This window comes from Plecotus auritus (assembly GCF_963455305.1).
Source record: "Plecotus auritus genome assembly, chromosome: 6".
NCBI lineage: Eukaryota > Metazoa > Chordata > Mammalia > Chiroptera > Vespertilionidae > Plecotus > Plecotus auritus.
The window spans coordinates 95,396,336-95,448,580 of NC_137773.1; the positions used below are offsets into that span (position 1 = coordinate 95,396,336).

Sequence of the window (52,245 nt, forward strand, 5' to 3'; positions counted from 1 at the left end):
AGGGCATGTATGGGAGTGGGGTGGGGGGGCAATGGTAAGATATGTACACATATAATACCTTAATAAAAAAAATAGAAAACAAAAACAAAAATAAATAAATAAATAAATAAATAAATAAATAAACCTATGATTTGTATAATATGTTTTTTAAAAAGGAGGGTGGAGGGCCTGGATGGTATAATGGTTGGTGGTTGTATGCCACTGACAGAGGCATCTGATTGATTTTCTAATTCTAAGTCCATGAGTTCATGGTGATGATCACGGAGGTTTCCAGGAATACAAGCTACATCCGCAGCAACACTTCTTGGCATTTCTAACGCTGCATCAGCTCCTTTCTCCATTGCAGAGGGGAAGCTGAGAGTCCTCTCCACAATCAATGAGTTAGTTGGTCAGCTCTATAGTTTCTCTTTAAAGAAAAAAAAGAAAGAAAAGAAAACCATGCTCAGCATCATTAGTAAAATACAAATCAAAATCACAATGAGATACCCATTCACACCCATTAACATGACAATAATTTTTAAAAAATCAAGCAAAAAAACCAGTAAGTGTTGGCAGGTGTGTGCAGAAATTGGAACCATCATCCACTGTGGAGAGCTCAGTGGAATGCTGGTAAGAATGTGAAGTGGTGCAGCCACTATGAAAAACAGTTTGGCAGTTTCTCAAACGTAAAATATAGGATTGCTATATGACCCAGAAATTCTACTCCTGGATATATACCCAAAAGAATTGAAATTAGGTCCTCAAACAAACCTTGTATGCAAATGTTTACTGCAGCACTATTTATAACAGGCAGAAGGTGAAAACAATGCAAATGTCCTTCAACGAAAGACAGGACAAACAAAATGTGGTATTATGTAGTAACGGAATATTTAAAAAAAATATTTTTAATGATTTCAGAGAGGATAGGAGAGGGCAAGAGAGAGAGAAAAATCAATGGTGAGAGAGAATCATTGATTGGCTGCCTCTTGCATACCCCACACTGGGGATCAAGCCTGCAACATGGGTATGTAACCCTGGCTGGGAATCGAACATTGACCTCCTGGTTCACAGGTCAATGCTCAATCACTGAGCCATGCTGGCCAGGCTGGTACTGTAATATTATTCAGGAATTTAAAAATGAATTATTGATACATGCTACAACATGGGTGAATCTGAAAACATTATATTGAGTGAAAGAAACCAGACCCAAAATCTGTGGCCTTTTTATACACCAATAATGAATTCACAGAAAGAGAAATGAAAAAAAAAATCCCATTTCCTATTGCACCAAAAAAATTAAGATACCTAAGAAAGTATATAATCTTTAAATCATATATATATATATATATATATATATATATATATATTATCTTTCCAAGTTATTTCAAGACTTTGAGAATAACTTTCGGACATTTCATGGGCCCTTAAATGTTTTCAAAAGTCTGTTCTCTCTTAAAAGAAATATTTTTTAATTAAACCGATTGATACTTGAAATCGCATGGAAAGCTTTATCAAATAAAAATTAATCAATATATTTTACTTATATACATATATTAAATGTTATGAAGGTTTTGGCATCTTAGGAGGGCAAAATATTTCTTAAAATCCAATAGCAAAATTTTAAGACGGAATTTAAAGTAACAAGAAGCCCATAGCAGCCTGTATTTTAAATAGGTTGGTTATGGGGCAGCGTTTGTGCTTTGTGAATCAGATCTATAAGTTTACTAAATTTGCTTGCTTTGCTTTTTTAGTAAAAATACCTACTTAAATTACTTTATAAATTAGCTTTTTAAAATATAATCAAGGTCTCCTATAAATTAAGTTATATGAAAAGCCAATATTTTTATAAACAATTAAATTCTAATAAAGCCACCATTTTGGACTGCCTGGCTTGGCAGCCGCCATGTTGACCTCATGGCTTGCCACTCCCATGGGGGCTGCCATCTTGAAACAGCAAAGGCCAACCCCCTTCCTTTGAATAAGCCAATGTCTTTGTAAGCAATTTGATTAAGTCTTCTAAGAAAGTTACTGAGACCTCCCATAATCCCTCTGTATATGCAAATAAGCCAAAAGGGATACTCTTAAAAATAAAATTCTAAAAGGAGAAATTTGAAAATTTTGAAATCTCTTCCACTAATATTTACAGTGTAAACTAAGATTGTTGTTAAAGTATTAAATCTGACAGTAAATTAGTAGTCAACTTTAACGTAAAAGTGCTTGTGATATGGCTACTCAGATGTATGACCCAGTACTTATTATTGGTGTAAAAAAAAGCAAAGATTCTTTATTTTATTTTATTTTATTTTATTTTATTTTATTTTATTTTATTTTATTTTAATTTTATTGTTTGAAGTATTACAAATAGTAGTACATATGTCTCCTTTTTTTTCCCCATTGACCTCCCCCCGGCCTCCCCTACCCCCCAGTACATGCCTTTACTGCCCACCCCACCCCCGCCACAGTGTCTTGTATCCATTGGTTATGCTTATATGCATGCGTACAAGTCCTTCAGTTGATCTCTTACAGCCCACCCCGCAACCTCCCCTGCCTTCCCACTATAGTTTGACAGTCTGTTCAATGCTTCTTTGCCTCTGTATCTATTTTTCCCCATTTCTTTCCTTTAAAAAATCTTGCCTCTGCAGACTAGAAATAAACATATAATAACAAAAAATGTTTGAGTCCCAATTTTAATGTCCAACAGTTCTGAGTCCCCGTTTCAATGTCAAACAGTTCCTTATGTGTACATGTCAGCAATGATATCTGGATGGTGGGCACATGGTGGCAATGCAGGTCCGACCCTCTCTGGTTTGGTCCTAGGCAAGCTGCTGCATCGCACAGCTTCTGACTGATAGCGTGGCAAGGCGTCGTCAGCGTCTCCCATCTCTGGACTGTTTCTCCTCTTGTCTTCGTGGTTGGAGCAGACCTATCAATTCCTCTCTGTTGCAGGAATCCACATGGTCTTGGAGTTGTTTTCTGAAAATATACAAACCTATTCTCGACCAAAAGTTAATAAAGGAATCTTTTCTATATAATTGATTTGGGATCCTTTTTATTTTTGCCCACACGATTTTCCTTTGTCTTATTTAGACACCATGTGTGTTTTTCATGGGTGTCTTGAGGCAAAGATTCTTAAGTGAAACTCTCTGTAGCCTGAAAATTATTCTGGAAGGAAATAAAGAGGTTTCCTTCAAATGTCGTAAGGATAGTAATTGAAAGTCAATATATTTGGCCTCATAAACTGAAGTAAATAATTTGTGTTTTTGCCTCCCTGATAAAGTTTATGTTAAAGTTATTTAAAGACTAATTGTAGAAGTTTACAAGTGAAGTTAAAAATAAACCTTATTTCAAATTATTTAAAATTGGCTACTTGAAATAAGTGAATATTCAAGAAAATTTAATTGTACTGGACAAAAAACCTGTTTCTGAAGTACTAACAAAAAATTTTATTGATAGTTCATCTCATAGTAAAATTGCTTAACATGCAATGAATCCAAAGCAGTCATATTTCTGTGCAAAAATTAAAATTACCTCAGGCATTAACCATTTTTACAGATAGATCCAGTTCTGGAAAGGCTGGATCTACTGCATCAGGGGAGCAGAGGTCCTTCAAACCCCTTATATTTCAGTAGAAATACAAGCTCTTATTTATGCCTTAACAGATTTTGCTACGGAGCCCATCAACCTATAGTGACAGTGTTTATGTGGTAAGTATGGCCAAAATTATTGAAACAGCTACTATAGGGCACACTAATTCGGAGGAACTTTTCATTTATTTTTCAGCCTTCAAAATGTTATTTGAGAACGACAATTTCCATGTTTTATTGGAAGCAATGTCCTCAGTGTGTTATCCACTTCCCTGTGCCAACTTTAGGGGTAAATCCCCAAGGACTTAAACCTAATCAAATCTGGCAAAATGGATGTCACTCAATAGTAGAAAGAGCCAATCGTACCCTCAAAATCAATTACTAAAACAAAAAGGGAGAGACGGATGTTATGTGTCACCTCAAAACAAACTCAGTCATGCTCTTTATACTTTAAAATTTTTTGAATTGTGATGCACAGGATCGTACAGCAGCCGAAAGCCATCAGGCCTCCTGTACAATAGCCTCCACCGAGTTAGCTAGGTGGAAGGAAGCACAAACCAGACAAGAGTTTTATCAGATTCAGTAATAATGTGGGGAAGAGTTTGTGTTTTATATCTTTCCAGAAGGAGCAACGCAGCCAATTTGGGTGCCAGAGCGTTATGTGTGTCACCACAATGGACCCAGAGAAGCTTCTTGTCCCTTCACTCAAAAGGACTGAGAGTTGCCCCAATGACAGCAAAGCGGAAGAAGAAGAAAACTGAAGGCTACGCAAGGGACTGAGGTGCCAATATGGGGTCACCTGAAGAAGCTGACCACAGATGCTCAGCAAGTGGTGAAAGAACAGGGGGTTCAGGTAACCCCCTCCAACCTTTTTCTTGCTATGATGGCACTTGTCAGCTGCCAGGTGAGTATGGCTGCAGCAGAAACTTACTGGACTTAAGCTCCAGATCCCCCTATGATCAATCCAGCCACCTGGACTGGAGAATCAGTGCCAGTATTTACTAACAACACTAATATGGTCGGGGGTAGCTCCGACAAGCATATAACTCCTTCTTCCCAAGGTGATTATACTTATAATGGAGCTCCCTATTTGTTTATCAAAAAGGGGGACTTCAGGATGTTTGCAGCTTGGCCAAGAAAATAAGACGTCCTATGGAGGCACAAACATTGCTAACACTGAAGGCCCCTGGGATATGAGAAAATATGTTCAGACAGTTACTAAACTAGGATTTCCTAAGGCCACCCGATGGCTGTCTGATAAGCATCCCCCGCTCCCCTCCTGCCCTAACAGCACCACTACTGAGTTGGGAGCATTTCCTCAATGGCAAGATTGCGCCAGTCCTGTACCAGTGAGACATAATATTTCTGGCTCTGACTTGTATGTATTAGATTGGTCCCACAGGCTTGATGCTAAATATCCCTATCATGAGCCTATGTCACCAGGAGGTTTTGTAGGTAATGCCCTAACCACGAAAACAGGAAATTTACAGAAAGATCTGTGGTGTTTAGCCACTGCTCTTGACTTTCTTAATTTTACTGGCTCTTTCTTAGCTAATACTAAAGGAGCATGCACATCGAGCCCTTGCTATGGCTTATGAGCCTGTGTCCAGCCCCCATATGTATTGGTGACTGGAAATGTAAATATCACCAGATTTGACACCCATTATGCTGTCCAATGCCATTACTGTAACCTTACCAGCTGTGTTTCCAGGTATAACCTGAATGAAGATATATTAATTTTAAAGCAGCCTTCTTTTATTATGCTTCCTACCAACATAACAGGAAAATGGTATCATGATGCGGGCCTCCAGGCATTGCAGGAATTATACAATCAACTGTCCCGGGAAAAGTGTGCTTTGGGACTTATTATTTTTGGTATTGTTACCCTAGTTACTGTTATTGCATCTGCTGTGACTGCTTCTCTTGCTTTGACCCAAAGCATCCAGAATGCAAAGTTTGTCAATGAATTGGCTCAGAACACCTCAACTACATTTCAAGAAGATATAGACAAAAGGCTAGAAACAAAGCAAAACACTTTGGAAGCTGTAGTGATAGGACTAGGTAATCAATTAGAAAGTATCAAGATTAGACAGCAGCTGCAATGCCATGCTGCTTTTACATATATTTGTGTGACTTCAGCCAGCTATAACAGTTCTCTATGGGATTGGAATAAAATCAAGATGCACCTACAGGGAATATGGCATCATAATAATATCAGTATAGACCTAGTGCGGCTACACAAACATGTGCAAGCCATTCAGAATAGTCATGATGAAATTATATCTCCGGCAAAACTGGCAAAAAAAATTGCTGGATGATTTAAAAGAATTTAATCCATGGAATATGTTAAAAAACACCGCCTGGTACCTAATTGGATTCCTTTGTGTACTACTAATCTTATCCTGCTTTTTTTCAGTCATCAGCAAGCTCCTGCGATCTCAAGTCCAAAGGCTCCAACTAGATGTCCACAAGCTACACTTAAAAATGAAAAACGGGGGAGATGTAGAGGGCCCCCTGGGAAGGCACATGGGTATTCTTTAATTATTGTCAGCTGAACCCAGTGGCATCGGCAAAGCCACGCCCTGGGAACACACCTTGCCAAAAGGGCAAGGGTGTTGTCAGCTTGACCTTCATTTCAGCCCATGGTGTGGGGAAGTGCATTTTGATATCTAAATCCAGCCTAGCACCAGGAATGCTCAGGCCTACTCAAGAATGCAAATAATCTCCTTTGTCTTGACCTTTTGGTGAAACTTCCTGGTATTTGGGGGTATAAAATAAACACACTGCATTGGCTCTGGGTCACTGTCTCTCCATCAGAAGAGGGCAGCGGTCCATCCGGCCCCAGCTTTTCTTTCTATCTCTGTGTCTTGTCTCTTTCTTTTATTTCTCAATCCCCAGCCACCTCTACTCAGGAATTGGACCCGCTCTCTAGCCACGCTGGACGCGGAAAAGAGAGAAAATAGTTACAATCTAGAACAAACTCTCCAAAAAATTCATCTGGAATAAAAAAAGACCCCGAATAGCCACAGCAATCCTGAGAAAGAAGAACAAACTGGAGGGATCACAAAACCAGTTATTAAGCTATATTACCAAGCTGCAGTTCTCAAAACTGCCTGGTACTGGCATAAGAACAGACATATAGACCAATGGAACAGAACAGAGAACCCAGAAATCGACTCAAGCCATTATACTCAATTAATATTTGACAAAGGAGGAAAGAGCATACAATGGAGTCAAGACAGTCTCTTCAATAAATAGTGCTGGGAAATTTGGTCAGATACATGCAAAAAAATGAAAGTAGACCACCAACTTACACCATACACAAAAACAAACTCAAAATCGATAAAGGACTTAAATGTAAGATGGGAAACCATAAAAATCCTACAAGATTCCATAGGCAGCAAAATAGCAGACATATGTTGAGCATTATCTTTACAGACACAGCTCCTAGGGCAATGGCGACCAAGGAGAAAATAAACAAATAGGACTACATCAAAATAAAAAGCTTCTGCACAGCAAAAGAAACCATCAACAAAACAACAAGAAAGCCCACTGCATGGGAGAACATTATTTGCCAATGATATTTCAGATAAGGGTTTAATCTCCAAAGTTTACAGAGACTCATAAAACTTAACAAAAGGAAGATAAACAATCCAATAAAAAAATGGGCAAAGGATCTAAATAGATACTTTTCGAAAGAGGACGTACAGAAGGCCGAGAGACATATGAAAACATGTTCAAAGTCACTAATCATCCAAGAGATGCTAATCAAAACGAGATACCATCTCACACCTGTCAGAATGGCTATCATCAACAACTCAACAAATGACAAGTGCTGGCGAGGATGCGGAGAAAAAGGAACCCTCTTGCACTGGTGGTGGGAATGCAGACTGGTGCAGCCACTGTGGAGAACAGTATGGAGTTTCTTCAAAAAACTAAAAATGGAACTCCCATTTGACCCAGTAATCCCACTTCTAGGAATATATCCCAAGAAATCAGAAACACCAATCAGAAAGGATATATGTACCCCTGTATTCATAGCAGCACAATTCACCATAGCTAAGATTTGGAAACAGCCTAAGTGCCCATCAGCAGATGAGTAGATTAAAAAACTGTGGTACATCTACACAATGGAATATACGCAGCTATAAAAAAGATGGCACTTTTACCATTTGCAACAGCATGGATGGAACTGGAGAGCATTATGCTAAGTGAAATAAGCCAGTCAGAGAAAGATAAATATCACATGATCTCACTCATATGTGGGATATAATGATCAACATAATGTGATAAATAAGAATAGATCCAGAGACAAATGGCAGGGGAGGGGCGGGGGTGGTTAGAGAGCAACCAAAGGACTTGTATGCATGCATATTAGCATAACCAATGGACACAGACACTGGGGCGGTGGGGGCTTGCCCGGGGTGGGAATGGCTGGGGGGGGGGGGGGGGGCGCGGTGATGTCAATGGGGAGAAAAAGGAGACATATGTAAAATGTTAGACAATAATAAAAAATAAATAAATAAAAAGAAAGAAACCAGACCTGAAAGTCTGTATAATTCCATCTATATTACATTTGCATAATAGACAAATCTATAGAGATAGAAAGATTAGTGATCACCTGATTCTGGAGGAAGAGTGGAAAAAGGGGAAGGGTAAGGTTGAATGCTAAAATTTACAAGGTTTCTTTTTGCTGAAAATATTCTGAAACTGATTATGGAAGTAGTTGCACAGTTCTGTGTTTGTACTAGAAACCTTTGGATTGTACACACACAATGCGATATTACCCAGTCATATTAAATTAAAAATATTTTACGTGTGTGCTCAGGACCATTTATGTTCACCAGTTTTGCCCTGCAGTCAGACTACCTAAATCGAGCCCTAAATCTGCCACTTCAAGCCGTGTGATGAGGGGCAAGTGAGATTCTCAGTTTCCTTCCTCACTGGGCTTTGGTGAGAGTTATAGGACATTGTTGGAGAGTGGGAATTTTTGAGCACTACTGAGGCCATGGACTATGCCCCAGATAGAGTTGTCAGTGCTGACACCAGGCTAGGCCTTGAGATACGGTCTCACGGCCTCTTCCCAGCACCTAGGCCTTCTTCCATAGAACACTGTCAGCTTTCTGAAGAACAGGATGACCCTATAAATAACACGGTCGTCAATGGCATGATCCTGACGTTGCTTAGGAAAAACTGTTTTGTCTTGGGTTACTTGCTCTGCAAAAACAGGATGTGGTTAATGTGCATAAAAGTGGTCCTGCACAAAGGGTAGGGGCTGCTCTCTGGACTCCCTGCGTGGAGAAAGGTAGAGCAGTCACCGGCCGGCTGGCTGGCCAGCTGGCCGGCTAATAAAGGCTCCCTAAATTTTAATTTGGTCTGGGCTCCAGTGGTCATTCACTCGCGCTCGCTCCACAACAGACATGGCATGCTTATCACAGCTCCAACCACATAACAAATACTAGAACCATTCTTAGCCATAAAGTAGTTTCAAAACTTCTTCATAGGAAACATTGGCTGCATTCTATCCTTTGTCAACCAAGAGGCCCAGGTCTGAGGAAAGACAAAGCCCTTGAGACAAAATTCTCTCCCACAGCAGGGCCTAGGCTCAAAGGCCCCACTAGGGAAGGTGAGTTAACTGCATTCATTCTGACAAGGCTCTCTGAGCATCATGCCCCAGGGGCCAGAGAGTCTGGTATAAACCTGATGGAGAGGTTCTGTGTGCTCCCAGAGAAAGCATCTTCCTCCTCCACAGCCACAGGACAAACGTGAGGCAGCAGCAGTCCCAACCCCCTGGAAACACGACACCTGAGGGCTGAGAAGTCCTGGGATTGATGCAGGTACAGAGGTCATGGGTCAAGTAAGTGTGTCAGGTAGATGAGTTGCAGGGGCGTGGCCTTACTGCCATGGACCTTCCCCTCAGAGGTGGGGGTGCTCTCTGCTCAGTTTCACCCACAAGGACTTAAGATGCTCTGCACAAGCCTCAGGAGTGGGCAGCATGATGGGGAATGGGTGGAGAGGGGACAACAGAACCAGAGCCTGGCTGGATCCCAGTTCCAAGCAGGAGTTACGTTTGGCTGCCTCATGGGGCTGGAGGGCTCAGTGGAACGCAGTGTGTCAGTGGTTAGCTCAAAGGTGGATTGCATCAAATAGATGTAATTGTCCCGTTCAGTTTGTGCGGGTGATGCAGAGGGGAGAGTTCGTAGAGCTTCAGCCTAGAGTGGTCCTCAGGGGGAGAGATTTTGACTTCTCCCCAAGTGGCCTCAAGGTCTTTTTGCAGCCCGAGTGGGAGGGGGCGCTACTGGCATCCAGTGGGTCAAGGCCAGGGGTCAACTTCCTACAATAATACACAGGACAATCCCCTCCACAAAGAAAAGATCCGGCCCCCCATGTCAGTGGTGTCCTGGTTGAGAGCCCCTTGTTCCACTCAGTAGAGGGGGCCTGGAAAGCATTCCTGCAGAAGGGAAGGCAGGTGGGTGAGGGGAAGCAGCAGGTACAAAGGACCTAAGGCAGGAGAGGGGAACTGCAGATGTGGGAGGGAGCGGAGCAGTGGTGAGCCTGGCAGGGTGAGGCTGGGGGAGACCCACCTACCTTTGCAGCCACTTAGGCTGCAGTATGGAAAGCACTGAGGGGGAGACAGTGGCCATGCAGAGACCACTCCATCATGGGTCCTCCAGGTGGGAGATGACAGTGGCTCCCGCTGGGAATAAACTTTCTGCTTCTGTCCAAGAGATGAAGATGATGTTGTACATCTACAAATTAGGCTTCGATGGAATGTGAGAGGTGAGAGAGGAGTTGGGTGAGCTGGCTAGGGTTGTGAGGCTGTGCAACTGTGGAATGGTGCCGTGCAGGACTCCCAGGGCCACCCCCAGCAGCCCTGGTGGGGGCGCCCATATGGACCGGTGAGACTGGAGTGCCTGGGGAAGGAGGTGTCTGGGGGTGATGTCCAGGAAGCAGGATAATCACGTAGCAGTTTGGAGAGACGTGGGTGCTGGAAACAGAAATTCAGTCATTGAATGTAATGTGCAAGGGAGTGTGGAGGATGAGAGAGTCCTCTCATCAAGACACCGGCCACCTGTATCATAACAATTCTCACGCCTCAGAGGGGCCTTGAGCCTAGCGTGGCGGCCAGTGTACAGGTTGCAGGGTGAACAGCCCTCCTGGCTTCTGAGCATAGGACTCCAGAGATACAAAAGCCAGACATTGTCTCACAGAGAAATGCGGGCACTCCCCTCCTCAGCCCTCGGTGGAAGAGGACGGTCATGACAAAGCTTTGGAGAGTCTATTATTTTCACTCATGTTTGTGGCTGCTCCCTGGAGAGATTTCTACCTCTCCACCCCCTGGACGCAAGGCTTGGCCATTGAAATGTGAGTGAAGGTGAGCGGGGGGTGTTCCGGGCAGAAGCTCTTAGGAGCCAGCGTACAATGCACTTTTCCCACTGCTGCAATGACTGGCAGTGTCCCTACAAAGGTCTGTCCACCAGTCTGAGTCCGGGACTGAATTCATCACAGAGCACTACCATAGCTCCCTGCGAGGGACATGGAGCCTGAGTGAGAAATCAGCCTTCGTTGCTGCCAGCCAGTGAGGTCTGGGCCTGTATGCAACTGCAGCATGATTAAATCTAAACTGACTAATTCAGAGCCGACGGGCTGTCCAGTGGAGGCCAGAATAAGGTTCATGCAAGTCTCACCTGGCACATGGGGTCCAAATTTTGGACAAAGATCATCTGTTTCTAAGGTTGATGTTAAAAAAACATAGGATGAGTATAATTAGCTCCCTTTGGAAATAACTTACTCCAAGATATAATGAATCAGTACAAGCTCTCACAGCCAAGGAGGAGAGAGACATCACTGGTGTAAAAGATACACCCTTGTAACATTTAAGATTAGTGCCTTCAATCTGGCCATTGTCTCTCAGTGGTTTCTGACCTATGAATCATGGTTCAATTCCCAGTCAGGGCACATGTCAGGTCGCAGGCTCGGTTCCCAGTGAGGGTTGTGCAGGAGGCAGCCAATCAATAATTCTTTCTCATCATTGATGTTTCTATCTCTCTCTTCGTCTCTGAAGTCAATTAAAAAGTATATTTTTAAAGAGAGTGGTGCCCTTTTTAAAAAAGCATCCTTTTAAAGATCTCCACACTCAGTGTCTCATTTAATTCTCTCAGGAAACTGAGGCTTTGGGCTTGTCTGTCACTGACTCACACAGCTAATGTGTCAGCAATGGCGTTCAAACAGGATGCATCTGGACCCCAGAGACTTTACTCTCAAACACTAAGACTTTTTTAAATTGAGGCATAATTGACACAACATTATGTTAGTTTCAGGTGTGCAACATAATCATTTTATATTTGTGTATACTGAGAAATGATCACCACAACAGGTCTAGTTAACATCCATCAGCACAAAAGTTCTTGTGATGAGAACTTTAACAATCTACTCTCTTCAAAAACTAAAAGCATTTCCCCTGAGAACAGGAACAAGACAGGGATGTCCGCTTTCACCACTCTTATTCAACATAGTACTGGAAGTTCTAGCCACAGCGATCAGACAAGAAGAAGAAATAAAAGGCACCCAAATTGGAAAGGAGGAAGTAAAACTCTCAGTATTGGCAGATGACATGTATTGTATATAGAAAACCTCAAAGACTCCACCAAAAAACTGCGAGATTTAAAAAATGAATTTGGCACGGTATCAGCATACACAAAATCCACTATTTTAGCAACTTTCAAATATACAATCCAGTATTGTTAACTATGGTCACTATGATGCACAATACATCCCCAGGACTTATTTACTTTAAACTGGAAATCTGTACCTTTTAGCTCCCTTCATCCATTTTGCGCCTCCTCCACCCCAGCCCCTGTCACTCACCAGTCTGTTCTAAGAGATCTTAACTCTCAGAAAAATACATAAAGTTCAACATGTTACGTATTAACTCATTACATCTTCACAACAACTCTGTGGGGCAGATATATTACTATCCTAATTTTACAGATGAGAAAACTATGGCACAGAGAGGTTAATTGACTTGCCTAATGTCACACAGCTAGTAAGTGGCTGAGCTGGGATTTAAATCAAGGCTGTCTGATTTTGTCTTTGATACCTTTATCCCTCTAGTGTTCATTTTTATTTTAAAAAAACACACCTCTGGAAATATTTATGCTGTTTATTTTGTTTTTATTTCTTTTCCTCCATCTTTATTGAGTTACATATTGACTGATAAAAATGATACGTGCCTAGGTGCAAACCTTGATTTGTTTTTTTTTTTTTTTTTTTTTTTTTTTTTTTTTTTTTAAATATATTTTATTGATATTTCACAGAGAGGAAGGGAGAGGGATAGAGAGCTAGAAACATCGATGAGAGAGAAACATCGATCAGCTGCCTCCTGCACACCTCCCACTGAGGATGTGCCCGCAACCAAGGTACATGCCCTTGACCGGAATCGAACCCGGGTCCTTTTAGTCCGCAGGCCGACGCTCTATCCACTGAGCCAAACCGGTTTCGGCACCTTGATTTGTTGATACGCTGTAAAATCATTGCCATAGCCAAGTTAATTAACATGTCACTGTTTTGATAGCATCCCTGAGAGTTCGCACTATGAAAAATAATTGTCCATATAATATGTCAGATATGAATGGAAGCCCCTTGGGCTTATTTTTCTTACTAGTATAACAAGCCTAAAAGGTAAGAATGATTAATCCCGCCCTGGCTGGTTTGGCTCAGTGGAAAGAGTGTTGGCCTGTGGACTGAAGGGTCCCGGGTTTGATTCCGGTCAAGGGCACATGCCTGGGTTGCGAGCTTGGTCCCCAGTAGGGGTTGTGCAGGAGACAGCTGATCAATGATTCTCTCTCATCATTGATGTTTCTATCTCTCTCTCCCTTCTCCCTTCCTCTCTCAAATCAATGAAAATATATATAAAAGGGAATTATTAATCCGCTGTAAGAAATGAGGGAACTGAGGCTCAGAGAAGTTGAGATGCACCTGGAAAGATGAGTGGGAAAGGCAGCCATGGGTGACTGGTTTCCTCCCCGGGAGTCTCCCACGCTGATGCCCTTGCTTCTGGTTGTAGGACTGCCTGGACATGGCCAATCAGACCCAGGTCTCTGAATTCATCCTCCTCGGCCTTTCTGAGCAGCCCCAGCAGCAGCAGGTGCTCTTGGGGCTCTCCTGCAGCCTGTATGTGATTGGTTGCCTGGGGAACCTGCTCACCATCCTGGCCATCGTCTCAGACCCTCACCTGCACAGCCCCATGTACTTCTTCCTCAGCAACTTATCTCTACTCGACATCTGCTTCACCTCCACCACCATCCCCAAGATGCTGCTGAACCACCTGTGCGGGCTCACCACCATCTCCTCCTCCGCTTGCCTGGTCCAGATGTATTTCTTCATCACCTTTGGGGCAGCCGACAGCATCCTTCTCTCGGCCATGGCTTATGACCGCTACCTGGCCATCTGCCGCCCGCTGCACTACATGACAATCATGAGCATGCTTCGCTGTGCCTTGCTGGTGGCGGTACCCTGGATCTTGGCCAACATCATCTCCATGGTCCACACTATTCTGATGACCCGATTGTCCTTTTACATCAATAGGATCCCACACTTCTTCTGTGACATCAACGCCTTAATCAAGCTCTCCTGCTCTGACACGCACGTCAACGAGATGCTGATGTTGGTGCTTGGGGGTTTCGGGGTTCTGGTCCCTTTTGTGTGCATCATGGCCTCTTACACGCCCATCGCTGTGGCTGTGTGGAAGGTGCCCTCCGCCCGGGGGAAGTGGAAAGCGTTCTCCACCTGTGGCTCTCACCTTTGTGTCGTCTCTCTCTTCTACGGGACTATCATTGGGGTCTACTTCAACCCTGCATCCACACACACCACCCACAGGGACATGGCAGCCACAGTGATGTACACCATGGTGACCCCCATGCTGAACCCCTTCATCTACAGCCTGCGGAACCGAGATCTGAGGAGCGCCCTCAGGAAACTTCTCAGCCACAACCACTTGGCTAAGCCTCTTTGAACACTCTTCTTATACCTTGCTCTGCAAGTAAACTACTGCTTCCCAATGTTAGAACTCAGGGTGGCATTTCTTTTCCTTTCCTTTCCTTTCCTTTCCTTTCCTTTCCTTTCCTTTCCTTTCCTTTCCTTCCCTTTCCTTTCCTTTCCTTCCCTTTCTTTTCTAAAGGTGGAAACAAAGTGATTATTCATGTAAGTTCTTTATTTTTAATATATTTTGAATATATTTGACATATTACATTGTAAGGTGTACAATGTGTGTTAATTTGAGATATACATTGTAATATGATTGCCATTGTAGCGATACTTAGTACTTGTCACATTACATAATTATCCTCTCTTTTTAGTGGTTGAGATAATTAAGATTTATTCTCTTAGCTAGTTTGAAGATTGTAGTACAATATTGTTGTCTGTATTCATTATACTGTGCATTAGATCCCTATGGCTTATTTACCACTCATTGAAAGTCTGTATCTTTAAACATCAATCTTGTCTTCCCAACCCCCATCTCCTAGTAACCACCATTCTGTTTTTCCACGAGTTTGATTTTTTTAGAGTACACATATAAGTGGTGTCATACACTACTTGTCTTCCTCTGACTTATCTCACTTAGCATAATGTGCTCAAGGTCCATCCAAGTTATTGCAAATGGCAGGATATACTCCTTTTTCATGGCTGAAAAGTATCATATATATATATGTATATATATAAATATATATATACTGTATATATATATATATACATGTATATACATATATATACAGTATATATATCTCCTATATAATAAAAGCCTAATATGCTAAGTGTCCAATCGTTCGTTCAACCAATCAAAGCATAATATGCTAAAGATATGCTAAGGCCACTCAACCGCTTGCTCTAACGTTCACTGACCACCAGGGGGCAGACAGTCGACCGGTTGACCAGTTGTTATGATGTGCACTGACCACCAGGGAGCAGATGCTGTGATCAGTAGATTAGCTTGCTGCTGGGGTCCGGCCAATTGGGACTAAGCGAGACAGGCTGGACACACCCCAGAGGTCTCCTGCCATCCCTTCCCACTGGCCAACCTTCCACATCCCTCTGCGGCCCCGATGGTGCACTGGTAGGGTCCCTCGGCCTGGCCTGCCCCTTCTCGCAATCTGGGACCCCTCAGGGGATGTTGGAGAGCCGTTTCAGCCAATTACCACAGGCCAGGCTGAGGGTCCCCACTGGTGAATGAATTCATGCACCAGGCCTCTATATATATATAACTTCATTTTTTTATCCATTTATTCACTGATGTGCATTTAGGTTGTTTCCATACTTGGCTATTGTGAATAATGCTACAATAAACATAGGAATGCACATATCTTTTCTAAACCCTGTTTTCTTTCTTTTTTTTAAAAAAAAAATTATTTTAAAAAAATATATTTTATTGATTCTTTACGGAGAGGAAGGGAGAGGGATAGAGAGTTAGAAATATCGATGAGAGAGAAACATCGATCAGCTGCCTCCTGCACACTCCCTACTGGGTATGTGCCCACAACCACGGTACATGCCCTTAACCAGAATCGAACCTGGGACCCTTGAGTCCACAGGCTGACGCTCTGTCCACTGAGCCAAACCAGTTAGGGCTCTAAACCCTGTTTTCATTTCCTTTGGGTATATATCCAGAAATGGAATTATTGGATTGTATGGTAGGTCTATTTATCTCAATACCAGATTTCAAGCTGTGTTACAAAGCCACTGTTCTCAAAACAGCCTGGTACTGGCACAAGAACAGACATATAGACCAATGGAATAGAATAGAGAACCCAGATATCAACCCAAACCAATATGCTCAATTAATATTTGACAAAGGAGGCATGAACATACAATGGAGTCAAGACAGTCTCTTCAATAAATGGTGTTGGGAAAATTGGACAGATACATGCAAAAAAATGAAACTAGACCAACTTACACCATACACAAAAATAAACTCAAAATGGATAAAGGACTTAAACATAAGTCGGGAAAACATAACAATACTAGAGGAATCCACAGGCAGAGAAATCTCAGACATATGCCAAAGCAATTTCTTCACTGATACTGCTCCTAGGGCAATGGAAACTAAAGAGAAAATAAACAAATGGGACTACATCAAAATAAAAAGTTTTGCACAGCAAAGGAAACCATCAATAAAACAACAAGAAAGCCCACTGCATGGGAGAACATATTTGCAAATGTTATCACTGATAAAGGTTTAATCTCCAACATTTACAGGGAACTCATACAACTTAATAAAAGGAAGATAAATGATCCAATTAAAAAGTGGGCAACGGACCTAAATAGAATCTTTTCGAAAGAAGACAGAAGGAAGGCCAAGAGACACATGAAAACATGCTGAAAGTCACTAATTATCCAAGAGATGCAAATCAAAACGACAATGCGGTACCATCTCACACCTGTCAGAATGGCAATCATCAACAAATCAACAAACAACAAGTGCTGGCAAGGATGCAGAGAAAAAGGAACCCTTGTACACTGCTGGTGGGAATGCAGACTGGTGCAGCCACTGTGGAGAACAATATGGGGTTTCCTCAAAAAATGAAAAATGGAGCTCCCATTTGACCCAGTAATCCCACTTCTAGGAATATATCCCAAGAAACTAGAAACACCAGTCAGAAAGGATATATGTACCCCTATGTTCATAGCAGCACAATTCACCATAGCTACGATTTGGAAACAGCCTAAATGCCCATCAGCAGATGAGTGGATTAGAAAACTATGGTACATCTATACAATGGAATACTACGCTGCTATAAAAAGAAGGAATTCTTACCATTTGCAGCAGCATGGATGGAACTGGAGAGCATTATGCTAAGTGAAATAAGCCAGGCAATGAAAGAAAAATACCATATGATCTCACTCATTTATGGAAAATAAAGAACATTATAACCTGATGAACAAAAAGATAGATACAGAGGCAGTAAAGCATCGAACAGACTGTCAAATTACAGCGGGAAGGCTGGGGAGTGTTGGGGAGTGGGGGAAGAGATCAACCAAAGACTTGTATGCATGCATATAAGCACACCAATGGACACAAGACACTGGGGGGGGGGGGGTGCGATGAAGACATGCGGCAGGGGGTAGGGGAGGCTGGGGGAAGGTCAATGGGTGAAAAAAAGAAGATATATGTACTACTATGTGTAATACTTGAAACAATAAAATAAAATAAAATAAAGAAGTCTTTAAAAAGTTAAAACTCAACTTGAAATGCCTGCACAATATTTTTTGGTAGGTTAAAGTTTAAGAGCTTGGCAAACTTTTTTTTTTTTTTTTTTTTTTAACAAATGGATAGATGGTAAGTGTTTTTGATGTTGTAGGCCTCATATCTTTGTCACAACTACTCAACTCTGCCACTGTAGCACAAAAACAATTATAATATCAATTAATGGGCATGACTGTGTTCCAATAAAACTTTATAAAAACAACCAGCAGATCCACATGTTGTTTCTATTATATATACTGTATACTAGAGGCCTGGTGCACGAAATTCATGCATGGGAGGGTGTCCCTCAGCATGGCCTGCACCCTCTCTAATCTGGGACCCCTTGGGGGATGTCTGACTGCCTGTTTAGGCCAGATCCAACTGGCAGTCGGACATCCCTCTCACAATCTGGGACTGCTGGCTCCTAACTACTCACCTGCCTGCCTGATTGCCCCTAACCACTTCTGCCTGCCAGCCTGATTGCCCCCTAACTGCACACCTGCCAGCCTGATTGATGCCTAACTGTTCCCCTGCCGGATCAATCGCCCCCAACTGCCCTCCTTTGCCAGCCTGGTTGCCCCTAACTGCCCTCCTCTGCAGGCCTGGTCACCCCCACTGCCCTCCCCTGCTGGCCTGGTCACCCCCAACTGCCCTCCCCTGCCAGCCTTATCGCCCACAACTGCCCTCCCCTGCCAGCCATCTTAAGGCAGCCATCTTGAGGCAGCCATCTTTGTGGCAGCCATCTTGTGGTGGCCATCTTGTGATGACGTGAGGGCATCAGGTGAGGTTGCGAGGACCACCTAGGCTTTTATTAGTATAGATATACTATAGGCCTGGTGCACAACATTCATGCACTGGGGGTGGGGGTCCCTCAGCCAGGCCTGCACCCTCTTGCAGTCTGAGACTCCTCAGTGGACATCCCCTGAGGGGTCCTTAGCGCTGCCAGAGCTGGGAGCTCTGCACTTGCCACTGCCGCTGCACTCACCAGCCATGAGCCCAGCTTCTGGCTGAGTGGCGCTCCCCCTGTGGAAATGCACTGACCACCCGGGGGCAGCTCCTGCATTGGGTGGCTGTCCCCTGGTGGTCAGGGCGTGTCATAGCAACGGGTCGTTCCGCTATTTGGTTGATTTGCATATTAAGATTTTATTATATAGGATATTTCAGAGAGGAAAAAAGAGGGGGAGAGAGGGATAGAAGCATCAATGATGAGAGAGAATCATTGATTGGTTGCTGCTACATGCCCCCACAACACAGGCATGTGCCCTGACTGGAAATCGAATCCTGACCTCCTGGTTCATAGGTCAATGCTCAACCACTGAGCCACATGGGCCAGGCCAAGGAGAATGTTTCTGACAGAAACACTATTAAGGCATAAGAAACAGAAGGCAAAGGAAAAGATTGGTAGACTAAGTTAGTATTTAGGATCTCTTCTAAAATCTTTTTTAAATGCCTGCAAATTAATAAGAACAAAACAATCTAATAGGAAAGTGAGAAAAGGCTTTGAATAGACATATCAAAAAGAGAAAACCCATATGGCTTACACACAACAGAGATGTTCAATCCCACCAGTAATTAGGGAAATGCAATTAACGTGACAAAGGGAGCCCACTTGACAGCCATACTGGCAAAATTAAGTTTCACACCATCAGCGTTAGTGAGGGTGTGGGAAATACATCCTCCGACACACGGCTGCTGGGAGTGTGGCTTAGCATAGCCACTTGAGAGCTTAATTTGGCAATTCTTAAATTTAAGTATCATGTTTCCTGTGACCTGATCATTACATTACTTAACTTTATTTGAATCAGTTAGTGCCTTGTGTAGTAAAAGACGGACAAGGATATGCATTGCATTCCTCCTAATAATGGTGGAAAATTGGAAGCAACCGAGGTGTCTATCAGTTAAGTATGCACTGCATATATTCATAAAATTAAATGTTAAACTAATTTTATAAAAGTAAGGTGGTTCTGTAGCAGTGATTCTCACCTGGGGGTGATTTTTCCTCTGTGGGCACATTTGGCGTTGTCTGGACACATTTTCTTCATGGCTGGGGTGGGGGGTGGGGGGCTACTGCCATCTAGAGAAGCTCAGTTAATTGTACACAGATGCTGTTAAACTTCCTGCAATGTCCCGCCCGGCACCCACACAAAGATGATCCAGCCCCAGGCTGAGAAGTCTACAAACTAACGGAGGGAAAAGCCAAGTTATAAAGAAGTACCTAGAGGACAATCATACCTGTGTTAAAACACACAGTGTGGAAACATAAAATTAAACGTAAAATTACCATATGGCCCAGCAATTCCACTCGAAAGGACTGAAAAGAGCCTGGCCCGTGTGGCTCAGCTGGTTGGTGCATCAACCCGTACACTAAAAGGTTGTGGGTTTGATCCTCAGCTGGGCCATGTACGGGAGGCAACTGCTAAATGTTTCTCTCACATCGATGTTTCTCTCTCTCTCTCTCTCTCTCTCCCTTCCTCTCTTTAAAATCAATTAAAAATAATTGAAAAGAATTCAAACAAATCCTTGTACACAAATATTCACAGCAATACTATTAACAATAACCAAAAGGTGGAAACAACCCATGGTGAGTGGATAAACAAAATGTGGTCCATCTACACAATGGACTATTACTCGGCCATCAAAAGGAATGAAGCACAGACACATGCTACGAGATGGATGAATCTCAAACACATTATGCTGAGTGACAGGAGCCAGACTCCAAAGACCAATATTGTATGATTCTGCTTATGTGAAAAGTTCAGGAGGATCCAAGATGGCGGCGTAGGTAAACACCTAAACTGCTGCCTCGCACAACAATTTCAAAACTACAACTAAAAGACAAAACGTCTATCACCCAGAACCACGGGAAAGCTGGCTGAGTGGAAGTTCTACAACTAGAAGGAAAGAGCAAACAGAATTGAGGGGTGCACAAGCGCGGAAAAGCTGAGGTACGGAGACGCGCGAATCGGGAGCACTGCAGTTTTCAACCCGAAGGGAGACAAGCTCCCGATTACTCCGAACTCCAGTTTCTGGGGAGACGCGGGGGACCCAAACTCCTACGGGGAGAAGCTGGACTGTCTGCCGTGGGGTCGGAAAGTGAGAGTGGCTTGCTTGCAGGGCTGCGTGCAGGAATAATTGTTTACTGTGCTGGGGCACAGGACGCAGGGACGCAGTCGGAGACGCAGAGCAGACTTCTGGCAGCCATGGCTGTTTGCCACGCCCTAGCTTAGTGACGCCCTGAGACCCCGCCCCGCACAACCTAGGAACCCACCCAAGCTCCCAGCAGCGGCTTTAGCATATGAATGGTCTGCCCTATCGCAGCTTAACCTAGCAAACTTGCAGCCCGGGTCAGACAGCTCCAAAAACTCCAAACCCCAAGAAAAGAGGAGAAAACTGTAGTTCTCACTGTAGCACTTGCTGGATGGCCTCAGACAGTAGCTGACCTGCACCCCACTGGAGATCCAGAAGCCAGTGTACCTAGTGGTCAGTGTGAGACACCAGATTTCAACTCCTCACATCCATAAGTGACACATTCAAGAGGCAGACTCAGTGAGCACCAAAGCCCCACTGAAACAAGTCCTGCACCATAAGTGTGTCTCCAGCACAGCAGTTCTTCCATTATAGACACAGCGGGTCCTCACAGCCAATTGGCCTGGAGGTCAATTCCTCCCAGTGTACCAACAGCAATCAAGGCTTAACTACACCAAGACTTTGCACTCAGCCCACAAAGGGGTGTACCAAAGGCGTCCACCTCAAGTGATTGGGGAGGCTGAGCTACTGGCCCCTATAGGTCACCTACCACACAAAACCACTCCATCAACACAAGGAAGCAGCAAAATGTGGAGACAAAGAAACATGTCACGAATGAGAGAAATGGAGGAAAGCAAACTACTGGACGACATAGAGTTCAGAACCACATTTATAAGGTTACTCAAGAATCTTCTAAAAACCGCTGAGGAACTTAGTGAGACCTTGAAGGATCTTAATGAGAATGCCAAAAAAATGGAAAAGGACCAGTCAGAAATTAAGCATACACTGTCTGAAATAAAGAATATACAGAAACTCCACTGTAGATCAACGTACCCCAGGAATCAAACCAAAGATCTGAAACATGAGGAAACAAAAAACACCCAACCAGAAAAACAAAAAGAAAAAAGAATCCAAAAATATGAAGATAGTGTAAGGAGCCTCTGGGACAACTTTAAGCGTACCAACATCCGAATTTTTGGGGTGCCAGAAGAAGAGAGAGAGCAAAATATTGAAAACCTATTAGAAGAAATAATGACAGAAAACTTTCCCTACCTGGTGAAAGAAATAGACTTACAAGTTCAGGAAGCACACAGAACCCCATACAAGACGAATACAAAGGTGACCACACCAAGACACATCATAATTAAAATGCCAAGGGCAAAACACAAAGAGAGAATCTTGAAAGCAGCAAGAGAAAAACGGTTAGTTACCTACAAGGGAGCACCCATACGACTGTCAGCTGATTTCTTGGCAGAAACTATGCAGGCCAGAAGGGAGTGGCAAGAAATATTCAAAGTGATGAACAGCAAGAACCTACAACCAAGACTACTCTACCCAGCAAAGCTATCATTCAGAATTGAAGGTCAGATAAAGAGCTTCACAGACAAGAAAAAGCTAAAGGAGTTCATCACCACCAAACCAGGATTACATGAAATGCTGAAGGGTGTTCTTTAAGAAGAGGAAGAAGAAGAAAAAGGTAAAGATAAAAATTATGAACAACAAAGTGACATCAAATACATACCTACCATCAAGTGAATCTAAAAATCAAGTGAATAAAAAATCTGAAGAACAGAATGGACTGGTGAATATAATAGAATCAGGGACATAGAAAGGGAGTGGACTGACAATTCTCAGGGGGGAGGGGGTGTGAGGGGTGCGGGAAGAGATTGGACAAAAAGCTTACACCTATGGATGAAGACAGTGGCGGGGGATAAGGGCATGGGGTGGGGTGGGGAATCAGGTGGAGGGGAGCTATGGGGGAAAAAAAGAGGAACACCTGTAATAATCTGAATAATAAAGATTTATTAAAAAAAAAAAAAGTTCAGAACAGAACTTGCAAGTCCATTGAGACAAAAGGCAGGACAGTGGTTGCCAGAGACTGTGGGTGGGGGAATGAGGAATGACTGCTCATGGGGACAGGGTCTCCTTTTGGGGTGATGGAAATGTTCTGGAACTAGATAGAGGTGGTGGTTGCACAACACTGTGAATGTTCTAAATGCCACTGAATTGTCCATTTTATGGTACATGAATTTTACCTCAAAACAAAAGTACAACAAAACTCCACATCAGTACTCATTTTATGGGCTTGCGTTTGTTCATATGCCACATACAGACAAGGCTGGAAGGATGCCCATCAAATTTATTAGCAGGATCGCATGGCTGGTCACTGCATAACTTTTAGCCTTACTTGTGGTGTTTCAATTACTTACTTAATAAGAAGAAACAAATATTTGTGTGTTTTTTATTTTTAAAATATTTAAAAAGACATTTAATTGTGCAAATGACCTGGATGTGGACGGATGAGGTAGAGGGCCATGTCAGGCAACCTCCTCAGCCCCCTGGGCCCCAAACCCCAAAATTGCATAGCACTGGGCTCTGCTCAGCCCCTGAGAAGCTCAGTTAATTGACTTGCCCCTAGCAGGCAGGGAGGGAGGGACAGAGAGGACACTGTCCCCTCGAGATTGCCCTCTCCTTTGCAGAATCCCCAGGGCCCCAGCCTCCCTGGCAGCAGAAGCAGAGGCAGTAAGGACCAGAGAGAGAGGAGGCAGAGGGCAGGAGCAGAGGTGACATAGATAATGCAGGTGAGGCTCAGATAAGCCCCTGCCCAGCTCGCATGCTCAGGGCAGCAGGCTCCTCACCTTGCAGCCAGCCTCACCTGTACAGCCCTCATCCGCAGGGCAATGCCACGCTGGGGCCTTCCGCTGGGGTGAGGCAGAAGTAGGTGCAGAGCCTGGAGCCCCAGGTAAGCCACCTTCCTTCCCTTTCACCTGAGCAGGAGACACCTAGGAACCCAGCATCTACCCCGAACTCAGAGAAGCCCCCTGTTTATAAAGCTCCTCGTACAAATTGAGTCTGTGGGGGGCAAGGGAGAGGCAGGCAGCAGGCAGGGCACTACTTCCTAGCTCCAAGGCCATGTGGTGATGATGATCTTAGGTGGAAGGTTCATTGGACAGGTGCGAAAAGTCAAGTGCCGAGAGAAGAGCTGCCACTCCAAGGTACCCAGCACACCTCTCTCCTCTGTGTCCTGGCCAGAAACCAATGGTGAAAGCATTGGGACGGGGAGAAAGAGAGAGGCAAGAGGGTTCAGGATTGAGGGACTCCGGCCACCTCCCAGGGGTGTGAAGTATGGGGGAGGGAGGAATGGGTGGGATCATGGAAAGGAGTTAAGGATGAAAAGAGGGAGAGAACGCAGAGGTGGCTGAAATGGGAAGGAGAACCCAGAGGGAAACGAAACAGCTCATTAAGAAGAGACAGCCAGGCCGGGGCCGACAGGCAAGGCAAGTAGGACCGAGAGACAAGACAGACCTAGCCTGCGGGTCTCAACCAGGGGAAGTTCTGCACCCCCACCCTGCCAGGGGACATTTGGCAATGTGTGAAGATTTTTTTAAAAACCCCTCACTGGAGAATATGTTTCTTTGTTGATTTGAGAGAGAGAAAGGAAGAGAGAGAGAGACAGAGAGAGAGAGAGAGAGTGAAACATCAGTGTGAGAGAAAAACACCGAGCCTCCCATACACGTCCTGACCAAGGATCGAACCGGAAACCTAGGTACGTGCCCTGACCGAAAACCAAGCCTGCAGCCTTTTGGTGTATGGGACGACGCTCCAACGGAGCCACCTGGCCAGGGCTGAATATACTTTTGATGCTCACACTTGAGAGATGCGCCTGGTGCCAGGGATGCTGTGCAACATCCTGCAATGGACGGGATGGCCCCACGGTAAAGAATGATCCAGCCCCAAATATCCCTAACGCGGGAGTCGGGAAACCCTGCTGAGGGGTATGTGTGGGCAGGACTTACCCATGAACGTGTGGCCCCCTGAGTCTGTGGGTGGGGATTGGCCTCACTGCCGGGGGTCCCTCTAAGTTCCAGGCAGCCGGGTCTCCCAGATCGCTCACTCTCTGCTCAGCTTACTTACAGAGGAACCACTAGGTGTTCTCCTGGTGGATCGATGCCAGGGCGTTAACTGCCCTCTCTGATGTCCTGGACACACACCCATCATGGTACTATGGCTTTACATTTTAGAGCAGTTTTAGGTTTACAGAAAATTGAGCAGACAGCACAGAGAATTCCTATAGCCTGCCTTTCTCCCTGCAGAGTTCCCTTCATGAACATCCTGCATTAGTGAGGTACCTGCATTACAGCTGCTGAACCAATATTGACACATGATGTGTGTTTTTTCAAATTTGAAAATGAAATGTATTTTCTTTTCTTTCTTTTGTCTAAAGTTTTACATATGTCTTTTTTTTCCCCAATTGCCGCCCCGCCCCCAGCCATCCCCACCCCGGGTCAGCCCCCACCGCCCCAGTGTCTGTGTCCATTGGTAATATGCATACAAGTCCTTTGGTTGCTCTCTACCCCCCACCCCTGCAACCATTTGTCTCTGGATCTATTCTTGTTCATCAAATTATGTTGATCATTATATCCCACATATGACTGAGATCATGTGATATTTATCTTTCTCCGACTGGCTTATTGACACATGATCATTAACTAACACCGCCAGTTCACCTTCAGGTTCACTCTTGCTGCTGCACATCCTGAGTTCTGACAAACGCACAATGTCATGTGTACCCCAGGACAGTGTCACACAGAACAGTTTCACACCCTAACAAAGGCCTGAGTTCCACTGTCCATCCCCTCCTCTCTCCCCCTGAGCCCTGCAGCCACTGATCTTTTTACTGTCTCCATAGTTTGACCTTTTCCAGAATGAACCAGCAGCTCTCTTAGCTGCATTCTGCATCCCCATCATCTCACCAGGCGGCACATGCAGTCCTGGGCCTCCTCCTGGGGCGTGGCTGGCTCTTGTCTTCTCATCGTTCCCCGCCCTTTCTTTCCTCACGGCGGGGGTTTGGGGGATCTTAATTGAGAAGGGAGTGTGCGCATGGTGAAGCCAACACGTCCCTGGTCCTGGAAGTGGCCGCTGACACAAGCAGCCATCAGTCAGGGTGAGTGTAAAGAGAATTAGGAAAAGATAGGGTCAATCAGATGTAGGTTCAGACCTGGAGCTGTGGTCCCCACGCAAGGGATGTGTCTTCTGTGGGATTCAGCAGCCACAGCTGTAACCAGGGGTAACGGCCCCTGCTCCATCACGTCGCGGTAAACATTTAATAAGAAATGCGTGAGCACAGGCGCCTGGTCCATAGTATTACCGAGCCGAGCGAGGGGTCGCTGCCTGAAGCACATGGAAGCCAATACGATGGCCCTGGCTTTGAGAAAAGAAAGCGCTTTCATTTGTGAGTTCAGCCGGCCAGGGGACAGGAGGCCAGGCTCAAACCTGTCTCCTTGATCCAGCGTGTGGGGCAGGATTCAAGGGGTTTCAGCACCAGATCTTCCTGGACAACGGACCCTTCACCTCTGAAAGGGTTTTGGGGGTCAGGTTCCGGTCACGTCTGGTCGTTTGTTTCTGTGGGGGGAGCAGTTAAGTGTTCACAAGTGTTACTCGTGAGTGGTGTTCACACGTGTTGCTCCCACACTTTGGTTCTGGGTCTTGTTAGAAGCTGGATAGGACAAGTTCGAGCTGGTTCTGCGGTCACAATAGCACACATCAAAATCCAGGGCCAGAGACAGTTGCGTCTCCAACAGGACTCATTATGATGAGGTAGGAGCAAGGATTTTTAAACTCACTCAGTGATTGTTGTTTTGGAAGCACCCAGGAATGAGGAACCAAATCTGCTTTGTGAAGAGCGTATTCAGAGGAGGTGACATTTAAGCTGAATCTTAAAAAATAAACAGGAATTTGCAGGTGGAGAAGGGAAGGAAGAGGCTCTGGGCAGAGGGAGCCTGTCAAAGGATTGCACCTGCTTTCTCTAGATCCTGTCAACTCAGGAGACTTTGCCCCCCACGGGGACATTGGCAATGTCTGGAGACATTTTTGGTTGTCATGACTGAGCAGGGGCTACTGGCTGGTAGAAGCCAGAGATGCTGCTAATCACCTTACAGTGCAAGGGATGTCCCCCCCCTCCCTGTGCCACACACACACACACACACACACACACACACACACACACACACATACACACACTTCATAGCAAAGAATGATATGGCCCCAAGGGCCAAGAGTTCCACAGGTGAGACACCTTGCTCTAGACATTAGAGAACATGGAGGCTTGTGAGCACAGCCCAACGACCCTGGTCTCGCCCATTGGAGACCCTTTTTTCCAAGTCACTGACTTTGACTCATCCCTGTAAGATCTCAGAGTGACAGGACTGAGCAGGTTTGTTAGGACCACCGTTCTGGGGACCTTACAGGCAGGCGCTGACCCAGAAGTAGAGAAAAGATGCAAGTGATTCCAGGAGAGGGAATCCAAGAAATTCTGGAAACCAGTGATGTTTGGGGAATGCAGCCTCCAGCCACCAAAGTGTCTGGTCCCTCCCTCGTGTCTCGGTATCAACCTCTCAGGGCTTGATCAAGGATCTAAGCCCACGTAAAAGGCATTTACTGTTTTCTTTTTCCTATTTTTAAAGTTGTGGTGAAATACACATAAGAGAAAAATTACCATTTCAACCATTTCATAGTACAATTAGAGGCCCGATGCATGAAGATTCGTGTAAGAATGGGCCTTCCTTCCTCTGGCTGCTGGCACCGCCTTTGCTCTGGCCTGGAGCCACCTTTCCACCTTTCCACCTTTCCACCTTTCCATGCTGCCCAGAGGCCCGGAGCAGCTGGGGTGGTGCAGAACGCCTGCGTCGTCGCCATGGCAATGACGCAAGCATCCTGCCCCTGGCAGCTTGGCGCCATCTTTGTTGGGTTAATTTGTATAGTCACTCCTGATTGGCTGGTGGGCGTCACGAAGGTATGGCAAATTAGCATGTTACTATTTTATTAGGTAGATTCGGTGGCAATAAATACATTCATGATGATGTGCAACCACCACCTATGTCTAGTTCCAGAACTTTTTACTACCCCAAAAGGAAGCATCATACCCACTGGCAGTCCCTCCACATTCTCCCATCCCCCTAACCCCTGGCAAACACTAATGTGCTTTAAGCTGCTACATGAATGTTCACAGCAGCACTATTCACAATAGCGAAGGAGTGGAAACAGCCCAGATGTCCATCCACCGGTGAATGGACAAACAAAACGTGGTCCATCCACACGATGAAATATTGTTTGGCCATGGAAAGGAATGAAGCACTGACACAGGCTACAACATGGATGAACCTTAAAAACATGCTGAGTGAGAGAAGCCAGACCCCAAAAGGCCCATATCGTATGATCCCATTTATGTGAAATGGCTAGAACAGGCAAATCCATAGTGGCAGAAAGGAGATGAGTGGTTTATTGCCTTTCAAACTTTACATGGCCTAATAAAATAAGATCATTTAACAATAGGTAAGTTATTCATAAAGAAAGACTGATCTCATTAAATCAATGTTATTTACTCAGCATAGACTAATGTACCTTTGCTCACCTAGTGCACTGTTTTAATTATCATAGGTAGTGCCAACTGTGTGACAAATAACATTCCAAGAATAGCTCATTTACTTCTCACGAAGGCCATTTTAGGTAGATATGGGCAAATGGAGGTACCGAGAGGTGAAGAAACTCTCTCAAGTTTATACAAGAGGCAGAGCAGGGATTCTAACTCATGTTGGCAGACTCCCACGTCCCTTTGTCTGATGGCTGTGTTGCATTGCCTCAGAACGTCCTGACATGGCTCATGGGAGCTGGAGAAAACCAGAACATTATTCCCACACAGTCCCCTGCCTCTGATTTCTGGCATGGATACCTCCAGAGAAAGAATCTGATTGATTCATATTAAGTTGGAGGTGCGCACTGGTCCAAGGAGTTGTCCTTATGGGGTAGGGACGGCTCACGGTATCTGAAGCTGTGAGAAGAACATGATTTATCGGGAGGGGGCAGGAGGGCAGAGCAGAAATGGCTGCTCTGAAGGAACATTTTCATTTTAGGAGAAAACCTAGAGGCATAGTCCTTGGAGACAGGCAGCCATGGGTTCAAGTCTTGTCTCGGCCATTTTAACAGCTTCACCTCAAAAAAATTAGACTCTGCACCCCAAATATTCCCAATGAGTATGCTAGATACTTAAAGTGGTGGTGATAAAGACAGCACCTTCCTCACCAGGATGAGTAGAGGATTGAATCCTAGGCTGCACAGAGTGAGGACCCAATCAATGCCACTGTCATTGATCAGAGCAGCCCCTTGAAGATGATGACCTTTCTCCATCCAGGAGCTGACCTCTCCCTGTCACACCTCCCCCCAGGCACAGCCTCCATGCCCAGAGCCAACCTCTCAGCAGTGTCTGAATTCATCCTCATTGGCTTCTCCACCTTCCCCCACCTTCAGCTGATGTTCTTCCTGCTGTTCCTGCTGATGTACCTGTTCACGCTACTGGGGAACCTGCTCATCATGACCACCATCTGGGGCGAGCGCAGCCTCCACACGCCCATGTACCTCTTCCTGTGCGCCCTCTCCACCTCCGAGATCCTCTACACCTTCGCCATCGTCCCGCGCATGCTGGCCGACCTGCTCTCCACCCACCGCTCCATCGCCTTCGTGGCCTGTGCCAGCCAGATGTTCTTTTCCTTCACGTTTGGCTTCACCCACTCCTTCCTGCTCACGGTCATGGGCTATGACCGCTACGTGGCCATCTGCCACCCCCTGCGCTACAACGTGCTCATGAGTCCCCGTGGCTGTGCCTGCCTGGTGGCCTGGTCTTGGGCTGGTGGCTCGGTCATGGGGCTGGTGGTGACAATGGCAATTTTCCACCTCACTTTCTGTGGGCCCAACGAGGTCCACCATTTTGCTTGTCATGTGCCTCCACTGTTGAAGTTGGCTTGCGGAAATAATGTGCCAGGTGTGGCCCTGGGCGTGGGCCTGGTGTGCATCACGGCCCTGCTGGGCTGCTGTCTCCTCATCCTCCTCTCCTACGCCTCCATCATAGCCACCATCCTGAGGATCCCCTCCGCTGAGGGCCGGCACAAGGCCTTCTCCACGTGCGCGTCCCACCTCACTGTGGTGGTCGTGCACTATGGCTTTGCCTCTGTCGTCTACCTCAAGTCCAAGGGTCCCCAGTCTCTGGAAGGAGACACCCTGATGGGCGTCACCTACACAGTCCTCACACCCTTCCTCAGCCCCATTATCTTCAGCCTTAGGAACAAGGAGCTGAAGAGCGCCATTAAGAAGACATTCTTCCCTAAGTTCTAACCAGAAAAAATACGACAATCTGGGAGGAATTCCTTGGAACAGGTGAATTGGGTTAGCTATGCTACCATCAGAAATGGCACCTGGTATACATGTAATAACCGATATTTGTTTGATGCTTTAAGCTTTGCAACGACCCTTGCAGGCAACATTCCAATGGTTAAGTAGCATCAAAGATGTATTCAGGGTGGAAGTATGTATGAGATGAGAACAGAGAAAAGCAGATTCAATGATTTCAATCTGTTGCAGGATGCTTTGTCAGGTAACATTAAACCTGGAATCTGTTCTTTTACTGCCAGAAGCCAGGGTGCTCTAATTACTCCCACTTCCATCAACCTATATTGCAAAGAAAAATGGGGTCTGTCAGACCCCCCACCCTCCACTGGGTAACAACAGGTGGCTACAACACTGGTATGGTAAGACTACAAAAGTCTAAGCCAGATTCCAGCAGCGGAGACCAAAGCACCCTAAATTTCAGCATTGCACAGACCTGTGCAGTAGCCGTTAGAAACGGTAATAAGCAGACTTACAGAAAAAGTCAAGAAAACCTCTGCATTTTAAGTGTGAAGCTTGAGCAGCTGCAGAGAGACAGAAAAGTCTCTACAGTTAGTTCAAGGGGCAAAGTCCCACCATGAGAAATCGCCTGCTTTGTTAGAGGGTGATGTGGTTCAGGGCCAGTGGGGGTGGGGTTGGGAGGGTACTCTTTGTTGAACCACATAATGAGTGCAGAGCCCAGGATAAAGCTCACACCAGCGTAATGAGACCTACCCATAGGTATGAGGGGGGAATTTCAGATCGACTGTACTACACAGTATTTATAATTTGTTGAAAATATGTGTATTCAAGAGAATGACACATACTTGTATGATATCATTTATATGTGGAACATAAAAAAGCCTTACTTGTAAAAAACAGAGTAAAATGGTGGTTACCTGGGGCTGACGGATGTGGGAAATGGGGAGATGTTTAAGGGTACAAATTTGTAACCAGTATGTGAATAAGTCCTGGAGGTCTAATGCACAATATAGTGATTATAGCAATACTGTATTATGAACTTTAAAGTTGCTAAGAGACTAGACCTTAATTGTTCCCACCACACACACAAAAAAAGAAATTATAATTATGTGACTGGTTTGGTCAAACAATTGAATCGATACCCCTCCCCTGGGAGCTACCTTTAGGCCGCTTTTGCTTAGACCACATTCCTTTTGCTTAGACCACATTCCACTTGCTAAGACCATTATCTCTCCCCTCCCCTCTGGATCTTTCCAGGATCTGGACTGTCCAGAGAATTCTCCTCCCAGAAAAAGCCCGCCTAGAGTCCTTTAAAATCTCTGACTCCCCGTCCCTGGCTTCTGGCACTATTTTGGGGCTCAGCCCATCTGGTCTCCAGATGACCTAGTAAATTTATAGTCCCTTACCACGTTGGCCTCATGCATTCTTTCTTCGGCGACCCTAACAGTGAGTGATAAAGGTGTTAGTTTATGCTATAGTGATAATCATATTGCAATATATAAATGTATCAAATCAACACATTGTATACCTTAAACTTATATGATGTTATATGCCAACTATAATATCAATTAAAAAAATAAGATTTCCTTGAAAACTTAAGTTGTTTCTTAATATAAGTTTATACATTTATTTTAAAATAACAATTTATAATAATACGTAATGGACACAAGTTTATGGTGGTGCTGTTGTACATAACAAAATATAATTTAAATGCCCAATCAAGAAATTGGCCAAATTAGCCACAGTTAGAAAAAAGGAAATATGTGCATTCCTATTTAAGTTGAAAAGTCAACTATTCATCATTTGTCCTAAAGTTGAATTCTTTCTCTAGAACGTGAAGCAGTAAAAACATCCCGTGTTAACATGAAGTGGGAGGATTTGGAAAACAATTTCAGTGAAAACTGGGGAGCCCCAAGCATCTTCCTTTGTAGAATATACAGCATGTTTCCCATTAACTCTGCACATACGGGGTCTCATTACGGCCTCGCAATGGAGGATCAGGGCAGACAAACTCACATCCACTTAATTTGTGAGAGAAAAACCTGAAGCTCAAAACCGTTGCATGACTCATCCAAGATCCCACTTTGTAGGGCCAGGTTTCCAATGTAAATCTTTTCTGATTCCGATACTTGACAGTGTCTTCCTACAGTGGGGTTTGTGGGTCCGCTGTCCAAGGAGGATCAGTCCCTCTTCAAATTAAACACTCCAGTATCCCAAGCGCTTTTAATCCCCAGGCTGTTGAAGCAGTAGTTACGATAATATTAAAATTTCATGTTTTGCTTGATGAGCTTAGGATCAGCGGGAGAGGAGTGAGTCGAGAAAATGACCAATTGGACCCACCTACTTTGATGTTTTCATCTTGTATCAGTGCAACAGAAGTGGGACCTCATGAAGAGGGCTGTGGTCCAGCAGGGGGCGCCACAGGGAGAAGCGCTACTTCACCTGAGCTTCCTCACCTGTCTCCCTCCTCCCAGAATCTCCTTCTCCAGGAATAGCCTGCTCTCTATGGTCCCCAGGACTCAACATCATGGCCACAGCAGATGCAAAGGAGACCTTGCTCTCTCAAAAGATAAAGAGAGATGCTTTGGGAGAGGAGAAGGGAGTAAGGGGGGGGGGGAGAGGGTCAATTGGGGAAGGAAGGGGACATCTGTAATACGTTCAATAAAGATAAATTTTTTAAAGAGAGAGAGATGCTCTGAATTGTAGATAGGGATAGGAAGTGGTTAAATGATGAAGCAAAGTGGCCTTGGTTAAATCACATTCATCTTTTAGCTTCAGTTTCCCATCATGAAAATGGGTTAAATAATATTGTCTCCACTTCTTTTTTTAAAAATATATTTTATTGATTTTTTACAGAGAGGAAGGGAGAGGGATAGAGAGTTAGAAACATCGATGAGAGAGAAACATCAATCAGCTGCCTCCTGCACACTCCCCACTGGGGATGTGCCCGCAACCAAAGTACATGCCCTTGACCGGAATCGAACCTGGGGCCCTTCAGTCCGCAGACCGACGCTCTATCCACTGAGCCAAACTGGTTAGGGCATGTCTCCACTTCTTAGGATAGTTCTGAGAATTAAATAGCATTCTCTCTGCAGGACAATTGACAGTGGCTGGCACACAGTAAGCACTCGATCAATGCCAGCTTTTCTAGATCTATTTAATATTTGTGGGCTTCGGTGTCTCAAATTCTGTGCTAGTTCTGGGAATACAGGGATGGGCTTGCTGCTAGTCCCTGTCTTTGAAAGTTTCCATGGTGCTGGGTGAAATGATACACACAAATATCAGTGCTCTTGAGATGTGGATACATGAAAAGGGGCATGACTGCTGTAGCTTGGGGTGCACCAGACAGGCCTTCCCTCATTCCTATATTCCAGGGGTTCTCACCAGTGTTCCCCCTGCCCAGAGCACACTTGGAAGTTTCTGAAGACATTTTTGTTTCTGTTCAAACTGCAGGAGAGAGAAATGTGCTATAATATCTAGTGGGTCAAGGCCAGAGATGTTGCTCAACATCTTAGAGTGCACAGAACAGACTGTACCACAAAGAAGGAGCCAGCCCCAAATATCAACAGTTCAGAAATGACAACGTATTCATTCAAGAAACATTTATGGAGCACCTACTTTGCTCCAGGCACTTTTTTAGACACCACTGGGGGGTTACCATGTTGAACTAATTAGACATGACCACTGACCTCAGTGGTTGCATTTGAGAGGGGAAGATGTGGCTATTAAACCACTAATCACGCTAATGAATATATGATATATTGTGATAAAAGCTGTGAAGAAAAGAAAGGAGTTGCTATTAGGGCTGATAGTAGAGATGGTGACTCAGTATGGGGAAGTCCGGGAAGGCTTTCCTGAGCAGGTGCTATTTAAGGTCGGACCTAAGGATGCGTAGGAGCAGGCGCTCCAGGTAGAAGCAGCAGCAGGTACAAAGTTCCTGAGGTCCACGGATGCTTGGTTTATTGCAGGAACAGCCAGGGAGCCAGTGGGGCTGGAGAGCTGAGAGGGCTGGGGGTTAGAGTTGGAGATGAAGCACGAAGGGGACCACACTAGGGTTTGTGCTATATCCGAAGGCTATAAGCAGAGAGGTGATCTTTTATATTTTCCCTTCACAGAGGTCCCTCTGGCTGTTGAACAGAGGCAGCTGGACTGGGGACAGAGGAGGGCAGGGGTGAAACATCCTTGAGGAGGGGACCGGACTTTCATCCACAAGCAAGGGGGTGGGGCCAACACTTCAGAAGAGCAGAACGGGAGAGGTGAAGGCAGCAACTGCATCTCTCAAGCTGGCCCTTGCCTCCAACAATTCACACCGAAACACTGGGGGAGAGGGGTCTATAATTAGCACAGATGGGGCCCCTGAAGTCTGGAGATCTCCCCATCAACAGCCATGCTCTGTTCTCCAGGTCCTTTAATCACCTCTCTGGGCTCTGGCCCTGCCTTGGGGAAACCAAAGAATGTGGCACAGAGGGGACCATTAGGCAGGAATGACAAACAGCTAGGGATGCAGGGGCTGGGAAACTTCAGAAAATGAAAGCTAAATAATGGAGGGGAAGGAGGATAGGATCTCTGGGGGCTGGGGAGGTCCTGGCGGACACTAGTGGGCAGAGGGGTTGGGCTGTGGTGTGGAGGGTCAGTAACCCCAAACCCTGTCTGTTTGCACCGACCTTTTGGCATTTATTCCTATTTTCCATCACCAGATAAGGATGGCTTCAATTATTGGTCCTTTGAGAGAAAAGAAATGCAATGTTTTTTTTGCAGGGGGGCGGTGTCTGGAGGAATCTAGGGTCAGGCAATGAGGCATTCACCTTGACTACCAAATTTAAGGGGCCACCAAAAAAGTGTAGGAATCAAGATAAATCACAAGTAATGAAATATTTTTAAAAATAAAAATTAATGCAAAACTTTCCTGATGAATAACATATCAACATTTGAAATAAAGACAGGATACAATACAGCACTTTCACAGCCCTGCCTCACTCCGTGGGGCCTAGAATATGCCCCTTACAGAAACAACACATGTTCACTAAATTCAACCTTTTAGATGGTTTTCCATTTACAAAACAACTGATACCAACTAAAGAAGTAAAAATAGGCTTTATTTAAACTTCAGAAGGCATTGACATTGGTCAACCAAATGAGAACACGTTTTTTTCTCTGATGACTACAGGGAACCACACTCAGATATAATCCAGAAGCTCCCTTTGCCGTCAGTTCTTTCAAATTCATACAGTTTGCATTCTTACCTGTTGTCCAGGACAACCAGTATATTTCAAGATGTTTCCAGATCTGTGATTAGCTAAAGAGCACTGGAAATCAGGGAAGGCTTTCCTGAGGAGGTGCCATTTAAGGTCAGACCTCCGGATGTGTAGGAGGAAGAAAAGGTTGCTCTGGGTCGAAGCATCAGCATGTGCCAAGCTCCTGAGGTCAGAGTGCATTTGGTTTATTGCAGAAACATCCAGGGAGCTAGTGGGGGGCTGGAGAGGGCTGGGGGATAGAGTTGGAGATGAAGTGCTAAGTCAACCACACTGCAGTTTGTACTGTGGCCTACGGCTATCAGTGGAGGGGTGATCTTTCAGCTTGCTGGCCACTTAAACATCCTTCATACGTGACAACTCAAGAGAGACAGTCTTATCATCTGGGACCCCTTCACAATATACAGGGGAGGCAAAGAATGTTCCCAGATACTTCTAATTAGATCTTCACAATATAACCCAGGAACATGGCTTTAAAAGGAGTCACAATTTTCATTAGGGCAAACAGCTTCCTGTTTGAACATGACACTTCCATATCAGTGCATCTACAGCCAGAAACCCTACAGCCAGTTTTGTCGAGCTTACGACATGTCTCAGTTCTCTCACGCTGGCTGTTCCTTCCTAACCACCCGAGAACAGCGTATTTATCGCTTTGGGCTCATTTCATTGGTGCCAACTAAAATTGGTCTTCTCTTTCCAATCTAGGTCTTTATTCCTTCTTGGAAAAGATGGGCCTCCCCGGAGTATGCTTCTGAGCCCCAGCTCTGACCATTTGGGGGCAAGACCATTAGCTAACAGACTTAATCTCTCTTTTTTTAAAATATATTTTTATTGATTTCAGAGAGGAAGGGAGAGGAGGAGGAGATAGAAACATCAATGATGAGAGAGAATCTTTGATCGGCTGCCTCCTGCATGCCCCCCACTGGGGATCAAGCCCACAACCCGGGCATGTGCCCTGACTGGGAATCGAACCGTGACTTCCTGGTTCATAGGTTGACATTCAACCACTGAGCCATGCCATCCGGGCAGACTTAATCTCTTTATATCTCAGTGTTCTCATTTTCAAAGTGGAACTAATTTGGCCTCCCTTGTGAAATAGAAGAACTGATATGTGTTAAGCAGTTAAGACCATACCGATCATTAGACATCAGGAAATGCAAATCAACACCACAATAAGTTACTACTAGAGTAGCTACAATAAAAAGGACAAGTTAGTGTTGGAGAAATTGGAATTCTTTTACACTGTTGGTGGGGATGTAAAATGGTGCAGCCACTTTGGAAAACAGTCCAGCAGTTTCCCAAATGATTAAACATAGAGTTACCATATGACTCATTAATTCCACTGAGGGGCAGGTATATACCCCAAAATGGTGATGTGGGAATGCCCTATTCCATGCCACTGTCGGGCACAGGAAACAGGAAGAAGTTGACACACAAGGTCAATATTGGGGAGGTCATTACCCCCAGTGAATCGAAGAGAAATGAGGTCAACCAGATTGGGGAGAGGGAGTACATCTTGAATTTACAGAGCACTTGCTAAGGGTGGAGGTAGGGGGAGTTCACATATAGGAATCATCACCAATGAAGCATAAATATACACAATTTACAGATGGGAGACTGAAGGGTCTTCACCCGCCACATTCCCTGCCATGAAACCAGCCCCGTCGGGAGCCCTGGAGAAGGATCCCGCTGAGGAAGGTCCTCTTCATGGCGCTCTTCAGCTCCTTGTTCCTGAGGCTGAAGATAATGGGGCTGAGGAAGGGCGTGAGGACTGTGTAGGTGACGCCCATCAGGGTGTCTCCTTCCAGAGACTGGGGACCCTTGGACTTGAGGTAGACGACAGAGGCGAAGCCATAGTGCACGACCACCACAGTGAGGTGGGACGCGCACGTGGAGAAGGCCTTGTGCCGGCCCTCAGCGGAGGGGATCCTCAGGATGGTGGCTATGATGGAGGCGTAGGAGAGGAGGATGAGGAGACAGCAGCCCAGCAGGGCCGTGATGCACACCAGGCCCACGCCCAGGGCCACCGTGGAGACGTTGCCCCCACAGGCCAACTTCACAAGAGGTGGCACATGGCAGAAGAAATGGTGGACCTCGTTGGGCCCACAGAAAGTGAGGTGGAAAATTGCCATTGTCACCACCAGCCCCATGACCGAGCCACCAGCCCAAGACCAGGCCACCAGGCAGGCACAGCCACGGGGACTCATGAGCACGTTGTAGCGCAGGGGGTGGCAGATGGCCACGTAGCGGTCATAGCCCATGACCATGAGCAGGAAGGAGTGGGTGAAGCCAAACGTGAAGGAAAAGAACATCTGGCTGGCACAGGCCACGAAGGCGATGGAGCGGTGGGTGGAGAGCAGGTCGGCCAGCATGCGCGGGACGATGGCGAAGGTGTAGAGGATCTCGGAGGTGGAGAGGGCGCACAGGAAGAGGTACATGGGCGTGTGGAGGCTGCGCTCGCCCCAGATGGTGGTCATGATGAGCAGGTTCCCCAGCAGCGTGAACAGGTACATCAGCAGGAACAGCAGGAAGAACATCAGCTGAAGGTGGGGGAAGGTGGAGAAGCCGATGAGGATGAATTCAGACACAAAGGTGTGGTTTAGCCCCAGCATGGCGGTCATACCTGGTGTGGGAGAGAGGGAAGAACTTAGTGGGTAGGTTCTCTGGTGAGTTCTACCTGGGAGGACTTCCCTGAGGGGCCTCTCCACCTCTTCAAGTCATGGCTAGTTTATCTGCAATATAACATTCATAATAATGGCCTGTGCTTCACAGAGCCACTTGAGGTTTCAATAAGGTCATGCATTTCAAATGCTTACCACAGGTCATAGCACATAGCAGGAATTCAATAAATAAATAACAATTTTATTATTATTACTACTATTTTTAAATCCCATTGTTTAGGGACTCAGGGTCTCTATTCAGTTCCACCTGGATGGAGCTGTACTGAACAAGAGGTCACTACCCAACATGCATAGAAGCCAATGCTATGGCACTGGCTTTGAGAAAAGAAAGAGCTTTTATTTGTGAGTTCAGCCATCAGGGAGACAGGAGGCCAGACTCAAATCAGTCTACTTGATCCAGGTTGTGGGGCAAGATTTAAGGGGTTTCAGCACAAGATCTTCATGGACAAGGACCCTTCACCTCTTAAAGGATTCCAGCGCTTAGGTTCTAGTCATGTTCTGGTCCTTTGGTTCTATGGGGTGAGCAGTTGAGGGTTCAAAAGTGTTACTGGTGGTTAGAAACAAGTTAGGACCCGTTTGAGCTGGTTCTGCAGTCACAGAGACCCCACTTGAGAAGTTGTCACTGCCCCTCATCATTTTTTCTAAATTGGAACGGAAATTTAAAAAGAAAGCAACACTTCAGTCTTTTAAAAAATTATTATTATTGAGATTTTAAAAAATTCCCACCCAAGGATACTTTTCAAGAGAGGAAAAAAAAGAGAGAGAGAGAAACATAGATTGGTTGCTTCCTATCCGTGCCCGGACCGAGGATTGAACACGCAACCTAGGTATGTGCCCTGACTGGGAATGAGCCTGCAGCCTTTTGGTGTATGGGACGACGCTCAAACCAACTGAGGTGCCACCCGACCAGGGCAATGGGATAATTTTTTCAATTGTTTTTTTTTTAATATATTTTTATTGATTTCAGGGAGGAAGGGAGAGGGAGAGAGAGATGGAAACATCAATGATGAGAGAGAATCATTGACTGTCTGCCTCCTGCATGCCCCCTACTGGAGATCGAGCCCGCAACCCAGGCATGTGCCCTTGACCGGAATTGAACCCGGGACCCTTCAGTTCACAGGCGGACGCTCTATCCACGGAGCCAAACCAGCCAGGGCTCAATTGTTTTTTAAATTATTTTTTAAATTACAGTTTACATTCAACATTATTTTGTGTTAGTTTCAGGTGTAGAGCATAGTGGTTGGACAATCATATACTTTACAAAGTGTTCCCTCTGATATTCCCAGTACCCACCTGGCACCGTACATAGTTATTATCATAGCAGAGGCCCGATGCACGACATTTGTGCAAGGGGTTCGGCCCTCGCAGCCCGGGCTTCGTCCGGGTTTCTTTGGATATGTACCCAGAAGTGGAATCACTGGGTCATAAGGCAGTTCTATTTTTTAATTTTTTGAGGAACCTCCATCCTGTTTCCCATAGTAGTTGCACCATTTGGTAGGACCTTTAATACAGTTTTTGGGTTGGAAAAATCTGGTGCTGGCTGGAGTTCGCCTTTGAAAAGATAATGCAAATTCTGGGATCACTGCTCAAATCTGCCTGAACTGCTGTCGGCAAGGCTAAGTATCAGGTGCTGGCTTTTTTCTTTTCATACAAAAACTGCATGTTATCCATATGAATTAAAAATTTTTTGAGAAGTTTTTTTTTAAACAGTGCTTCAACAACACTGGGTTGATTCCTTAATCTATTTGATCCTTAGTTTTCTCATCCCTTAAAGAAAGTTGGCCATAATAACGCCTACCTGACAAGGTTGTTATGAGGATTACATAAGACAAACACATAAGGGGCCTTCCACAGCGCCGGGAATGAACAATGGAAAGTTAAGATTGAGGGCAGGCATACGTAGTCAGAATTGGATTCTCTTAAAATGTAGCATCCACCCTAACCAGTTTGGCGCAGTGGATAGAGCATCGGCCTGTGGACCGAAGGGTCCCAGGTTTGACTCTGGTCAAGGGCACATGCCTGGGTTGCGGGCTCAATCCCCAGTAGGGGGTGTGCAGAAGGCAGCTGATCAATGATTCTCTCTCATCATTGATGTTTCTATCTCTCTCTCCCTTCCTCTCTGAAATCAATAAAAAAACAAAAAAATAAAATAAAAATGTAGCCAGCTATCATTGTATCTCTCTTTTAACTGGTGCATTTAATGCATTTATCTTTTTGGTCATTACTGTTGTTTTGAACTTAATTCTGTCATTTTATTTAATACCTGATCTATGTGTGAATACATTAATAAAATACCTAATATATACATATGTCTACATATGTATATTTAACATATACAAACACAAAAATATGCACTTGCGCCTATTCACTAAACCAAAGACACACACACACACACACACACACACACACACACACACACACAAAACAACAACACAGTAAGAACATGTAATTGTCACCAAAAAGGACCTTGTGTGAGGCATAAAGGAGGCTTAGGTAAATTTCCAAGTGCCAATATTGCAAAGACCCAGGTTACCTGACCATACTGCAATACATTTGGAAATTAATATGAAGGGGGTACCTGAAAGTTCCCATGCATTTGGAGCACAAATATTAGGTGGAACCTTTGACAGTGGCATAATAACATATTACTCACTAATCTTTGGGCTAAACAGAAAATTAAGAAATACTAAGAACTGAATGATAATGAAAATTTGAAATGACTAAATGAAATGGATTGTGCCCTGGAATAGAAAAAGGACATCAGTAGGAAAACTGGGGAAATTCTAGTAAGATCTGCAGTTTGCTATGTAGTATCACGCCAGTGTCAATTTCCTGGTTCTGATCCTGGCACCGGGGTTCTGTAAGATGCTGGCACTTCAGGAATTTGAATGAGGGGAGCACAAAAATTTCCTTTTCCTGTGTTGTTTTGCAACTTTTTGTAAGCTTAAAATTAAAGAGAAAAATAGTTTAGAAAAACAAGGTACCATCCAAAGTAGCACCAAATCTATTAAGTGTGTACAATTAATTTAAATAAGCACACACAAGACCTCCACAGAGAATAATTAAACCTCTAATTAATAGAAAACACAGCAGATAATATAAATAAATGGATGAAATGAAAAGGCAATATCATAAAGGTGTTAATTCTCCCCCAAATTTAATCTATACATTCAATGTAATATTCTAAAAAAATTCAGTTGGATTTTTTGAGAAAAATAATAAACATATTCTAAAATTGTTATGAAAAGATAATGATCCATGAATAACTCAGTCAACCTTGACATGCAGAGTAAAAGGAGGTGGGGGAAATTGCCTTCTGAGAATCTGAGAATTCTACAAACGTCTTGGAAACAAAGCAATGGAAGATTATTGCAACAGAAGACAAACAGACCAGTGGTTCGGAATGGAGACTTCAGATATGAAGCCGCTCAGATATGGTTAGGTTCACACCACAGATAAATCAGAAAATGACAAATTGCTCAGGAGATGCTGTAGAGGAGAGTATCTCTCTATGTAGATAAAAACAAAAATTGGGCTTTTAATTGCTACCCTGTACAAAGAGAGGACCACACTGGATTAATAACCCAATTGAAAGATAAAAGAAAGTATAGTGGAATCTTTGTGATCTAAGAACTGGAAATGAGTTCTTTAAAAAGAAATAAGAAACACAAATCATAAATTAAAAAAAGGTTAATTTCATTACATCAAAATTATAAATCATATCAGCATCATGGACAAAGTTAACAGATGACAGAGGGCAAGAAGATATTTGCGACATTAAGTCCTAGAGATCTGCTGTACACCACGGAGCCTGTCGTTAACAATACGATGATGGGCAATTAAAAACGTGTTAGGAATATAGACAACAATGTTGTATTACAATCATCAAACTTGATAAGAGACTAGATTTTACTTATTCCCACCACAAAAAAAAAGAAATAATAATCATGTGATGTCATAAAGGTGCTATTGCGACAATGGCAATCATATTACAATATGTAAATGTATCAAATTAACACATACACTTCAAATTTACACGGATATATGTCAAATCTATTTCAATTAACACAACTTGTTAAGAGGGCAGATCTTAGGTTCAGTGTTCTCACACACAGAAAAGTAAAGAGCCGCAGGAAACCTGTTGGTGCCCTAACTGGTTTGGCTCAGTGGATAGAGTGTCGGCCTGAGGACTGAAGGGTCTGGGTTTGGATTCCAGTCAAGGGCATGTACCTTGGTTGCGGGCACATCCCCAGTAGGAGGTGTGAAGGAGGCAGCTGATCCATGTTTCTCCTCATTGATGTTTCTAACTCTCTAACCCTCTCCCTTCCTCTCTGTAAAAATATATATATATATATATCTTACCTAATAAAAGAGAAACATGCAAATTAACCATCACTCTGCTACACCCACAGCCAATCAGAGTGAGTATGCAAATTAACCTAACAAAGATGGGGGTTAATTTGCATATGCATGCGCAGAGCTGTGTGAAGCCTGCTATGAGGGGAAGGGGGGTGGCGGAGGGAGCTACTGGAGTGGTGCTCCAGACGGAAGCAAGGACGTGCCGGCTCCGGGCAGCGGGGGAGCGGGGTCTTGCCGGCTCCCGGGTGGCCAGGGAGCGGGGACTTGCCGGCTCCCGGGTGGCTGGGAGTGAAGCCAGGGGCCTATTCTTGCACGAATATCATGCAATGGGCCTCTAGTATATATATATGAAACCTGAATCAGGTGGAGGGGAGCTGTGGGGGGAAAAAAGAGGAACACCTGTAATAATCTGAACAATAAAGATTTATTTAAAAAAAAAAAGAAACCTGTTGGAGGTGAGGGTACGACCTTGATTGTGGGACGGTATCACAGGTGTAGGCATATGTCCAAACTCATCAAAATGTATACATTAATTTTGTTTATGATGTATACCTCAATAAACACTGACAGGAGATTCATATCTAGAATCTACAAGGAATGTCTGCAAACCAATGAGAAAAAAGGCTGGAATGACAATAGGAAGTGGGAAGGGGTAGGCACAGGCAATGTGCAGAAGAGGAAATGCAATAGGCAAGCAGGAAACGAAGACCTGCTGTTGCTCATTGGCAGTTAGAGGAATGCAATTTAAACAGCAGCGTGGCATCCCTCTACCCCTGTTGGAGTAGCCAGCATTAGAAAGCTGGGTGCTGCTATGTGTTGGCCCAGATGTGAAGATGAGTGAACTTTAGTCATTCTAGCAGGTACCTGGGGGCTCATGCCAAATGAAGGGAGCACTTACCCTAAGTCCCGCAAACACTGCTCCTGAGTCTTCCTCTGAATGAAACTCACAGGTCAGTGACGGGACACAGTCAGGAACGTTGATCTCAGCATCGTCTGTGTTGGCAAGAGAGTGGGGGACAGTCTGGGAGACCCCACTGTCTGTGGGAGTAGAGAATTAAAATCTGGTGGAGGTGCGCCATGAGCCCTAAACAACATTTAGGGGGAAAAACAAGATTGACATAGCAATATGGATGGTTCCTACAAACATAGCACTGGGTTAAAAATTAGGAAAAATAGGAGACCTCCAGCACCGTATAACGCACCACTGTCAGAACACGTCTGTGCACCAACATACATTTTATAAGAATTCACACAAGCAGAAGGACACACTTGAAACAAATTAAAATGCTGCCTGTTGGGGGCGGGGAAAGGAGTGGGACATAATGATAAGTGGGAATAAATAGAACAGGATCGTTGTGAAAATCATGATTTACTCAAAGCTCCTAAGTTTAAGTCCAACAAAAATTGGGAATGAATATATATATACATATATACATATATATATGTATATATATGTATATATGTATGTATATATATTCCCAATTAATGATACATGCATATACCAATCATGTATACCATATATATATATTTGATAACAAGTTTTCAAATACCCTCAGACAATGTTCACTCCCCAATATTACACAGTCCCCTTCCAGTTCCCCCTGGAAGATTGGCCCCTCAGAGCCACTACCAGCCAAGGCTTGGAGGACCCCGAATCCTACTTGGAAAATGGACAATTTGGCTCGAGTGTCAAGATGAGGTCCCTCATACATGCCTCTCGGTGCCGTGGCCCCAGCCCTGTCTCCAGGAGCAGTGCCTGCCCATCATCCTTCCTCTACTCCTCCTCCTGCTACTAGAATCTATTCTGTTCTCTGAGACACACACAGGTGGTGAGTCATGCAGACTAGGGTTCAAATCCCGGCCCCTACCGAGTGCTGGGACAACCAGAGAACTGCCCGCGCAGGTTCTCCTTGGGACCTGGACACCAAGTGCTCATCACAGAGGATGTTCTCAGGACGTGCTACTGCCATTGCTGTCCTCTTTCATGGTCATTGCTGGGCTGGCTGTCACTCATCCTTCCCCATCACGTGGCACATATTGGCGCCGTGACAGTGCAGGGTTTCAGCCCCAGTTCCAGGCTAATCTTTTCTCTGACCGTGGATGCCCTTTGGCTCCCAGTCCTTGATCCCTGGGTCAGCCCACCTCCTCCTCTCTTCTGGCTACAAACGGGCTCCAGGGTACCAGCTCCTACATATCCAAATGTTACAAATATATACACAAAAAGGGCTCTCTCGGCTTCCTGTCCCCCTCTGGCGCTTTCCTGTGCCACTCTTCCCAGGACAACCCCTCTGCAGGACGCTCAGGAGGGCGCTCCGAGTCACCTGCACAGTCTGGACTTCAGGGAGGAGAAGGGCCGGCACCCTCATCCCAGCTCCGGGCTCCCAGCCAGAGCCCCAAGCCAGGCTCCAAATCCTGTCCCTGTGCCCTTCCTCCTCAAGGGGACACTACTCAACCCACTCAGCGCCCTCTGCTTATGCGTCTGGCCATAGCCCAAGCCTGTGCTCACAGCAGTGGACAGAGCGGAGCACCGGCTCAGTTCATAGGTTCTGAAACACACAGTGACAGTGTCGCCCAGGAAACACTGAGCCAGGAGCAGAGACACTCTCCCTGAGCGCTGCCCAGCTGCCTGCAGCTTGTCTGGGACTGGGATAAGCCAGGGACACACAGCAAGGGTACCGTGGTGGGTTGAATTAAATCCCCCCCAGATTTATGTCCTGCACTCACAGAAGTGGACAGAGCTGAGTACCGGCTCAGGTGCATAGGTTTTGGAACCTCAACATGTGACCTCACTTGGAAGCAGGGTATTTGCAGATGGAATAATGTAAGGATAGAGATGAGATCACACTGGATTAGGGTAAACCCTTAATCCAATGACTGGTGTTGTCATAGGAACAGCAGGGGACACAGAGGGAATGCCATGGGAAGATGGAGGCAGACTGGAGTGATGCAGCCACAAACCAAGGAACGCCAAGGGCCACCAGGAGCTGCAAGAAACAAGGAAGGACCCCCCCACCCCCCACCCCCAGCACCTTCAGAGGGAGCATTTTGCACTTCCAGCCCCCAGAACTGTGAGGGAATAAATGTCTGGTCTTTTATGCCACTCGTTTGTAGCACTTGGCTACAGTAGTGAAAAGAAACAAATCCAGGCACACTCAACTACACAGACACAGACGCAGACACAGACGCAGACACAGACACAGACACAGACGCAGACGCAGACACAGACACAGACACAGACAAAGACACAGACACAGACACAGACACAGACACAGACACACTCAGTGCCTTCAGAAGCATGCACAGGCGATGCACACATGAGCACACATGCATGTGACAGACCCAATGTGACCCTACTGGCTCAAAACCGCCCTCTCCCTCAACCTGGCCCAAAGACCACTCCCTGCCTGGGACTGGACCTGGTGAGCATGGCTGCTGTGGGGGAGGGAGGCCGCCACAGATGGACTCCGTGTGGGACTCTGTGTGGGACAGGAGCCCAGACTGGCTCACCCAGCCTGGGGCTAGATGCTGGGGCTGCAGACTCCCCTCTCCACCCTACCTCACTCCCCACGTCCATCCCTCAGCCAGGTCCTTACTCTGCTCCTCTTGGTTCTCCTCTCCGTAGTCTGAATGCCCTCTCCCTCTCCCTTCCAGCTCCTGCAGCCCTTGTCACCTGTTCCTGGAAAAGGGCCCTGGAAACAGAAGCACTGCTTGCCTTGTTCTCTGGGGGACGCCTGTCAAGAGCTTGGCCTAGGGGCAGGGCGGGGGGGGCGGGGGAGCAGTGGGTGGGGAGAGAGTTTTATCTCTGCGGGTGGCATCCCAGGGGTGGGTTCTCACAGGTGTCTCCCAGAAGCCTGCCTTCCTTCCTTCCTTCCTTCCTTCCTTCCTTCCTTCCTTCCTTCCTTCCTTCCTTCCTCCTTCTTTCCTCCTCCTCCTTCCTCCTTCCGTCATCCATCCGTCACATCTTCACTGAGCCCTGGCTAAGGAACTTGATATGGATCTGAGAACCCAAAGGGAATGCTGCCATAGCCTAGCCCTAAAGGAGCCCTCCGTCTTGGGAGAGGCAGAGCTGGGTACAGACACCCACCTCCTTGTGGTCAGAACTAGACCACAGGGGAACCACAGAAGGAAGTGGACGATCTTCCTAGTGGGGGATACTGAAGCCGGGCCTGGGAGGATACTTTCTCCTTGGGCTGTGTCTTAGAGTCCCCGTCCCCGCTGCCTGCTTTGCCTGCTCCCTCCCCATCTTAGCAAATGCCATCCTTCCCATCTTAGTGAATGCCAAGCTTCCCTCTGCCATACCATCCCCCCATCTCGGCCAGGATCTCCACCACCCCGACTCCTCTCCACAGCTGTTCCAACACCATCTGGATTTCATTGCTTAGCTAAGACTCAACTCTGGCCTCTTATGTCACCTTCACCACCCCCGCTCTGGTCTGGGCTATTACACCTCTATCTCTTGCCTAGATGCCTGCACAGCTGGTGTTCAACCCTCCAACCCTATCCCTTCAAGTCTGCATTCCGCAGAGCTGTTAGAGAAATCGTGAGTGAGATCATGTCCCTCCCTTGCCTAAAACCCTCCAATGGCTTCTCAGTGAGACTAGAATCTAATCTGAACTCCCCACCTGAGCGGTGATCCCATTCCACATCTGACCTTACTGCCCTTCCTCCATCCCCATGTCTATGATTTCTCCTGGACAGACAAGGATCTCATCACTCTGGGCTTTGTACATACTATTCTCTCTGCCCGGACGGAACCCTTTCCTCACACCGTTAATTTCCACCTGGCTCATTTCTGTTCTTCCTTTTTTTAAAAAAAATAATATATTTTTATTAATTTCAGAGAGGAAGGAAGAGGAAGAGAGAGATAGAAAAATCAATGATGAGAGAGAATCATTGATTGGCCGCCTCCTGACCAGGAATCAAACCGAGACCTCCTGGTTCATAGGTTGATAGAGTTGTCTACATAGAAAAATCCTAAGAAATTAACAAAACACAATTGAAATCATGAATGAATTTAGCATGGTCAGAGAATGTAAAACTAATAAACAAAAACCATGTGGGTGTACTAATAATAAATGAAAACTGAAAATGTTTTTTGTCAATACCATTTATAATGGCATCATAAAAAAGCCACCAATGCCCTAGCTGGTTTGGCTCAGTGGATAGAACATCAGCGTGTGGATGGAAGGGTCTGGATTTGATTCCTATCAAGGGCACATGCCTGGGTTTCAGGCTTGATCCCCAGTGGGGGGCGTGCAGGAGGCAGCCGATCAATGATTCTCTCTCATCATTGATGTTTTTTCTCTCTCTCCCTCTCCCTACCTCTCTGAAATCAATAAAAATATATTTTTAAAAATTTGGTGTATCAACTTGACAGGGCCATGAGGTACACAGATATTTGGTTGATCACTCCTCTGGGTGTTCCTGTGAGGGTATTTTGGATGAGTTTAACATTTAAATCGATAGGCTGAGCAAAGCAGATTGCCCTCCCTCATGTAGGTGGGCCTCATCCAATCACCTGAAGACCTGCATAGACCCAAGGGGCTATAGCCCTTCATTGAATAAGAGGGAATTCTGCCTGCTTGCTTGCCTGGCTGCCTTGAGCTGAGACATCAGTTATTTCCTGCCTTAGGACTCAAACTGAAACATCAGCCCTTCTTGGCCCAGAGGCTGCTGGCTTCCACACAGGAACTCACTCCATCAGCTCTCCTGGCTCTCCAGCTTCCCAGCTGAAGATCTTAGGGATTTTTAGCCTCATAATTGCATGACACAATCCCTATAACAAATCTCTTTATATCTGTATATATGATAATGTATATATTATGATCTTATGTTCTATATCATTATGTAGTATATTACATAATACTTATCCTATATAATAAAAGGGTAATATGCACTATGATGCGCACTGACCACCAGGGGCAGCTCCTGTGTTGAGCGTCTGCCCCCTGGTGGTCAGTGCACTCCCACAGGGAGAGCTCTGCTCAGCCACAAGCTGGGCTGAGGGCGCGAGTGCTGCGGCGGTGGGTGGCAGGAGCCTCTCCTGCCTCCTAGGCAGCACTAAGGATGTCCAACATCCCCCAAGGGCTCCCGGGCTGGCAGAGGGATGTCTGGCTGCCAGCTTAGGCCCATTCCCCCCCCCCCCCCCGACCCCGAATGCACGAATTTTTGTGCACCGGGCCTCTAGTACTATAATAATCATATATAATTATATTAACACATACTGTTACTTTTATATATTATGTTAATAATTATAATAATTATGATATATGATATGATAAATAATATAATTACATATATTTTGTTATTTACTAGAGGCCTGGAGCACGAATTCATGCACCGGTGGGTCCCTTGGCCTGGCCTGAGGTGTCCCGGATTGCAAGAGGGTGCAGGCCAGGCCTAGAGACCCCACCGGTATGCAATTGGGACCAGGGAGGGACCGCGAGAGGGACTACGGGAGGGCTCCAGGGTGTGTCCGACTGGTCTCGCCCAGTCCCTGTCAGCCAGACCCTAGCAGCAAGCTAACCTACCAGTCATAGCGTCTGCCCCCTGGTGGTCAGTGCATGTCATAGCGACTAGTCCAATGGTGGAGCAAATGGACAGACATTTAGCATATCAGGCTTTCATTATATAGGATATTTATATGTGGATATATATGTATACATATACATCTATTGGTTCTGTTTCTCTGGGGAATGGTAATTCACAAACCCAAAAGAAAATGAAGCCTTGTAAAAATGTCACATTTTCATGCCCTAGCCAGTTTGGCTCAGTGGATAGAGCATCAGCCTGCAGATTGAAAGGTACCGGGTTTGATTCCAGTCAAGGGCACATACCTTGGTTGCAGGCTTCTCCCCGGCCAGGGCCCTGGTCAGGGCTAGTGCAGGAGACAACCAATGGAGATGTTTCTCTCTATCTTTCCTTCTCTCTTCTACTCTCCCCAAAAATCAATGGGAAAATATCCTTGGGTGAGGATTCACACACACACACACACACACACACACACACACACACACACAGAGCCACATTTTCATCTAACAGAAGATGAGTTCCAGATCTACCCATCACTGGTGATTTTTTTCTTTGTGTAAGTATTTCCACCAGGTCAGCCCCTGCATTTCAGCTTTCTCAACTTTGAATATGTTCAAAGTTCATATTCATGTATCTTTGTTATAACGCAGAGACCACTGTCACAGAGGACTTTTAGCATATCTGCCGAGCTTACACAGTCTACAGCAAGCAGAAGAATCCTGGTGTCCCTCAGTTCCTATCCTGCTACAGTTCGTTGAGAGCAGACAACATGCCAGACCCTGTGGTGGGTACCCTAACAACGCCACGATAAATACTTATCCTCACCGCAAACACCAAAGGACTGCCTGCCAATGAGCACATCTTGCAGCCCTGATATTGGGATTCTTTCCTTTGTTGACGGAGTTCCAAGGATACTCAACATTCCTCATGAGCCATCTCAACTTGCTTTAATCTCCGCAACAAAAAGAATGGCCTAAGAACCTGGCTTGAAACAAATTTTGTTAACAAAGCCAACATAATGTTGAATAACAGGATGCCATTTCATGTACCAATTAATGTATTTGTTTTCTAGGGCTGCCGTGACAAATCATAACAATTTATTGGCTTAAAACAACACACGTTTATTCTATTTGTGGAGGCCGTAAGTCTGAAACTGTCTCGCTAAGCTTGCATCCAGGTGTCCACGGGGCTGCTTCCGTCTGGAGGACCTAGGAAAGCATCTGTCTCCTGCCTCTTCCAGCTTCTAGAGCAGTGGTTCCCAACCTTTTTTTGGCCACCCCCCACCTAAGCATATCTAAAATCCTGATGCCCCCCCCCCCCCCGTGACATATAATTCTTATTGTTAAAAAAGTGAACTCCTATTCACGTGGAGGAAAGGCTTGGTCTAAACAAGCTTCCAAAGAACATGGCATCTATGAAAGAGAAAAAGAAAAGAACAAAAGGACAGTTGAAGTACTGAGGAAGAACTCACTAAGAAATTGTTTTAAAAAAAACACACAATAGTAATATGAAGTGATATGAAAAATAGCAAATAAAGTTTCTAAAGATATAATATAAAACTGAAATGCATAAATATGTCACAATAGATATTATATACTGTATATGAAGCCCCTAAAACCATAAGAAATGCAAAAAAATCACTGTTAATAACTCATTCTCGAATTGCCCCTCTTAAAAATTAAATTGCCCCCCTGTGAGGCATGTGCCCACGTTAGGAACCACTGTTCTAGAGGCAGCCTGCACCCCTTGGCTCATGGTCCCTCTCTCGAATCACTCTAATTCCTTCCTTCTGTTATTATATCTCCTTCTCTCTGTCTCTGTCTCCTGTTTCCCTTTTATAAAGACCATTGTGGTTATATCAGGCTCACCTGGATGATTCAGGATACCCACCCCCTCCGTCTTAAGACCCTTAACTGGATCGCATCTGCAAAGTCTGTCTTGCCAGGTAAGGAAATACATTCACAGGCTCTGAACATGGACATCGTTTAGGGGGTGGAAATTATTTATCACAATAATGAGTAAAATAATGAAATCAAACCCCAAACTGCTGTAGCCAGTTTGCCAGACTTACAAAGTTTCTCATTGATTCCCTGGAATCAGTGTTTCTTTCTGGCTATGTGTACCTAAGGCTGCACCTGCACCCTTTTCCTTAAATGTGTCTATTCCTTCTAATGAGAGCCTTCTCTCCTGATCAAGACCAAACCTCCCTCTGTAGGAACCTGGGAGAGAGATTTTGATCACCAACTCCAGACTATTCCAGATTGGAATCGATTCCTGCTTCACCAATTCGTAACTGTGCAGCCTTGGACAAGTAACTTCATCTATCAGAAGCTCATTTTCCTCATCTCAAACATCCTATATAATAAAGAGGTAATATGCAAATTGACCATCACACCCTTGCACAAGATGGCCACCCCCATGTGGTCACAAAATGGCCACCACAAGATGGCCAGCAGGGGAGGGCAGTTGGGGGCAACTGGGCCTTCAGGGAAGGGAGGGCAGTTGGGGGGGACCAGGCTGGCAGGGGAGGGTATTTAGGGGCAACCAGGCCAGCAGGGGAGAGCAGTTAGGGGTGGTGACCGGGCCAGTAGGGGAGGGCAGTTGAGGCAACTGGGCCTGCAGGGGAGGGCAGTTGGTGGCATTGGGCCAGCAGGGGAGCAGTTAAGCATCAATCAGGCTGGCAGGGGAATGATTAGGGGGTGTTCAGGCTGTCAGGCAGAAGCGGTTAGGGGCAATCAGGCAGGCAGGCAGGCAAGCAGTTGGGAGCCAGCAGTCCCAGATTGTGAGAGAGATGTCTGACTGCCAGTTTAGGCCCTGGATCCACAGGGATTGGGCCTAAGCCAGCAGTCGGACATCCCCCAAGGGTCCAAGGGTCCCAGATTAGAGGGGGTACAGGCTGGGCTGAGGGTCACCCCCCCCCCCAGTGCATGAATTTCGTGCACCGGGCCTCTGGTGTTGACTATAAGAGATGTGGGTGATGTCTCAATGTGGATAACTAATTTATTGTGATACTTAGTGGAGCTAATGCATATGAAATCCTTACCATAGTTTGGCAAGCTGCAGGCACTCCTATGTGACAGCTGTACTTAGGTTTATTATTATAAAACATCTTCCGCTTCCAACTTAAATATCTGGGCTCACCTTTGAGTTAACAATTTACATCCCGCAGTGGGCCCCCTTCCTGGATCCTCCGTCCT

General features: G+C 45.4%; 3 protein-coding genes across 3 annotated transcripts; 2 read left to right on the top strand and 1 right to left on the bottom strand.

Annotated features, from left to right (window-relative positions):
- Window positions 1–13,641: 13,641 nt before the first annotated feature.
- Window positions 13,642–14,577, top strand: LOC308249866 (olfactory receptor 1f45-like; the record flags this gene model as incomplete). The annotated part of the gene is made up of 1 exon (XM_080671893.1): window positions 13,642–14,577. One exon carries the CDS (start codon window positions 13,642–13,644, stop codon window positions 14,575–14,577), a length of 936 nt encoding a protein of 311 aa, XP_080528019.1.
- Window positions 14,578–29,217: 14,640 nt separating this feature from the next.
- Window positions 29,218–30,213, top strand: LOC308249864 (olfactory receptor 10H1-like; the record flags this gene model as incomplete). Its single annotated transcript, XM_080671891.1, has 1 exon — window positions 29,218–30,213. One exon carries the CDS (start codon window positions 29,218–29,220, stop codon window positions 30,211–30,213), a length of 996 nt encoding a protein of 331 aa, XP_080528017.1.
- Window positions 30,214–37,105: 6,892 nt separating this feature from the next.
- LOC308249865 (olfactory receptor 10H2-like) lies at window positions 37,106–38,098 on the bottom strand (the record flags this gene model as incomplete). Its single annotated transcript, XM_080671892.1, has 1 exon — window positions 37,106–38,098. One exon carries the CDS (start codon window positions 38,096–38,098, stop codon window positions 37,106–37,108), a length of 993 nt encoding a protein of 330 aa, XP_080528018.1.
- Between the last annotated feature and the right edge of the window lie 14,147 nt (window positions 38,099–52,245).